Source organism: Trachypithecus francoisi, unplaced genomic scaffold, assembly GCF_009764315.1.
Source record: "Trachypithecus francoisi isolate TF-2019V2 unplaced genomic scaffold, Tfra_2.0 Lachesis_group6, whole genome shotgun sequence".
NCBI classification, from domain to species: domain Eukaryota; kingdom Metazoa; phylum Chordata; class Mammalia; order Primates; family Cercopithecidae; genus Trachypithecus; species Trachypithecus francoisi.
In genome coordinates, this window is record NW_022681471.1 from 103,260,934 (window position 1) to 103,333,022 (window position 72,089).

General features: G+C 36.2%; 1 pseudogene; it reads right to left on the reverse strand.

Moving 5' to 3' along the window:
- Positions 1–12,412: 12,412 nt before the first annotated feature.
- On the reverse strand, positions 12,413–40,896 carry LOC117077815 (annotated as a pseudogene).
- Positions 40,897–72,089: the final 31,193 nt, after the last annotated feature.

Below are 72,089 nucleotides of genomic sequence, written 5' to 3' on the forward strand. Positions count from 1 at the left end.
AAATTCCAGTTTGGAATTTCATATCCAGTCAAACTAAGTTTCATAAGAGAAGAAGAATTAAGATCCTTTACAGATAAGCAAATGTTGAAGGAATTCATGACCACCAAACCTACCTTACCAGAGTTTCTGAAAGAAGCACTAATTATGGAAAGGAAAAACCATTACCATCTAATATAGAAACACTTGAATACACAGACCAGTGACACTATGAAGTAACCACACAACAAGTCAGAATAATAAACAGCTAACAGCATGATGACATGATCAAATCCACACATTTCAATAGAAATCTTGAATGTAAATGGGCTAAATGCTCCATTTAAAAGGCACGGAGTGGCAAGGTGGATAAAGAAGCAAGACCAAAGGTTATGCTATCTTCAAGAGACCCATCTCACATGCAATGACACCCATAGGCTCAAAATAAAGGGATGGAGAAAATCCAACAAAGAAAATGGAAAACAGAAAAAAAGTAGTAGTTGCAATCCTAATTTCAGACAAAAATAGTCTTTAAACCAATAAAGATCAAAGACAACCAAGAAGGGCATTAAATAATGGTAAAAGGTTCAATTCAACAAGAAGACCTAACTATTCTAAATATATATACACCCAACACAGGAGTACCCAGATTCATAAAGCAAATTCTAAGAGACATTGAAAGAGACTTACACTCCCACACAACAGTAGTGTGAAACTTCAACACCCCACTGAGTGCATTATATAGATTATCAAGGTAGAAAATTAACCAATATATTTAGGACCTAAACTCAACACTGGACCAAATGGACCTGATACATGTCTATGGAACTCTCCACTCCAAAACAATGAATATACATTCTTCTCATTGCTACATGGTACATATTCTAAAATCAACCACACTTTGGAGATAAAACCATCCTCAGCAAGTGAAAAAGAACTGAATTCATACCAAACACTCTCTCAGACCACAGCACAATAAAAATAGAAATCCAGACTGAGAAATTGCTGAAAACCATACAATTACATGGAAATTCAACAATCTACTCATGAAAGACTTTTGGGTAAATAGTGAAATTCAGCCAGAAAACAAGAAGTTGTTTGAAACTAACGAGAACAAAGATAAAACATAGCAGAATCTCTGGGACACAGCTAAGGCCGTGTTAAAAAGGAAATGTATAGCATTAAACACTCACATTAAAACATTAGAAAGATCTCAAATTAAAAACCTAACATCACAACTAAAATAACTAGAGAAACCAGAGCAAAGCAACCCCAAAGCTAGCAGAAGACAAGACATAACCCAAATCAGAGCTGAACTGAAGGAGACTGACAGCCAGGAAATCATTAAAAAGACCAACAAAGCCAGGAGCTAGATTTTTGAATAATAATAAAAAAAAGATAGGTTGCTAGCTAGATCAATAAAGAAAAAAGATGGAAGATCCAAATACACATAATTAGAAACAATAAAAGGGGCACCACCACTGACCCATAGGAATACAAATCACCATCAGATACTACTTTCGACACCTCTATGAGCACAAACTAGACAATCTAGAAATAATGAATGAATTCCGGAAAACATAAACTCTCCTAACACTAAACCAAGAAGAAACTGAATCCCTGAACAGACCAATAATGGGCAACAAGATTGAATCACTAATAAAATAGCCTACGAACCTAAAAAAGCCCAGGACCAGATGGATTCACAGCCAATTCTACGATGCAGATGTATGATGTAGATGTATGATGTAAATATATGATGAAGAGCTGGTACAACTCCTACCAAAACTAGTCCAAAACATTGAGTGGGGGAGACTCCTCCTCAACTCATTCTATGAGACCAGCATCATGCTAATACAAAAACCTGGCAGAGACACAACAAAAAAGACAACTTCAGGCCCATATCCTTGATGAACATTGATGGAAAAATCCTCAACAAAATACTGGCAAACCAAATACAGCAGCGCATCAAAAGGCTAATCAACTATGATCAAGCAGGCTTTATCCCTGGGATGCAAGGTTGTTTCAACATATGCAAATCAATAAATGTGATTCATCACATAAATAGAACTAAAGACAAAACCACATGATTATCTCAATAGATGCAGAAATGACTTTCGATAAAATTCAACATTTCTTTATGTTAAAAACTCTTTGCAAACTAGGCATTAAAGAAACAAACCTCAAAATAATAAGAACCATCTATGACAAACCCACAGCCAATATCATAATTAATGGTCAAAAGCTGGAAGCATTCTCCTTGAAAACTGGCACAAGACAAGGATACTCTTTCTCATCATTCTTATTCAACATAGTATTATAAGTTCTGTCCAGCCAATCAGGCAACAGAAAGAAATAAAGGGCATCCAGATAGAATGAGAGGAAGTCAAACTATCCTGGTTCAGAGAGGACATGATTCTATTTCTGGAAAATCCCGTAGTCTCAGCCCAAAAGCTCCTTAAGTTGATAAACAACGTCAGCAAAGTTTCAGGATACAAAATCAATGTACCGAAATTACTAGCATTCTAGGCCGGGCGCGGTGGCTCAAGCCTGTAATCCCAGCACTTTGGGAGGCCGAGACGGGCGGATCACGAGGTCAGGAGATAGAGACCATCCTGGCTAACACGGTGAAACCCCGTCTCTACTAAAAAATACAAAAAAAAAAAAAAAAAAAAATACCCAGGCGAGGTGGCGGGCACCTGTAGTCCCAGCTACTCGGGAGGCTGAGGCAGGAGAATGGCGTGAATCCGGGAGGCGGAGCTTACAGTGAGCTGAGATGCGGACACTGCACTCCAGCCCGGGCGACAGAGCGAGACTCCGTCTCAAAAAATAAAATAAAATAAAATAAAATGATGCTTTTATAACATTCATTATAATCAAATCAACAGTGAGCTCTATTGATTATTGCCTGTTTTCTGTTCAAATTATATGAAAGCATTTGTTTTTACCAGTAACTCTTTTTCCCCAAAGAGACTGACAAATAATTCTCAGAAACATTTGAAATATTTTCAGTGTAGTGGATATTGGTTTGCAAATGTATTTATTTTAATCGATTTAGCTCACAGGGCTAAGTGTTTGCAAGCCTCATTACATGTAAATATTTGGTGTATTTTTCTATAGTATTGAACTACAGTTTATTAGATAATGGAGTCTCATGAACTTTACTATTTTTTTTTTCCTTTTTTTACTCAGGACTAAATCCATAAGCTTCTTGTTTTGAATAATACATTTTGTAAACTATTGGTAAGCTGACTTTACTTAAAAAGGTAAGTGAAAATAAATAAATGAAAAGCTTGCTGCTATCTTCTGCCATCACCATGTTGTAGAACACAAATTTCATATTCACATTAAAAAGACATATTGCTGATATTGATCATTAACTAAGAAAATGATCCATAAGGGAGACATTATGCTAAAAACAGTTATATGAGACATATTAAACTTAAACTCTTCTGCTCCAAATCTAGAAGACAAATATAATACATTTTCTCTTCTCTTTTGTGCTATCACTTTTTTTTCTTTTCTAACTAGTCACTGGAAAACTGTTTCCATTACAGAGTTTTTCTCTTGGAGGCTCAATAGTAATGGTGTACTGAGTAGTAGATTCTATCAGAGTTACTTTAGACCACTGGATACAGATCCACTAAATGTATATACTGATAATCTGTATTAATAGATTGTGAAAAAATTGACAGTTCACAACGGTGAATTTTCTTTTAAAAAATGGAATGAAGAAAGATCGCAGATATGCAATGTATAGTGCAATTGAATGATTTTGTTTTATTTTTACTTTATTTTATTTATTTATTTAATTTTTTTGTGAGATGGAGATTCACTCTTGTTGCCCAGGCTGGAGTGCAGTGGCGCGATCTCAACTCACTGCAACCTCCACCTCCCGGGTTCAAGTGATTCTCCTGCCTCAGCCTCCCGAGTAACTGGGATTACAGGCGTGCGCCACCACTCCTGGCTAATTTTTGTATTTTTAGTAGAGATGGGGTTTTGCCATGTTACCCAGGTTAATCTCAAACTCCTGACCTCAGGTGGTCCACCCGCCTCGGCCTCCCAAAGTGCTGGGATTACAGGCGTGAGCCACTGCGTCCGGCCAACTGAATGATTTTTAGAAGATAGTTACTTCCCCCAGGCTACACAAAGAAAATCTGGTAGCTAAGTATAAGTGATCTTCAAGAAGGATGCCAAGAATACACAACAGGGAAAGGATAGTCTGTTCAACAAGGAAGAGGAATCTGGATATCTGCATGCAGAAGAATTAAATTGAGCCCTTTTCTTATACCATACACAATAATTAGCTCAAAGTGGTTTAAAAGTTTCAACGTAAGACCTGGAACTGTAAAACTCCTAGAAGAAAAACATTGGTGAAGAGAACCATGGCATTGGGCTTGGTAATGATTTTGTGGATATGATACCAAAAGCACAAGCAACAAAACCAAAAATAGACAAGTTGGACTACATCTAACTGAAATACTTCTGCATGCCAAAGTAAACAATCAACAGAGTGAAAAGGCAATTTATAGAATGGGAGAATATATTTGCAAATTGTGTATCAGAGAAAGGAGCAATATCCAAAATATAGAAGGAACTCCTAAAATTCAGCCAGGTGTGGCGACTCACGCCTGTAATCCTAGCACTTTGGGAGGCCAAGGCAGGCGAATCACGAGGTCAGGAGTTTGGGACCAGCCTGGCCAACATAGTGAAACCCCATCTCTACTAAAAATACAGAAATTAGCCAGGCATAGTGGTGCATGCCTGTAGTCCCAGCTACTCGGGAGGTTGAGTAAGGAGAGTCACTTGAACCTGGGAGGCGGAGGTTGTGGTGAGCTGAGATCTCACCACTGCCCTCCAGGCTGGGCAACAGAGTGAGACTCCACCTAAAAAAAAAAAAGAAAAGAAACTACAACTCAATGGGAACAAAAATAAAAAACTGACTTTAAAACGGGCAAAGGGCTTGAACATATATTTCTCCAAACAAGACATACACATGGCTAATAGGTATATGAAAAGATGTTTAACACCATTAACCATCAGGGAAATGCCAATCAAAAACATGAGGAGGTATTATCTTACAACTGTTACAATGGCTACCATTTATAAAAAGACAACAAACATAAGTGTTGATGAGGCTGTAAAAAAATTGGAAGGCTTATATACTATTTGTGGAAAGGTAAAATGGTGCAACTGTTATATAAAATAGCATGGTAGTTCCTCAAAAAATTAAAAATAGAATTAGCATATGATCTGGTAATTCAATTTCTGGGTAGACACCCAACCGAATTTAAAACATAATCTTGAAGAGATATATGCACTTCCATGTTCATTGCAGCACTATTCACAACAACAGCCATAATGTGGAAACAACCAAAATATCCATTAATAGATTAATGGACAAAGAAAATGTGATATGAATATACTACTGAATATTAGTCAGGCTTAAAAAACAAGGAGATACTGTCATCTGCTAAAACATGGATGAATGAAACTGGAAGACATTGTGAAAAGTGAAATAAGCCAGTCATAGAAAAACAAATACTGCCTGATTTCACTTATATAAGGTATCAAAAATAGTCAAACACATAGAAATACAGTTGAATGGTGGTTTCCAGGGGCTGGGGGTAGGTGGAAATGGGGAATTACTCTTCCATTGATATAAAGATGAAAAAGTTGTAGAGATCTGCTGTATAACATTTTGCCTATAGTTTACAATACTGTATTGTGCAATTAAATTTTTGTCAGCAGGATAGATATCATGTTAAGTATTCTTATCACAATAACAAATTTTTAAAAGAATCACATGTAGCTGTCAACCACTGAAATGAGAAAAGATTGGAGATATTATCAGAATGTTTTTTTAAACAAATATTTAAGCAGTTTGCAAGCTAGAGACCACAAGGGACAACACCTAAATTATAAATCTGGGGGTTAGTAAATAACTGTATTCTAATTTTTTCTTCTGGGACTTAGACAGTTGTTATGTTACCTTCCCATATTTGCCTATCTGTCCTCCTACCTAAAATAATGTTCACTCTGACCCTCACATATCAAACTTATAAATTATGTAAGAATTAGGGCTCATTCTTTCAGTGTTTATCGACAAATGAAACATATCACTGCTGCCTTTGATGTACATATTATGTTTTCATAAGGAACTCTTCGACTTCCATATATACATGGGGTCTCGCTCCTGAAAGTCAACAGAAATGCAATTATTTTTATTATATTAAATGACCTAACTTTTTATTTTCTCTGGTTAAGAATCTCATTTAGGATTGAAAGAAGTCAGGTTGCATAGTGTGTCTCTGGTGCTGTAGGACGGACATGTGTTTTTATATATATTTAGGTCACATTCATCCTGAACAGGGGTGATTTTAATTTCTATATTTTGATGTCATGCAAAAATTGTTAAGTATTTTATAACTTGTGATATCCACAGCATATGCTTATTTCCTCCTTACTCAACTCAACTGTCAGGAAGAATTTGAAAATGATAAAGTAATAATGGTCACTTTTTAGATTACAATAACATAAGACTGTGACTAAGTTTTTAATCCCTATTCTACTGCCTGAAAATATGTTTTTGAGTGTTAGCAAGAAGCGTATTTATGATATTGTTTATCTTCTGATGTTCAATAAGGTACACTTTCTTCAGTTCCCATTGAGCTCAAAATTTATGTTATAAAGACTAATAGTTGACTTTTCCATGGTCCTTGGGGGTAATTTCACTTCTCAGTATTTTCTGTGAAGTCTAGTCTTATTTTACTTAAGCTACAAATGAATGGACAAGTAAAAGATGTTTATTCGTAGCATATCCCAATTCAATTCAGTATTTCCTTCGTCACATACATTGGGTCTCAAAAAGAAACTAATCAAGTTTTGCCTAATATTTTCTTAAGTTTCCTTTTTTCACATTGGAAATTAAAAGCAAAGAGATCTTTCATGTTTAACACAACATCACTCATTCCTAAATGATGAAGAGAGAAGAGGCAAAATTAATTCACAACCAAGACATGTACAATCAATCATATCTCACTTAATATTCAAAAAATTCGAGTGAAATTGGTATTCCTATTTTATGTTTAAAGTAAAGAAACAGAGATTCTGTGAAGCAACTTGCCTATAGCTGCAGGATAAGAACAAGGCAGTACTGGGATACAAACTCATTTTTGCCTAGCCCCGAAGGCCTTGCTCTTTCATGCAGACTCTCAGAAATGAAAAATAACTCCCTTGATATTTGTTAAATCACACGTTCCTACAGTCAGATTCTCCAAAGCTTTTATTAAACCTATGTGATGTTGTAATACAGTTGATTATTACAGTATTTATGGAATATACCATTCATAGCTTTAGGCTACACAGGCACAATGGTATATTAAGTTCTCTTGAATTCCCTCTCTTTCTAAAAACTATGGATTTGAAGTCAGGATGTTTTCAGAAGTCCAACTGGTGTTAAAAATTCAAATAGATCAAACATTGTTTCTGTTTATATCTGTGTGACAACTAATACCAATGTGTGTAATTACAGTGTGGAGAAACCCACATGATTTATCTGAGGAAAGTTTATTTCCCTGGAAGTAGCCATTGCCAATAAGCAATAGAAGCCCTAACCAGTGGCTCTTATTTTGCAATTACCCTTTTTCATCTTAATGTTAGTATATGTGCAGCCAAAGCAAGCACCACTTTTTCATCTCAAGCAACAACTAAGATTATGTGTGATATAGATGAAGGCTATCACTAGATAAACACCATCAAAAAGTTATTTTTATGGTCTCTTTCTGTTGTGATTTTTTGTACCCTTCTTCTTTTCCTACTCCCTCCTCCTCTTCCACAAATACATGTTGAGTATCAATTCTGTGATGCCTGAGGCATTCGGCACTCCAATAAGTAATCTTTGAAGTCTCATCAGAATTGGAGTTTGATGATATGGTGCCCATTGTGTAGATGAGGATACATCCTCCATGAAGTGCAAGGTAACATAACCAAATGTAGAAAAGTAGGTCTGTCTCTTGCTGAAAGGAACTGAACACTGAATGCTGCTGCATGAAACCCAAGGCTTCAGTGGACAGCCTCAGAAACCAATCACTCTGAGCCATAAGGCATGGTATTGGCCCCTCAGAAGTCGGAATAATAAGTATGGGAATTTCTCAGATTTTGAAGGCATTAATAACTCATTTCTCTAGGATATTGAAGTAAGTTCGTCAGTGGAAGACAAGTGGAAAATGAGGGTCCTTGTCTACAGACATAAGATCTTAATAAAAGTAATCATGAAGTTGACCTTGGTGAGAGCACTGAACAGGATCACATGGTCTGAGTGATGTCCTAACAATAGAGAAGATTATGTACAAAGACACAAGAAAGACACAGAGGTAAGAAAAGGAATATTGACCGGAGTCAGGAATGCAGGAGCGTGTGTGTGTGTGTGTGTGTGTGTGTGTGTGTGTGTGTGAGTGAGTGTTTATGTACCTAGATAAGTTTTGCCTGCAGAATTAACAAGATGTGCTTGTATATTACAAAAATACACTCAAGAAGAGACACAGGTTGGAAACCATTGCAGAAATACAATAAGAGATAGTGGTGACATGAACCTAAGTTTATGATGATGAATTTGAAGAGAAACTCTAGACCTTGCCTTAGAAAACAACATAGAAAAAGACTTGGTTCTTCAGGAACACAATGCCCACAGACAAACTTCACAAGAAACAGAATTTGCACATAGACAGATGTATATATCACTGCTTACTTGGATGAAATATATGCATATACGTCCATTTACAGATGGATTTTTTTTTTTTTTTTTTTGAGACAGAGTCTCGCTCTGTCGCCCAGGGTGGAGTGCAGTGGCACGATCTCGACTCACTGCAAGCTCCGCCTCCCAGGTTCATGCCATTCTCCTGCCTCAGCCTCCAGAGTAGCTGGGACTACAGGCGCATGCCACCACTCCTGGCTAATTTTTTGTAATTTTTTTGGTAGAGCTGGGGTTTCACCGTGTTAGCCAGGATGGTCTCGATCTTCTGACCTCGTGATCTGCCCGCCTCGGCCTCCCAAAGTGCTGGGATTACAGGCGTGAGCCACTGCAGCCGGCCTACAGATGGATTCTTTCATCACTGAAAGAAAAAGTGCACTTCAGATGTAAACTATAAGTATATTCACCTACAAATTTACCTATACCAGACAGTTTTACCTGCTTGTTTGAAAAGTAAAGAAGTTGCTTGATTTACTACTTTAAACTTATGAGTTCATTTTAAACTGTTATTAATGAAATGGAAATTATTTGAACTTGAAAAGATAGGTTAGGATATTTGATGTTGCTTGGTAGCTTTTCTCATACAGATCTATTTTGCACATTAAGTTTGCCAGGGAGTTGAAGCTACCACCTATTCCGCACCTGTTTATATGATTTGGTAATAGTTTTTTGTAGTGAAGGTTTATGAACATGGTGAAACACATACATTCTATTGAGAGACATGATAAAATGGCATAATTCAAGTTTCAACTATGATTTTCATAGTTTTCAAACTTGTTTTGGGGGTTTGATGGAATCCCAAAGGGGATGATAACAATTTTACTATTAAAAAGTGTTAATATTACTTTGGCTATAGACTCCAATTTTTAGTTAACAAAATAATTGTCATAATTACTTCATTACAATTTTAATATAAGAAGAGTTTGAAAACTAGCACAAGACAGGGATGCCCTCTCTCACCACTCCTATTCAACATAGTGTTGGAAGTTCTGACTAGGGCAATCAGGCAAGAGAAAGAAATCAAGGGTATCCAGTTAGGAAAAGAAGAAGTCAAATTGTCCCTGTTTGCAGATGACATGATTGTATATTTAGAAAACCCCATTGTCTCAGCCCAAAATCTCCTTAAGCTGATAAGCAACTTCAGCAAAGTCTCAGGATACAAAATTAATGTGCAAAAATCCCAAGCATTCTTATACACCAGTAACAGACAAACAGAGAGCCAAATCATGAATGAATTCCCATTCATAATAGCTTCAAAGAGAATAAAATACCTAGGAATCCAACTTACAAGGGATGTAAAGGACCTCTTCAAGGAGAACTACAAACCACTGCTCAGTGAAATAAAACAGGACACAAACAAATGGAAGAACATACCATGCTCATGGATAGGAAGAATCAATATCGTGAAAATGGCCATACTGCCCAAAGTAATTTATAGATTCAATGCCATCCCCATCAAGCTACCAATGACTTCCTTCAAAGAATTGGAGAAAACTGCTTTAAAGTTCATATGGAACCAAAAAAGAGCCCACATTGCCAAGACAATCCTAAGCCAAAAGAAGAAAGTTGGAGGCATCACGCTAGCTGACTTCAAACTGTACTACAAGGCTACAGTAACCAAAACAGCATAGTACTGGTACCAAAACAGAGATATAGGCCAATGGAACAGAACCGAGCCCTCAGAAATAATACCACACATCTACAACCATCTGATCTTTGACAAACCTCAGAAAAACAAAAAATGGGGAAAGGATTCCCTATTTAATAAGTGGTGCTGGGAAAATTGGCCAGCCATAAGTAGAAAGCTGAAACTGGATCCTTTCCTTACTCCTTATACGAAAATTAATTCAAGATGGATTAGAGACTTAAATATTAGACCTAAAACCATAAAAACCCTAGAAGAAAACCTAGGTAATACCATTCCGGACATAGGCATGGGCAAGGACTTCATGTCTAAAATACCAAAAGCAATGGCGACAAAAGCCAAAATTGACAAATGGGATCTAATTAAACTAAAGAGCTTCTGCACAGCAAAAGAAACTACAATCAGAGTGAACAGGAAACCTACAGAATGGGAGAAAATTTTTGCAATCTACTCATGTGACAAAGGGCTAATATCCAGAACCTATAAAGAACTCAATCAAATTTACAAGAAAATAGCAAACAACCCCATCAAAAAGTGGGCAAAGGATATGAACATACACTTCTCAAAAGAAGACATTCATACAGCCAACAGACACATGAAAAAATGCTCATCATCACTCACCAGAGAAATGCAAATCAAAACCACAATGAGATACCATCTCACACCAGTTAGAATGGCAATCATTAAAAAATCAGGAAACAACAGGTGCTGGAGAGGATGTGGAGAAATAGGAACACTTTTACACTGTTGGTGGGACTGTAAACTAGTTCAACCATTGTGGAAAACAGTGTGGCGATTCCTCAAGGATCTAGAACTAGAAATACCATCTGACCCAGCCATCCCATTACTGGGTATATACCCAAAGGATTATAAATCATGCTGCTATAAAGACACATGCACATGTATGTTTATTGCAGCACTATCACAATAGCAAAGACTTGGAATCAATGCAAATATTCATCAGCGACAGACTGGATTAAGAAAATGTGGCACATATACACCATAGAATACTATGCAGCCATAAAAAAGGATGAGTTCGTGTCCTTTGTAGGGACATGGATGCAGCTGGAAACCATTATTCTCAGCAAACTATCACAAGAACAGAAAGCCAAATACCGCATGTTCTCACTCATAGGTGGGAACTGAACAATGAGATCACTCGGACACAGGAAGGGGATCATCACACACTGGGTCCTATTGTGGGGAGGGGGTAGGGGGGAGGGATAGCATTAGGATATATACCTAATGTGAATGATGAGTTAATGGGTGCAGCACACCAACATGGCACATGTATACGTATGTAACAAACCTGCACGTTGTGCACATGTACCCTAGAACTTAAAGTATAATAAAAAAAAGAAGAGTTATACAATTCTTTTATTAAGCACATTTTCTTTCTTTCTCTTTCTTTCTTTCTTTTTCTTTCTTTCTTTCGAGACAGCATCTTGCTCTGTCGCCCACATTGGAATGCAGTGGCACAATGGCCGCTCACCGCAGTCTCCACCTCCTAAGCTGAAGCGATCCTCTCACCTCAGCCCCCCTGGTAGCTGGGACTACAGGTGCACACCACCACGTCTGGATAATTTTTTTAATTTTTCTTTTTGTAGAGAACAAGTTTCACCGTGTGGACCAGGCTGATCTCCAACTCCTGGGCTCAAGTAATCCAACCACCTGGGCCTCCCAAAGTGGGGAGGGATTACAGGCATGAGCCAATGTGCCCAACCCCATTTCTCTTTTTAAGAATAAATCTGCTTTTATTTCTGGTTTTATGTATTTTTACAAATAATTGACATGATGATATAATATTCACAATGCTTCAAAAATGTGAAAAAGTATATGTGAATATTAATCACATAATTGATAAAATATATAAAATAATGAAGCCAAAGCAGGTCTTTAAGAAATATTTATAAACATTAGGTATTGAATTTACAGATGCTGCCAAAGTTGTACCTCCATGGGGTCATTCATCCCAAAATCTGACCGATGTTTAAAATGAGAGCAAGAAATATTCAATTAAGTAGTAAGTTGAAAACCATCTAATCTTCTTCCAATGCATCTGTGACGTCTTCTTTGTACTTGTAAAGTCGCACTGCATGTTGAATAGGAGTCTTAACAGAGTCATAAGTCCATCCCTTCCTGGCAAGCAGCCTTTCAAGGATTCCAGCTATTTCGTAGCCCTTGCTTAGAATGAATCCTTAAAGGCAATTGGTCCACAAAGATCGTCAAGAACGTCAGGTTCATCAGGCTTTTCAAGTAAGAACTTGGGGTCAATCAAAGGTTCATCACTTCTTAGCTTTTCCCACAACTTAGGCTTGAGGTACCATGCTCCATGCTTTATCTTCACACGCTGTGCGGTATAAGAATTCGATGGTGTGTCGAGTTTCCTGTCCCAGTATTTTTCCTGTGAGAAGAATTTGGCCTCATCCATTTCATCTAGCTCCATGCTATACTTCAGCTCTGAGGAACAGTCATTTACCTTCTTAAACTTTTGGTCGTGATAGGTTGCTTTGCACTCAGGAGTAAAGTCAAACAGACTCCTGATGGATTCTTCACCAATTCCCAGGTCTCCAGCCCACTAGAAGAATTCATGGAGTTTTTCCAATGCTTATCTATATTGACGAGAGTCAGAAACGCACTCTGTTGTGCTGGTGTATCTTCCTGAAGCAGTTATTTTATGTAGGACCCTTGAATCTTGGGAGGCTCTGCGAATTGATGGGACACTAGAGCTTTGGGAGGCTCTGGGCGGAGACTGGACACCCGACGAGTCTTGGGAAGCTCAGGTGGAGATTGGACACCCAACGAATCTTGAGAGGTTGCAGGCAGAGGTTGGACACCCGACGAGTCTTGGGAGGCTCCGGGCGGAGATGGGACACCTGAGTCTCGGGGGAGCGCGGGCAGGATTCCCCACAAGGAAATTTACCAGGCTTGGTGGGTTCCTCGGTTGTCTTCACCTGGACCTCACAACGAGCCCATATGTCCTTCAGCTTCCTCTCAGAATCCAATAGGGAGGAGATGGAGCACTCCAGTCTTGGGAGGCTATAGGCGGAGATGGGACACTTCAGTTTTGGGAGTCTCTGGGCGAAGACTGGACACCCGACGAGTCTTGGGAGGCTCTGGGTGGAGATGGGACACTCCAGTCTCGGGAGACTCCGGGCAGCGCTGATGTCACCTGCGAGGCCGGGATTCTAACAGGTGTGTAGTGGAATCTCATTCTGGGTTTCATTTGCGTTTCCTAATGACTACTGGTATTGAACTTCTCTGTATTTGCTTATTTGCCATCCTCGTCTCTCCTTGGTTGTAGTTTCTGTTGATTTGTTTCCCCATTTTTAAATTGTGTTGCTGGATATCGCATTTAGTTTTGAGAATCCTTCACCAGGTGAACCAGGTGCGGTGGTTCACGCCTGTAACCCCAGCACTTTAGGAGGCTGAGGGGGCAAATCATAACGTCAGGAGTTTGAGACCGGCTTGACCAACATGGTAAAACCCCGCCTCTACTAAAAATACAAAAATTAGCCGCGCGTGGTGGAGCCCGCCTGTAATCTCAGCTAGTCAGGAGGCAGTGGCAGGAGAATCGCTTAAACCCAGCAGGTGGAGGTTGCAGTGAACCGAAATGGTGCCACTGGACTCCAGCCTGGGAAACGCAGCTAGACACCAGCTCCAAAAATAAATAAATAAATAAAAAATAAAAATCTTTGTTGTGTTCTAGATGTAAATAGGTTATCAGATATGTGGTTTGCAAATTTTTCACTTCACTTCACTTTGCCCTTCCATTGTCTTAACATTGACAAATGTTAAGATAATTTCATTGATCTTAACAGTGTCAGAGTTTTTTTTTTAATTAGATGAAATCCAATTTATCAATTTTCTCTTTTACAGATTGTGTTTATTTTGATATATGTATGAAAACTTTGGCTATCCTAAGGTCACAAAGCTTGTTATATCTGTTATAATTTTTGCAAACAACACAAGATGTAGATCAAACTTTTTATTTAAAAAATGTATCTATTGCATATATATATCTGGTAATTTCAGAACTCTTTTTGTAAAGACCATCTTTTCTGCAATGAATTACATTAGGAAATGGCTAGAATATCTGGGCACTCTTTTCTCTTCCATTGATTTTTCTTTCACACAAATTTCACATTCGGTTGGTTACTTTAGCTTTATAATAAATCTGGAAATTAGGCTGTACTAGTTCTTTAACAATGTTCTTTTTACAAAGTTGGTTCTTCTAGGTGCTTTGAATTTCTATAGAAATTTTAAAATCAGTTTGTCAATGTCTAAACGAATCCTGTTGGGATTTTGATTAGGATTCTGTCTAATCTATAGATCAATTTGAGGATAACTGGCATATTAACAATAGGAAGTTTTCTGACCACTGAGGAAGGTACATCTTTCCATTTGTTTATGTGATTTTTCATTTTCTCAGGAATATTTTGTTTTTCTTAGTGTATGCTTCTTTCACATCTTTTTCTCTCCAGATCATTCCTAACTATTGTTTTGATACTATTATATGTAGTATTTTTTAAGTGCAATTTCCAATTTTTTGTTTAGCATATATATAAATATTTATTTTTGTATATCCATCTTGTATACCTTGGTATACAACCTTGGTAAACTCATTTCTTAATTTCAGGAGCATTTTTTTTTTTTTTGTAGATTTCACTGAATTTTCTATGTATATGATAATGTAATCTGTGAACAAAGATAGTTTCCATTCTTCCTTGTCCATCTGATTATCTTTATCATCCCCCAACCCTCACCGCTTTAATATACTGAATGGAACCTATATATAATTTTGACTGGAAGTGATGAGATTGGAAATCTTTGTATTGTTTCTGATCTTAGGGGGAAAGCCATTATGTATAGTGTGAGCTATACACACATTTTTTATTTGAAGAAATTTCCTTTTATTCGTATTGTGAGAGTTTGTGAGAAATGCTTTGTGTCAAATGCTTGGATTGTCTAATATTTTTCTTCACCCATTAAGATGTTCATACCACGTTTCTTTTATAATTATGCTGAAATAGTGAATTATAATGATTAAATTCCAAGTAGTAAACATACTTTGAATTCCGGGGATAAACCTCACTCGGTTTTTAATCTCTTTATTTATCCTCTGTATATGTGGTTGGGTTAAGCTTTTTGCATCAATGACTATGAAGGATATCTGGTGACGGGCTTTCTTTGATTTGTTGTTTGGCTTTGTCATCAGGGTAATGGTAAGCAGAGAATGGTTTCAAAATGATCATATCTTTTTCATTTTCTCAAAGCATTTGTGTATGATTGGTATTATTTCTTCCTTCAGTGTTTGTAAAGTTCACCAGAGATGCCCTCGTTCTCAGGCTTTCTTTGTGGGAAGGTTTTTTAAACTACAAGTTTAGTTTCTTTAATAAGCATGGGGTATTTAGATTATCTATTTTTAACAAACTTGGTTAGTTTGCGTATTTCAAGGAATATATCTATTTCATCTATGTTGTTAAAATTAGCATGCAAAGTGCTCATACTATTCATTTGTTATTCTTTAAATACCTGTGGAATCTGTATTGATGTCACCTCTCTCATTGCTGATTTTAGTAATCTGTTTTTTCTTTTTTTTTTTTTTATTGGCTAAAGGTTCATAGGTTTTATGAATCTTATAAATGAGGCAGCTTTTCATTTTATTGATTTATCTCTGTTGTTTTTCTGTTTTCTATTTTAATTATCCTCCCATTTTGTTCTTTTGTTGGCATGCATTTTGCTTTTATATGTGTTATAAAATCCACAACACTTTTTCAAAAATTACTTTTGCTTAAATACTACATGACTATTTATTTTACATTTTCTGTTGATTTTAATTTGTAAAAAATCTTACATTTTTACTCATGGAGTTATCAATTTGACTACTCTTCATTTCTTTGTGTAGACCCTCCATCTGCTATAATTTTCTTTCTGTTTGAGGCAAATTACTCAACATATTTTTTGTATTCCATTTCTGCTGGTGATGAATTTGTTCATTTTTTGTATGGCTAAAAAGTCCTTATTTTGTCTTGTTTTTAAAAGATGCCTTTTTGTTGTGTGTAGACTTCTAGTTTGATTATTTTTTTAATTTATATTTTACATAGGTTGCTCCACTCTTTTCTTAGTTGCATTTTTCAGTCAAGAAGCCTGATTTTGCCCTAATTTTGGTTTCTTTGTGTGCCATGCCATTCTTCTCTGGTTGCTTTTAAGATGATCTGTTTATCATTATTTTTAAGCAATATAATTATATGGTTTGGTGTCTTTTTTATGTTTCTTATGGTGTGGATTTATACAAATTCTTGGATTTGTCAGTTTCCATCAAATTTGGGAAAATCTGTCATTGTCTCTTCAAATATGTTTTCTGTTCTGCCTTCATCTCTTCTTCAGAGAATTCAATTACACATATATTTGAGTTGCTTGAAGTTTTCTCACAGCAAAATGATACTATGATATTTTTAAATTTTATCTTTTCTTTGCATTTTATTTGGATGACTTATCTTGCCAAGGCTTCAAGTACACTAATCTTTTCTTCTGCAATGTCTTGCATGTCATCATGGATGTCACCCCCCTTTTTTTATCTTACACTTTCTTCACTTTTAGAAGTTTGATTTAGGAATTCTTTGTATCTTCCAATTCGCTACTTAACTTTTGAACATTTTGAGTATAGTTATGATACTTATTTTAATGTCTTTTAGATAACTCTAATATCTTGTTAACTTTGGACATCTTATGATTATCTCATCTCTTCCTTATAAGGAGATTAATGCTTCTTTACATCTCTGGCAATTTATTATTGGATGCCAAACACCGTAAATTTTACCTTATTGGCTGATGGATAATGTACTTTTATGAATGTTTTTTACTTTTGTTCTACAATGCTTTTAAGTTGCTTCAAAATAGTTTGATACTTTTGGGGTTTTTAAAAATACTTTGTAAGACAGAAATAGAGCAGTGCTCAATCTGTGGCTAAATATCCCCACTACTGTGGCAATACCCTTCAATGTACATTTTCCAATTCCCTTGAATTTTGAGGTTCTCTAGACTGGCCAACAGGAAAAGTCACTATTCTTGGCTCTGTGTGAGGGTCAGACACTACTATCTATAATTCTTGTAAATAGTTTCTGCCCTGGCCTTTGGTCATTTACTCACATACATGAGTTAATCAGTAATCTGCTGAAGAATTAACTTGAGAGTAGGATTTTGCAACTTCTGGAGTTCTTTCTCTGTACATTATTCTCCTCTCTGGTACTCTGTCTTGAAAATTCTACTTACCTTTTTCTCTGGAGTGTTTTAGCTCCATCTCCTGAACTTAGTGACACTGGCTGGTCTCTATTTTTTCCCTCCATGAGCAATGGCCCAGAAACTCAACAAATAATCTGGGGCAATTACAGGGTTCACTTCATTTGTTTACCATCTCTCAGGGATCAGTCTCTGCTGTTTGATGTCCAGCTTGATGTTAGCCTTGCAAACTATTACTTTATTTCTCCCCTGACTTTTAGCTGTTTGATCAGAAGGTAAATTTGGTCTCTTTACACTCTCTTGACCACAGAGGAAATATAATTTACTTATTCTTGCTTTTGTGTCTACCAATTTATGAAGTTGTATTCCCAAAGAACACCAAAGACTTAACCATCAAATACTTTATCACGTTCTTAACAAACTTCATTTGAAAGTGTGAATTACACCTGCCCTAGTGAAACAGAGTCCTCCCTTAGAATTCATATTTTACTGGTTTACTTTTTCTCCTAATGCTCATGATATTCATCTACTTCAAAACATACAAAAAGTGAACATGAAACTACTTAGCATGCAATGTTAGATATTTTATAATTTTGAACCAGAATAGCTTTTCTTTTGCCATCGCCAAAAGTTCTCTCATAGAGAAACTGCAGATTACATATAATTCCTCAACCATGGCCACAACCTTGTTTTAGCACTCATTTGGTTATTTAAAGTGTTCCAGGCTGGTCTTGAAATTCTGGGCTCAAGCAATCCTACATCCTCAACCCCCCAAAGTGTTCAGATTACAGGGATGAACCATCACGACTGGCCTGAATTTCATCTTTGAAGTACATAGAATTAAGTGTTGAGTAGGGCAGGTTAAGATTGCAAATCAGTGAAATAAAATTAATCAATACATCTAGGATAATCTAAGATTGGTATTAGAAGCTAAAATATGAAGCAAGGGAATAAAAATTCAGGTAATCAGGAAAATGGGAACTTGGTCTAAATCTAAAGATCATTGCTTGTAAGTACTTTCTTTTTGTTAAATTGTTATTATTAGTCCCTTCAGCATGAGGCATAGGCCGAACATCTCCACTTAAGGCCAAGGAGAAAGTGGTATTTTCAGATAAAGAAACAAAGACAATTAGTAAATTGCCTAAAGTTAATGGCCAGTTACAGGAAAAAAAATGGATATTCAAAAACCTTTGAACGTTCACTATTGTCCCTGTGTCATAAGGCATAATTATTCCCATGTTAGGAAAGATACAGGTGCAACAGAAATTTTGCATATCCATTATTGCGATTAGCAAGTGAAATACAAAGAATAAGAATCGTGTGTTCCAAGTAATGCTTCCAAAACTCACTTCACTCTATAATGAAAGAGATTGCATTACTCTATAAAAACAATCTTCACTCATCTTATGTTGGCCATAGAAGTCAATATTAGGAGACATGGATATTGGAAAGGAACCTGCTGAGGTTATGTAACGTCTCACAAAGTCATATCTCTGAAAAGTGATTATCAGCGTAGAATGTGTATCTCTTTGCTCCACTGCCCCATTCTTTGCTTCTTAAAGTAATAGAAAGTATGCTAATGTTGTTTCTTAAAGGTCATCATTACCATAACTTTGTTCTTCTATACTAATGTACAATAAAACCATTTTTCATAATTTATAATCTAGCAATAATTTTTAATATCAGATTTTTCTGCTACAGTTTATACTATCAATTAACTTACTCTTTCAGTTTTTATTTTGATGTTATTTTCTTTATTAACATGACATTGTTTTATTATTTCTCTTTATTTTTGGCTTCTATGTATCACTGCTCTCTCTTTTGACATCTCTCAGATATTTGTATATAAGTGTGTTTCAGCTTAATTTTCTGCTTTTCTAAGCTTTCCATATTTAGGCTCTCTTGTTTAGTATTTCTTCATAAATAATTCCAAGCATTCTTAACTTTTAAAAATCTTCTATGAACTTCAATTTCATCGAACTTTTCCCTTAATTGTCACTATGGAAACATGAAGAGTTTGTTCTTGCTGTAATATCCAGAAAACTTTTATTTTATTACTTGAATAATCAAATGAATAGAACATGGCTGTGAAATTTTAGATGTCTGTCCATATTTGCAAATGGAAAAACAAGATGCTCTATTTTATAAAGTGCAACTTTCTAAGAGGAAAGAACTGTCACTGTAACATTGCAAGTGTAATGCAATAAACACAGACCAAAATATGATAATTTCTAGAAATCAAAAAGTTAAAAGCTGAAGTTGTTTTCAACTATCTTTTGAAACATAAATTACTTCTTATAGTAATACAATATTTTGTATAAGAAAAAATACCAAAGTACAAACCTATTGATGATTTCTCAATTGAGAAACATCTTTCATCTATTCACAAGTATGCTTTACATATGATACATGACTTTGCTTAACGTTTGTCTAGATCCTATTTTCAATGTGTCCCATCAGAAGAAATATATTAATCTTCTCATGGCCCCTCTTTCTTCTAGCTTATTCCCTCCATTCTCTACACTGATGTGGATATCCTTCTTGTTTATAATAAAGCTTTATTTGATATAAGTCACATATCATACAATTAATCCATTTAAAGTGAATAATTCAGTGGCTTTTTGTATATTCACACATTCATACGACCATCACCACAATCAATTTCAAAACATTGTCATCAACCCCCAAAAATGCCATGCCTATTAGGTATTCCCTAGTTTTCCTCCCCGCAATTCCCTGTGGTATTGATAACCACAAATTTACCATGTGTATATAGATTTGTCTATTTTGGACAAATTTATTTTGGGTTGTATAAATCGAATCATAGAATATGTGGTCTTTTGTGACTGGTTTCTTTCATTTCTCATAATGTTTTTAAGGATTATCCATGTTGTAGCATGTGTTAGTATTTCATTTCTTTTATTGCCAAGCAATATTCCTTTGTATAGCTATGCCATATTTTATTTAAGCATTTATCAGTTGATAGACATTTGGGTGTTTTCAATTTCTTGCTACTATGAATGTTGCTGTTTTGAACATTTTTGTATAATTTTTGTTTGACATACATTTTCATTTTTCTTGGGTATTTGCCTAGGAGCAAAGTTGCTGGGTCATATGCTAACTTCATATGTAACTTTTAGAAGAACTGTGAGATTGTTTTTCAAAGCAGTGACACCATTTTACATGTCCAATGGCAGTGTAGGAGGATTCTAATTCTCCACATCCTCACCAACACTTGTTATTATGTGTCTTTTTTATAATAGTCATACTATGTGAAGTTGTATCTCATTGTGGTTTTAATTTGCATTTCCCTGTTGGTTAATGATATCAAACAATGTTCATGTGTTTAGCTGCAATTTGTATATCTTCTTCGGAGAAATGTTTACTTGGATCTTTTGCTCATTTAAAGATTGGGCTATTTATCTATGTATTACTGATTTGTTAGAGTTCTTCATATATTCTGGATACAATCCCCTTATCAGATATATAATTCACAACTATTTTCTTCCATTCTGTGGATTGTCTTTTCACTTTTGTGATGGTGTCCTTTGAAACAAACTTTCAAAAACATTTTTCTTTATTTTTTATTTTATTATTATTTTTATTTATTTATTTATTTATTTTTAATTTTTTTATTATACTTTAAGTTCTAGGGTACATGTGCACAACGTGCAGGTTTGTTACATATGTATACTTGTGCCATGTTGGTGTGCTGCACCCACCAACTCGTCAGCACCCATCAACTCCTCATTTACATCAGGTATAACTCCCAATGCAATCCCTCCCCCCTCCCCCCTCCCCATGATAGGCCCCGGTGTGTGATGTTCCCCTTCCCAAGTCCAAGTGATCTCATTGTTCAGTTCCCACCTATGAGTGAGAACATGCGGTGTTTGGTTTTCTGTTCTTGTGATAGTTTGCTAAGAATGATGGTTTCCAGCTGCATCCATGTCCCTACAAGGACACAAACTCATCCTTTTTTATGGCTGCATAGTATTCCATGGTGTATATGTGCCACATTTTCTTAATCCAGTCTGTCACTGATGGACATTTGGGTTGATTCCAAGTCTTTGCTATTGTAAATAGTGCCGGAATAAACATACATGTGCATGTATCTTTATAGCAGCACGATTTATAATCCTTTGGGTATATACCCAGTAATGGGATGGCTGGGTCAGATGGTACTTCTAGTTCTAGATCCTTGAGGAACCGCCATACTGTTTTCCATAATGGTTGAACTAGTTTACAATCCCACCAACAGTGTAAAAGTGTTCCTATTTCTCCACATCCTCTCCAGCACCTGTTGTTTCCTGACTTTTTAATGATTGCCATTCTAACTGGCGTGAGATGGTATCTCATTGTGGTTTTGATTTGCATTTCTCTGATGGCCAGTGATGATGAGCATTTTTTCATGTGTCTGTTGGCTGCATGCATGTCTTCTTTTGAGAAATGTCTGTTCATATCCTTTGCCCACTTTTTGATGGGGTTGTTTGTTTCAAAAACATTTTTCTGTGAAGTCAGTTTATCTATTTTATCTTTTGTTGTTTGTCCTTTGCTTTTGGTGTTATATTTAAGAAACCATTACCTATTTTGAGATCACAAAAGTTTAAACCTTTAGCTTTTATACTTCCATTTTGACTTAATTTTTGCGTATGGTATGAGGTATACATCTATCTTCTTTCTAATGCATGTGGATATTCAGTTGTCCCAGCTCCATTTGCTGAAGAATATTGTTTCCCATTGAATTGTCTTGGGATCTCTACTGATCAACTAAGCGTAAATGGGAAGGTAGATTTCTGGACTCTAAATTATATCCCATTGATATATATGCCCAGCTCTATGCCAGTACCATATTCTTTTGATTACTGTAGCTTTGTTTTAAGCTTTGAAGTATAGAAGTGTCAGCTCCAACTTTGGTCTTTTTAAAGATTGTTTTGGCTATTCTGCATGCCTTGAATGTCCATATTAATTTTAGGATAAATTTGTCAATTTCTGCAAAGAAGCTAGGTGGGATTTTAATAGGGATTACATTTACTAGGCAGGTAAATTTGGGAAGTATTGCCATCTTAACAATATGAAGTCTTCGTTTCTATGATTATGAGATGTTTTTTCATTTATTTAGGATTTTTGTGTCTTTCAGCAATATAATGTTGTTTTCAGAGTTTAAGTTTTATACTTTTTGTTAAATTCATTTTTAAATATCGTATTCTTTTGAATGCCATTGCAAGTAAAATTACTTCCTAATTTTAGGATGACTCATTACTACTATATAATAATATGATAGATATTTCTAGTACATAGAAATGCAATTGGCATTTCTGTATTGATTTTGTATCGTGCAACCTTAGTAATTTATTTGTTCTATTTGCTGTTTTAGTGGATTCTGTAGGATTTTCAGTATGTAAGATTATATTATCCATGTATAGAGACAGTTTTATTTCTTCTTTATCAACTTGGATGCCTTTTACTTTATTTTCTTTGCTAAGTAACTTGACTAGGACCTCCAGTAAAATGTTGAATAGAAGTGGTAGGAAGTGTCATATTTATCTTGTTTTTGATCTTTTAGGGAAAGAATTCAGTGTTTCACTATTAAATATGAGGATATCTGTGGAAGTTTCATAGATACTTTGCCAGGTTGAATAAGTTTTCTTCTATTCCTGATTTGTTGAGTGTTTTTGTCATGAAGCAATGTAGAATATTTTCAAAAAATTTTCCTACATTTTTGAGATGATTGTATTTTTTGTCCTCTATTTTTTGATAATATCAAATATCAAATGCTTTACATTTATTGTTTCTTGGACATTAAATTAACCTTGAATTGTGGAGATAAAAACTGTACATGGTCACTATGCATACTCTGTTTTATATGTTGCATGATGTGGTTTGCTAGTGTTTTATTGAGTACATTTTTTGACAATACTTTGAATCATAAATTGCACCACAGTCAGATCCAATTAAATTCAGTAACCTTTCTAGGAATACTTTTTGAGGCTAGACTTTGAGCTTTGTTGTCACTACAGAGGGTGTCTCTTTCTCTGCTTCTCTGGTAAACTACCTGGCTTGTGGTTTAGCTTGACAATCTCACTGAGCTACTAACTTCTCTGCTCACTACCAAAATCTCCATTGTTGTTGATAGCAACTTTAGGCTTGAGCTTTCTCAATCTCTGTTTTCAATAAAGTCGTTTCCTTTGGAGAGGGATTTGGAGGTCTCTTTTATTACTGACTGCCTCTTCTCACTTGGCAAACTCTCTGAGCACTGGCTCTCCGGCAGATAATTAGCATGACAGCCCTGCAGAACACTGAGTGGCATAGCAGCCTCTGGTCTTTCTCACTTGCTTCTCCTAGTGTGGAACTTTCAGCCAATGAGTAGCTGGGACAAGGGCCACTAGGTCCCCAGTATTCTTAGCCTGTTGTGCCTGGAGTGGAGCTTCTGCCCTATGAGTAAGGGGGTTAAAAGTTTGTTTCAAATAATTTTGACCAATTATGATTTTTTTGCTGAGGTACAGGTTCACTTTTCACATTAACAGTTCATAGAAGCTAGCAAGAAAATAATCTTCAAATTAATTCTGACCATGTCACACCCTTTGTTTAATAAAATGTTTTGCTTATTTCTGTATATACTACTAATTACCATTTTCTACAGATGGCAATATCCCATTCCCTTCCAAGACCTGTTTTCAATTTTCTTCCACAATAATCCTGGCAGAGGGACTATTTCACTATGTCCTAAAATCGTTTTACTACTTATGTCTTGAAAATGAATCTTTCTGCATTGCTCTTTCCTCCACCTCCATCTTTGAAAGAGATGTCATTCATTGAAGGACTCCTCAAATGCCACTTTCCCCTAAATGAACCATTTTGCAGCACTGAGAGACAACGCAAATATTTCCATCATCTGCCTATCTATTGCAACCTGAAATTCTTCCATGGCCCTTATCCCATTAAATTGCATTAGTCATTGGGTATATATTTTCTCATATACTATTCCATGAGCTCATTGTAGGCAAGATTTCTTACTTTTTTTATTGGTATGTTTTTACAGTACTTAGCACAGACTCTGGCATGTAATAGGATTTACAATTTTTATTGAATCCAAGTCAATAAGTGTTCTGACTCAAAGTATTATGCAGCTTTTGTATCCCATATAGAATCCTAAAATATAAAGCATTCAAACTTGATCATGGGGTATTTAAATTTTCTCTCCGTTAATTTTTTACTGGGCCACTAAAACTCTATATTTCATATTCTAACTAGGAGATCAAACATGAACAAAGCTGGATGTATAGTCTTCACTATGACTACAGCAAAACCGTGGGTTTCAGTCTAGATTACATTGATTTACTGCTAAGAAAATGGAGATTTGTAGATGAGTCAACACTGTACAAACTGTTCACTACTCATATTAGGCCGCAATATTGCTTCTGTTTGCAATGAATTCACTGAGCTGAGAAGGAAATTATTTTCCTCTTAGGAGCTTTAATAGATCCTATTTACTTTTATTTAGGTTAAAGTTAATACTTATCATGAAAAAAAATGTCCAAGGAATGATTTGCATTAATTTGATAATTTAAGGGTATGAAATATGGTTTAAGAAATGTTATGAGCATTCATAGCTATCAAGAGAATTTACCAGAGCTACTTGAAAATGTGAAACTAAAAACAGATGAGATTTGGACCTGATGGTAAACGGCTCTTAGATTTGCCATGTTATAGCATAGGATTCTTTTTTTTTTTTTCAATACAAAAGGCAATAAACAATTTGAGTATCATTTTTCAACAATATATATAGAATTGTTGTATGATATGTGTATTTTGTTTCTGTGGTTAGGCTTATTGAACTCAAATCTACATGATGTATTCTGATGAGTTTATAAAAACTGTTGTTTCATATTGTTTGGTTTGGTTGGACTTTTCCCTCTATTAGGATATATTTACAAAGCATTATGACAGGAAATATAAATACACAAACACCACACACACAGATAAGAGAAAAGAAAATAGGTAAAACCTATAGGATATTTCTAATATTTTTCTAAAGTAATTTATCCATGTCAACCTGAATTCTTGTTTGAACAAATTTGTCAAAATCATAGAGTACTTATTTATGGAATCATGCATTTATTTTGATGTTAATGTCTTAAACAACAAAAACTTCACACATACTAATACATTACCAGTACTGCATTTATGAAACTGATACTTTTTCTTAGTTATTTTAAATTGAGCTTTAAAATGATTTAAATATATCTCTATAAATCAAATTAGGCCGGGCGCGGTGGCTCAAGACTGTAATCCCAGCACTTTGGGAGGCCGAGGCGGGTGGATCACGAGGTCAGGAGATCGAGACCCTCCTGGCTAACACGGTGAAACCCCGTCTCTACTAAAAATACAAAAAACTAGCCGAGCGCGGTGGTGGGCGCCTGTAGTCCCAGCTACTCGGAGGCTGAGGCGGGAGAATGGCGGAAACCCGGGAGGCGGAGCTTGCAGTGAGCCGAGATCGCGCCACTGCACTCCAGCCTGGGCGACAGAGCGAGACTCCGTCTCAAAAAAAAAAAATAAAATAAAAATAAATAAATAAATAAACCAAATTAGATGAAATTGTTAATAACACATACTATATATGTAATCCATAAAAATAGTTTATTTTCTAAAAGAATTTCTAGTAAAATGTGTTTAACACCATTGGCACAATACTAGAGAAGTTATGACGTTTATTTTTGTATTTTTATGTTTGTATGTATTTACGTATTTGTTACAAGAGAACTAGAAATGATGAAATACTGGTGGAGATATCTCCCTTTGAACTGATAGCATCTAGTATCAGTGAAATGTGGTTTTCAGCCTCTGCTACCCCCTAATATCCTAGATAGCTTGACTGGTTGGCCTGATTAGATGCTGCTTTTTGAAACATTTTATTTACTGTTGCACTTGTATTCTTCCTGAAGCTGACATTTTTGACAGGACAAATTTCACACTGGTTCAAATATTCATTCATTCTATTGAAATAAAATTATCATCAAAGATAAGTTAACAAACAAACACATAGACCAATGGAACAGAACAGAGAACCGAGAAACAAATCCATGCAGGTACAGCGAACTCATTTTTGACAATAATTCCCAGGAACATACACTGGGGAAAGTGCAGTCTTTTCAATAAATGATGCTGGGAAAATTGAGTATCAACATGCAGGAGAAGGAAATTTGACCCCTATCTTTTTCCCTATACAAAAATCAAATCCAAATTAATTAAAAACTTAAACCTACAACCTCAAACTATGAAACTGCTACAAGAAAACATTAGAGAAAATTTCCAGGATATTTGTCTGGGCAAAGATATCCTGAGCAAAACACCACAACCATAGCAACCAAAGCAAACATGAACAAGTGGGATCACATCAAGTTGAAAATCTTCTGTGCAGCAAAGGAAACAATCAGCAAAGTCAAGAGACAGCCCACAGAGTGGGAGAAAACATTTGCAAAGTATACATCTGACAAGGGATTAACAGCAAGGATATTTAAAATGCTCAAACAACTCTATAAGAATAAATCTAATAAACTAACTAAAAATAGGCAAAAGATTTGAATAGATATTTCTCAAAAGAAGACACATAAATGGCAAAGAGGTACATGAAAAGGTGCTCAACATCATTGATCATTAGAGAAATGCAAATCAAAACTACAATGACATATCATCTCACCCCGGTTAAAATGGCTTATATCCAAAAGACAGGCAATAATAAATGCTGGAAAGGATGTAGAGAAAAGAGAAACCTTCTATACTGTTGGTGGGAATGTAAGTTAGTACAACTACTATGGAGAACAATTTGTAGGTTTCTCAAAAAACTAAAAATAAAGCTACCACACAATCCATCAATCCCACAGCTAGGTATATAGCTAACAGCCAAAAAAAAAAAAAAAAAAAAAAAAAAGGGAAATCAGTCTATCTAGGAGATATCTGCACTCCCATGTTTATTGGAACACTATTAACATTCTTTTTTATGGTCGCATATACACATTCCATGGTGTATATGTACCACATTTTCATTATACAGTCTATCATTGGTGGACATTTAGGTTGATTCCCTGTCTTTGTTATTGTAAATAGTGCTGCAATCAACATACTGTGTCTTTACAATAGAACCTTTTATATTCCTTTGGGTAAATACCCAGTGATGGGATTGCTGGGTCAAATGGTAATTCTGTCTTTAGGTATTTGAGGAATTGCCACACTGTCTTCCACAATGGCTGAACTAATTTACACTTCCATCAACAGTGTATATATGTTCCTTTTTCTCCACAACCTTACCAACATGTCTTATTTTTTTCCTTTTTCATAGTAGCCATTCTGACTGGTGTTAGATGGTATCTCACTGTGGTTTTGATTATAATTTCACTAATGATCAGTGATGTTGAGCTTTTTTTCATGATTGTTGGCCGCTGGTATGTCTTCTTTTGAAAAGCGTCTGTTCATGCCATTTGCCTACTTTTTCATAGGGTTGGTTTTTTCTTATAAATTTGTTTAAGTTCCTTATAGATGCTGGATATTAGACCTTTGTCAGATGCATGGTTTGCAAGAATTTTTCTCCCATTCTGTAGGCTGTCTGTTTACTCTGTTGACAGTTGTTCTTGCTGTACAGAAGCTCTTTGGTTTAATTAGATCCCATTTGTCAGTTTTCGCTTTTCTTGTCATTTCTTTTGGCATCTTTGTCATGAAATCTTTGCCTGTGCCTATGTCCTGAATGGTATTGCCTTCTGGGGTTTTCATAGTTTTGAATTTTACATTTAAGCATTTAATCCATCTTTTAAAAAATTGTTTAAATTTATTTTTTATCTTTCCATAGGTTATTAGGGTACAGGTGGTGTTTGGTTACATGAGGAAGTTCTTTAGCAGTGATATGTGAGATTTTGGTGCACCCATCACCTGAGCAGTATACACTGCACCCTATTTGTAGCCTTCTATCCCTCGCCCCCCTCCCACCCTTCCCCCCAAATCTCCAAAGTCCATTGTATTATTCTTATGCCTTTGTGTCCTCATAGCTTAGCTCCCATATATCGGTGAGAACATATGATATTGGTTTTCCATTCCTGAATTACTCCCTTTAAAATGATAGTCTCCAATGTCACCCAGGTCACTACAAATGCCTTTAACTGATTCCTTTTTATGACTGAGCAGTATTTCATCATATATGCATCATATCATATATATGCGATATATATAATATATGATATATATGAAGAAAATCTTCAAAATCTGTATTTCTGACAAACGACTAATATCCAGAATCAATAAACTCAAACAAACCAGCAAGAAAAAAGCAAAAAATACCATCAAAAAGTGTGCTAAGGGTCGGGCGCGGTGGCTCAAGCCTAAAATCCCAGCACTTTGGGAGGCCGAGACAGGTGGATCACGAGGTCAGGAGATCGAGACTATCCTGGCTAACACGGTGAAACCCCATCTCCACTAAAAAATACAAAAAAAAACCCAAAAAACTAGCCGGGCGTGGTGGCGGGCGCCTGTAGTCCCAGCTACTCGGGAGGCTGAGGCAGGAGAATGGCATGAACCCGGGAGGTGGAGCTTGCAGTGAGCTGAAGTGAGCTGAGATCCGGCCACTGCACTCCAGCCCGGGTGGCAGAGCGAGACTCTATCTCAAAAAAAAAAAAAAAAGTGTGCTAAGGATATGAATAAACAATTCTCAAAAGAAGATACACAAATTACCAACAAACATATGAAAAAAATTGCTCAGAATCACTAATGATAAGGGAAATGCAAAATAATCAAAACCACAGGGCAATATCACCTTAGTCCTGTGAAAATGTCCATAATCAAAAAATCAAAAAACAATAGATGTTGGCGTGGATGCGGTGATCAGGGAACACTTCTACACTGCTGGTGGGAATGTAAACTAGTATAACCACTATGGAAAACAGTGTGGAGATTCCTTAAAGAACTAAAAATAGAACTACCATTTGATCCAGCAATCCCACTACTGGGTACCTACCCAGAGAAAAAGAAATCGTTATATGGAAAAGATACTTGCACACTCATGTCTATAGCAACACAATTTGCAATTGCAAAATCATGGAACCAATCCAATTGCGATATATGATATATATTGCATATATAATACATGATATATATCATATATCTCATATGTATGGTATATATAATATATATCATATATTTCATATGATATGTATATCATATATGATATATATCATATATGAGACATATATGAGACATGCATATGTGATATGATAGATATATATGATAATATAGATAGATATGATATATATATACACACACCCCCACACACCACAGTTTCTTTATCCACTCATTGATTGATGGGCAAATGCTGCCTCACCTGTGTCTCAGAGATTCTGGTATGTTGCATCTTTGTTCTTATTATTTTCAAGAACTTCTTGATGCCTTCCTTAATTTCATTATTTACCTAAAAGTTGTTTAGGAGCAGGTTATTCATTTTCATGTAATTGTTTGGTTTTGAGTGAATTTCTTAGTCCTGATTTTTAATTTGATTGTACTGTGGTCCGAGAGACTGTTTGTTACGATTTCAGTTCTTTTCCATTTGCTGAGCAGTGTTTTACCACCGATTGTGTGACCGACTTTAGAGTAGGTGCAATGTGGCAATCAGAAGAATGTATATTCTGTTGGTTTTGGGTGGAGAGCTCTGTAGATATCTACCATGTCCATTTGACCCAGTGCAGAGCTCAGTTCCTTAATATCTTTGTTAATTTTCTATCTTGATGATCTGTCTTATATTGTCAGTGAGTTTTTAATGTCTCCCACTATTATTGTGGGGGAGTCTAAGTCTCTTTGAAGGTCTCTAAGAACTTGCTTTATGAATCTGGGTGCTCCTGTGGTAAGTGCATATCTATCTATAAATCGATCGACAGACAGATAGATATAGATAAACTTAGGATAGTTAGCTCTTCTTGTTCAATTTAACCCCTTACAATTATGTAAGCTCTTCTTTGTGTTTCTTGATCTTTGTTGTTTCAAAGCCCGTTTCTTTCAGAAACTAGAATTTCAATCTCCACTATTTTCTGTTTTCCATTTACTTGGTAGATTTTTCTCCATCCCTTTATTTTGAGCCTGTGTGTGGTGGAGTTGGCTCGAGACCTTGGTTGGGAGGTCCTGCACAGTGAGGAGGAATAAATCAGGGACTTGCTTAAAGAAGTAGTCTGGCCACACTTACACAGCTGTGAAAGAGCAGCTGTGCTGTGTTTCCATACTGCTCCCTTCTCAGGTCAGCTTGAGCTTTTTAAAGCCCAAACAACAAAGATGGGGGCCCGCTCCTCCCCCTGGGAACTCCTTCCCAGAGAGAATTTTAATCTTTCAGCCACAGAACACCAGTGTGTTGGCTGGAGGCCCCAGATGGGAGGTTCCGCCCAGTGAGGAGGAACAGAATTGGGAGTCCGCTTAAAGAAGCAGTCTGGCCACGCTTTTGTAGAGCAGCTGTGCTGTGCTGGGGTCCTACTTCTGCTCTGGTCATCTTGGGCTCTCCAAAGCCCACAGAACATCTGAGTTGCTCAAACAGCAAAGATATTGGTCTGCTCCTCCCTCTGAGAACTCCGTCCTAGGGAGAATTCAAATCTCTGTCAGCCAGGGATCATCGGTGGGTTCATCTAGCCAGTAGTGGGAACATCTAGCCACTAGAGGCCCCAGTAGGGAAGTCCCGCCCAGTGAGGAGGAAGAGAGCGGAGACCTGCTTAAAGAAGCAGTCTGGCCACTTTTTGGTAGAGCAATCTGTGCTGGAGGATCCCGTCAGCCCCTGGTTGGTTTGGATTATCTGAGTTTTTATTTCACCATTAATTAGTCACAGAAATATTATTGCTCTGTAACTTTATCGATTTATTAGACAATAATTTTATATCATTAATTGTATGTCACATAATGCATAGATTACTATCATTAAACAGTAATTAGCTTCATGAATTTTTCTTAATAAGGGCAACAAATAGAGGGAAAACAATTATGATGGCAGGTTAAAAAAAAGGAGTGGTAAAGGTATCCCTGTCATCTCATAAGATAAAGATGGGGATGTCAGGAGAAAGTTTGCAAGAAGATAGTATGTGTTACTTTGTGAAAGAGAAGTTATTCAGGCAGACAAGATTTGCATGGTCATGACTATGAGGAGAGTATTTGAGGTGAGTGGAAAATAATCTGAAAGCTCTCAGAGATAGAAAACATGATATTTTTAGGAAATGCAAAAGAAGTCAATAAAAGGTTGGAAAGAACAAAATGTACTGGGTCTTGAAAGCTGAGATTCTGAAGTCATACTGCCTTGGTTCAAATCCAAGTTCTACCCATTGTTAGCTATTATGAAATCTTTTGATGCTTCAGATTTATATCTATCAAACTGAGATAATATTAATAATATTTTCCTTATAAATTTTGCTAAGGATTAAATCAGTTAAGAGCTGCAAAGTTTTCACAATAGCCTCCATCACTTGGCAAAACCAAATGAGTGTTGGATGCTATTATGTTCTGCTGAAGAAACTGAATGGACAGAAATATGTTTAGATTAAAAAGAAAAAACAGGATTTTTGTGGAAGGATTGACAAGAATGGATAGTGGAATATATAACTGCCCTTAAAAAGACCAGATGTATATACTCTTTTGGCTTGTAAATATTGTATGAACTAACTGAGATGTTAGATGTGTGTATGTGGAAGAAGGAATGGGGATAATCTGGGCCTGCCTCAGAACCTGGATTATATGGAAAATAAATATATGTTCCAAAAAACTGGCTATATTGTGGTCCTGCTTACAGAAGTAGAATATAGATGAGTGAAAACAAGTTTTCCACTTGAACATGTTGTATATAGTTGTCTACGGTTCATGGGATTGGGATTATTTGCTAAGTAGTTGAAAATTTATGTCTTGAGCTCAAAAGCTGAATCTGAGTAGGATATATAAATTTAGGAAGAGCTGCCATGAATCACCACGAGAAAAAAAATATTTAAAAATAAATTCTTAGTTGAAGTATAGCTTACAGAGAAGTGTACAAATCATAAAAGTACACAGCTCAGTGATTTTTCACAAAATGAAGCATGATATGTTCTAATCTGTGGATAACAAAATTGAATAAATGAAACACATATTCTATTCTGAGAGTTGTGGTTTAGTACAAGAAACACAGCCCAAGAACCAAATGAACTTCAAAATAATTGGAGTTTTTACATGAGTTTATCAAACTCTGGCAAAGATACATTTCATTTAGAGAAACTTGTTTAAAATGCCATTTTCCCATGCACTTTCTTTTCACCAAATGATTATTTTTAGCTTATCTTTTCCAAACTTTTTAATTGAACCCTAATCTTCTCTGCTATCCTCTCTAGACACTCTGCCAAGAACTATTTCTTAAGCAAGAATATATTTCTCTTATTTGTTTACTTCTTCCTCTTTCCCTAATTCAACGTGGACTAGAATGAAAAAAAAAATATGCTGTGAAAGTCTGTCTCCTTTCATAGAGCTGATGGCAACAGAAAGACTAATAAAGAGCAGTCAGAACCTCTTTTGTTGGAAGACAGAAGAGAAAAGATTGGGAGCACTTACAGAACAACATTTATTTTCCAAACATACATGTATTTGAAAAGTTTTAGTAAGTTCTGGAAAGCACCAAAAGAAGATTTTGCAGCAAGGAAAGATAAGCAAGGAATGTCTTGAGAGGGGTCATAGAAATCAAGTGAGAAAGGAATTTCAGGGAAATGGAGGTGACCAACAAGTTTGGGGGTTTCAGAGGTCATGTAAAATGATCCCAGAAAAGTAACGATTGGATTTGAAAAATTAGACGACCTTGTTGATGGTAGTGATTGCTTTTATTAGTGGAGTGACTAGAGAATAATTTAAAAATTCCAGTAAGTTGAGAAATGCATAGGGATTAAGAAGTAGAGGTAGACAGTTTATATTACTTTCCAATGAAACTGAGGAATAAAGGGCATGAAAGGAATGGCAAGATTGCTGTTGATGGTGGTAGCAGGGTGGGGAAGATTCAGAATTAAAGAAGAGTTGTTTTTGAAGATTTTAGTAGTTTAAATGAATATTTTATTAATTGCTGAAGGTGAAAGAACCAGTAGAGGGGGAGTAGATAATAAAACATGAGACTGATGAAGCAATGTCCTTGAAGAAATGATAATATATGGAATCTAGAAGACAGGTGGAAGGGTTATCAGTCTAAAGAAGAATACTGTCTTCAGTGGGACAAGAAGGAGAAGGAGATGTGACAGCAGACAATTAAGGAAGGACCAGAAATGTGAAGGATGCCTCTAGATGCTTCTTTCTGATAGACCATCTGCTCAAATCAGGCATGTTGCTTCCATGAGAAGTAATTCGAAGCTACTCTCTAACCATTTTCTAATCCCTCACATAACATCTCCAAAACGAGGAGGGTAGTCTATGCATTCTTTAGAATGAATAAGCCTTACGTACTTTGGGAAGTGGATGATGTGTTCAAATTTTAGTTCATCAAAGTGGTTCTATCCATTTCACCAAAGTGGCTACAGCATTAATCAAACCAATGAGCTACTCTGTTAAATATGGGCCATTTTGTTATTGCTTGTTTTTCTTCTCTCTCTCGTTTTCACACAGCTCCAAATTAGAAAGTAGGGTAGCTGAAGTTTGAATGCCTGCCATGTCATCCCCTTTCTTGCTTACCTGTTCTCCCTTAGGCTAACTCTTATTTTCAGGATACCTTCAAGGAGATATTCTCCAATCCCTCATCTAAATCATGACTGCTGTTATATTTGTGTGTCTCAAAATAGCCTACTTATCACATGAAAACTTGTCAATATTTTTAATTGCATGTATTTGGTATTATTGTCTCATTGCTTCCTTTCTCATAGACTGTAAGCTTTGGAAAGGTATAAACAAAGTCTATTTTATTTAATCATGTACCTTTAGCTTGTAGTATAGAACAGATCACATTTTAAACTCACGTTTTTGTTGAATAAATTACAGAAGGATTAAAACAGAGTATGGCCTGCTTTGACATAAAGCTATTTAAGCCTAACTACTTTAGAAAAGGTAAAGCATCCTATGTGGTCTGTTTCAGATTACCAGCATTTACTGCACTGGGATATGGGGCCAGAAATTCAAGTTGATAAAAACCTGTTTTTATTTTAACTACTTATTGTTTGCTGTATACTTATCTACTTAAGGTAACCCCCCTTCCCCAGTGCTCACCCTTCCCCACCCCACTCTCTCTTGCCCAAAGCAGCATATATGGCTGTGGTCTATAGCAGGATAACATTATCTTGATTCTACTTTTTGTAATACTACTAACAAGCACTGCAGTATCACTGCAGCTTGTAAACCAGTGTGGGGAGAGAGAGAATTGATCATCAGTGGCCTGGCTGACAAAATGGAAAACACACTTATTAAACTTTAAGAAGACATTGGCAATGGCTGATTGGAAATTTTAAATGACTTTGATAAGTTCCTGGGTTTTCTTCTGTTTAATTAGATGCTATAATCTTTCCCAGTGTCATTTGCTTTCTTTTTGTACTCTCATTTGATTTATCATTTCTTATTTAAAAAGAAGGCAAGTATCTGAATACAGTCTAACCATCTGAACACTATGTGAAATGGAAAAACATATGAGAAACAGATTAAAATTAATTTTTGATGTCTAACACATCATTATTCAGTAGGCACATAAGTGATTGTTTTCTTAGTTAATTCAGAACTGCGAGACAGAAGAAATTATGAAAAAATACTCTTCTGTTCTTAAATTTGTTTTTGATTTTAGAATTTTCAGAGCAGTGTAAGTGAACCTCAAAAATAAAAGTAACTTGGTTCAGAGACATAAGCCCTTCTCTAATTAAAAATAATATGATTGTGAATCTTACAATTGCATTGTATGTGTTTTTTTTGTTTGTTTGCTTGTTTGTTTTTGAGACGGAGTCTCGCTCTGTCGCCCAGGCTGGAGTGCTGTGGCCAGATCTCAGCTCACTGCAAGCTCCGCCTCCTGGGTTCACGCCATTCTCCTGCCTCAGCCTCCCAAGTAGCTGGGACTACAGGCACCGCCACCTCGCCCGCCCGGCTAGTTTTTTGTAGTTTTTAGTAGAGACGGGGTTTCACCGTGTTAGCCAGGATGGTCTCGATCTCCTGACCTCGTGATCCGCCCGTCTTGGCCTCCCAAAGTGCTGGGATTACAGGCTTGAGCCACCGCGCCCGGCCGTATTGTATGTGTTTTTAAAGCCCTTCCCCTTGTTTTTGAGTGAGTAATAACTCAGCGTGCAATGCAAGTTAAAAATTTAAATAAAACATAAAATAATTTCAAACATAAAATGATTGTTTCAGACCTCTGAATTCCTGTAAACAACAGCAGCTTCTTAAATCCTAATATTTCTACACATGCTCCAGAGGTCAGCAAGGAATGCAAATAAAACCATATAAATCTAATGCCAACAGCATAATTAAAGGTCAAAGAGCAGTACAACTTGTGTTTATATCTGCTAGGGAAAAGAAAAACATGAAACCAGCAGATTCTGCTCTGGAGCCCAGGCTGAAGAGATTCAAATGAGACTGTCTGAAAATCTGGAACATGCAGTAGGATAGTAGTAGTGCCAAAACACAGATACGTTTCCCTTAGAAAAAGGAGGTCCTAAGACAGTGTTTTAACACATTGTTGGGTATTCAGTAAGCCTTCAATAAATGATGTTTACATACATGTAATAAAAACATGGCATTGACAGACCAGGAAAAATGTATCAAATTTTAGTTCTGCAGGTTATAGAATTATACTTTTACTAATTTAAATATTTCAGTTATGAGCTTGATTGTCCATTAACAAACTTATAATAGCTGAAAAACAGGGTTGTGAGGACAGCTTCAGGTAAAATTGTCCTATTTAGTTTGAATATTTCAAGAACAGAAGGCCTCCTTTTTTTAATTACAGAGAAGTTGCATATTAGTATCAGATATTAATTTTCGTCAGCGTTCAGACAATTAATATTTAGAAAGCTCTTGTCATGAGATGGCTCTGGGATATGATGGTGATTGTTGGGATTGATAAAAAATGGTAGTATCATGAAGAGGTCATAATAAATTCTTATTACAATAGTATTAAAAGTGGTTTTGTGTTCAGTCAGGGAGAAAAATTAGATTGTACTATTTTTCCTCTATGATTTCCTCCAGTTATCTTCTAAATGTTGTTTTGTCTTCACAGCCCCCTTAACATTGTTCTCTATGCACTTCTCAATATACTCTTTCATTTGTTTCTCAAGCCTCTTTGTGGATGACTCCTAAATATAACTTCTTCTACTAGCTCTAGATCCATATTTCCAATAAAATCCACTACCTGGAAATGGAACATGTTCAGAATACTTACTGATTTTATTGCTAATAGCCACTATTCTGTTGTCTGGAATTAAAACGTGTATAACTAATTTGCATCCTTTACCTTCTTAGTCAATAAAACCTACAATTCTCTCTCTGAAATGGAAAAAAAAAAAAAAAAAAAGAGGTCCTACTCTGAGAGGGAAAATACTAAGAACAAGTATAAGCATTATAGGATAAGAAGGATCAGAACATTGGCTACTGAGAATTCAATGGAAGGGACCTAGAAATATAGGATCTGAGGTAACAGTCATAGGAAGACAGTGATTCTGGAGTAAAGGGAGCAACTTGGAAAGGGATGGGTATTCCTTGGACTTTGAAAATTAAGAGAAAGAATAAAGCAAGTGGAGGAGATTAGAGATCCTAGAGAAACAAAGGAATAATACAGAATCAAAATATATCGCCCTCCCTTAATTGTGTCAATTGTTTTTTTTTTAAGACGCTGCATCTCAATATAACAATTATATTCTAACTGTAGAAAATAATTAGGGCGAAAAGAGTTAGAAATAATTGGAAAGTTTTAACATGTTGACATGCCAGTACCAAAGAATATAAATAACACTGAGATCTTGATTTCTAAAAATAATTTCTTGCTAAAAGGAATGAAGGTTCCTTGGAGATATGACTGATTATAGGAAAGAACAGAGGAAGTACAAGGTGAACCAGAGTGTAAGGAAGTGCTCAAACACAAATGAAACCACATTCAAAGGATTTGGGAGCTAGTTTGAGGGTGAATTTAATGGATAAATTTTGTACTATGTGACCATTAAAGACAAGAATGATATTAAATGAACTAATTAAAATTTTCAATGAATAAGCAAAGAAATATTCATAGTGTATTTAAAAAGAGATGAGACAAATGGAAAAATAGGAGATATTCTTCCTTACCAAATGATCACAGGAAATAAATATAAAAGAAATTTCAGAATTAGAAACTTGGTATTTTGTAACCCTTGATGTCAAAATAGATTCATATGAGGATCAATGGCTAAAACTATATGGTAAGAAAGTATGGAGAACAATATAGTCACAATCCCTTTAATTATTATTTGTAGATGGAAACCGTGACTTTACAATGGAAAGACTGGTAGTCAAGTCGTAAATCACTAACAGTGTTATATTCTCACATTATGTGCCTATTGATGAGATGTAGTGAAAGTTTCATAACATCATCTATGTGATGTCTTTGTCACAAATATTTGATCTTAATCTAAACATGGGGAAACATTCAGATGAATCCTGAAGGTGGAACATACTGAAGAACAACTGGCCTTGACTCTGCAAAGGACTCAGTGCCATTAAGTAGAGGACAACAGATTAACACCTGCAGATCACGGGAACCTAAAGAGCTATTATAGCAAAATAATATGGTTGAATAAATCAATTGGATCATGGGGGAAAAAGAAAAAAGCTATGTGCAAATGTGCATTTTGACCAGAGTGCAAATGAGGAAAGTTTTAGTATAGTGAATAACAGTATTGATCTAATGTTATTTTTTTAAAGTGTGGTAATGGACATGTATAAAGAATCCTTATTTTACAAGGGAGAGGCATAATGAAGTAGGCAGGGCGAAATATGACATCCTCAGCCTAATTTCAGATTGTTTGATATAAGAGAGGCATGTGTATGTGCATGTGCGTGTGTGTGTGTGTGTGTGTATGTCTGTAGAGAAAGATGGACTTGTTATGGTGATATGGCACTATAACATTTGGGACATAACAATAATTGGGATATCCATTTATTTTACTTGTCCATCAACTTCTCTTTGAGCTTGAAACTTTTCTAAAAATGTAAAAAATAAGATACAAATGAAAATATTTGACTTAATTGTTTACAGATGTTGCCAACCATATGTGTTTTTATGAAGCATAATATAGTTTAAAATGTTTAACTCTTCTCTGGTAATATTAATGTAATAAAAATCCGTAGAATATCAATTTCAAGGAAACAATGTATGCTTAAATATCAATGAGTTTTATGTTGTGATTATCAACTCACAGTTTTGATTATGTATATAGACTATGGCTCTAAAAGAGTCTCTCAGTGAACTCAAAGCATATACCGATACCAGGGTTCAATTATCCCTTGGTGTCCATGAAATAAGTATATGATATCTTAGTTGGCTGTGAAAGAGAGTTTGACTTAGAGTAGACTTTTGAGAAAGGTTCACAATATTTTTAAATGGGGTGGTGAAACTAATGCTAGAGTACATTGAGGTCTGTGAATACAGGTATATTTGTGGGTCTTGAGATCATCTCTTATGAATGTGCCACCCTGGTTGTACTAATTATAACATGTGGATGTTCATACATTATTTCAATTCTGTTTTGTTCTTGCATAGTATAGAATCTCATTATGAGGACATTAGATAATGACAGTTTTTGTTAAATCTCAAATAACATTAGGCAAAATTTATATGTTTATATTCTGTGAAGTGCTGCAATGTTTGAAAAAAACACATTAGGTTAAAAATCATGACCAAATCATATATATATATATATGTATATGTATTAAATCATATATATGTATATGTATATATGTTTATGTTTATACATATGCATATGATTTGGTCATGATTTATATACATATACATATATATGCACACACACTATATATAATGAATTGAAATGGGAATTAAATGATTTGGTTAGAAGTGCTCTGGCAGAACCTAGTAACCAGAAATAAAATTAAAAAAAAAAAAAACTATTTTTTTTGTCATTTTAGTTTCTTTGCTAAAGCATGTATTGCCAACAATTCTGTGAAAAGAGGTTAAAATTTTTATTTTTCTTTCTTTTACCTCCCACACTTGATAATATATTTTCTGTTCCAGCAAGTGTCCTACTTTATAAGAGTACCTCAAGTGCAATTCTGACAGCATTTATTCTGGCATAACAGTAAGGTATCTATTCTCATGTCTTTTATAAATTATACTCTTTTTTTTTAATTTTTTTTTTGAAACAGAGTCTTCGCTCTGTCGCCCAGGCTGGAGTGCAGTGGCACGATCTCAGCTCACTGCAAGCTCCGCCTCCTCGGTCCACGCCATTCTCCTGCCTCGGCCTCCCGAGTACCTGGGACTACAGGCGCCCGCTACCACGCCTAGCTAATTTTTTGTATTTTTAGTAGAGACGGAGTTTCACCGTGTTCGCCAGGATGGTCTCGATCTCCTGACCTCATGATCCACCTGACTCGGCCTCCCAAAGTTCTGGGATTACAGGCGTGAGCCACGGTGCCTGGCCGAAAATGAAATTTTACTTCAAATATCCAAACCAATTATCAGAACTGAAGTATTTCACTTCACCAATTTAGAAGATACTCAATTATTACTCAAATAAAAGCAACAAAATGCCACATAAAATGAAATTTATCACCTGAGGCAAGGCTTAAAACAAGTAAAAGGTTATGCATTTTACAAAACTGTTCAATTGCTAGTGGCTTGTTCCAAGGACTCTTCAATCAACTAAGTATACTCCCCTACTCAGTCCTCAGATTGCTTGCTGATGAATGATTAACGTAATGGTTAATGACACCACTCCTTCCTATTCAGGATGCTTGGAGGCACTCTTGGATCGCGATTCCTTTTTGTATCCTGGTGGGAGGCTTCTGGACCTGGAGCTGGACCCAGTCAGCGAACAAGATCCGGACACTGAAGAGGAACTGGATTTGGATTTTTGCTTAGTTCTAGATCCAGAGGTTGACGGACAGCGAGTGCGAGAGTGGCTGCGAGAGTGAGTGCCAGAGCGAGTGCATGAGCCAGAGAACTTCGACTTGGAGTGAGGGGACCTGGACTTCGAGTGAGAGGACTTCGACTTCGAGCTGCTGAAGGGAGATCTGTCCCAGGATCGAGATTGGCCCCTGCTACGGGAACAGCTGGGACGACAACGCCTTCGGCTGAGCCTCTGGCGTTCATAGTTGTCGCCTTCATACCTGCTACAAGACGTTACCCGGCGGAAGTTACGGTAGAAACGTGGGGGACGACCACGGCGTGCCATCTGCACACGAAGCTCTTGGCCATCCGGCATGATCCGTCCATGGCATCCTCCACCTGGTGCTTGAAGTGGAAGCGGACGAAGGTGAAGCCGCGGGACAGTCTAGGGATGCGATCCCAGAGGATGTACACGTCGCCAGTGCTCCCATACTTCTTGAACACAGGTCGCTGCAGGGTGTTGGCCGATGTGTGGTTGGTCAGGTTGTCCACCTTGAGGGAATTCATGCCTTCAACATTGGGAGGACGGCGACTGTAACTCATGGTTTTTTATGCTTGCTCTGAAGCCTCTCAAAATGAGCGCCCAAGAGGTAACGACCCCAGAAGAGTGATGCGGGTAAACTAGGCTGCAAAGATTTCCCAGCGTTGGCTCTGCCTCTTTCTCAGTTGCTCAAGGGGCTCTTGTGTAGAGACTCTAGAATGTTCCAAGGAGTACCTTCCATCTCTAGAGCTGAGATGGGCTTTAGAAACAGAGAAACAACTCCATACCACTTTTTTTTTTTTTTCCTGGAAATGAGTGTTCACGACTATAATGCAATTATTTTGTGACTTTTTCAGTATAAATCCAAATTTCCAGTTTTACGTATTGATGTAAGTATATAAATATATAGATATAATTGCAATGCTGATTAACAGAAGTCAGAAACATTTGTCTTATTTAGAGACAAAATTTAAAAATAACACAAATAATTATGAACAGGAAAGGGTGATTTAATAATACTGTACTAACAAGGAAAGAGATTGAGAGCCACCTGTAGGGTATGAACCACAATGAAAAACTCAGTATGATTTTTCTTTGTTGTAGGCTGCTTGAAAAAATCAATGAGTCAAGGGTGTCATGATGTATGCTTCCAAATTTTATAACTGAATATATTATTATTAAATATTATAAAAGGTACTTCTTCCTTATTAATTGACCTGATATACTATCTCATGGAGTAAGTCAATTTCATGTGGCTTTCATTTTTTAAAAATGTTTTTACCATAAAATCAGCAAAGAAAATGGCAAGTAGGTCAGGTAATGGATAGTTAAGTAGTTTGATTATGGAGATTAGTTCACAATGTATATCAAAACATCAAGTCCATCTAAATATATACAATTTTTATTTGTCAATTATACTTCAGTGAAGCTGGAAAAATATGAAAACAATTTTAGAGTTCATAATTATATTTCATCAAAGTGTTGGCATCAGTTCTTACGAATTGTGTTCATTGCATTCCAATAAATGAGTTTCACAATGATTGGGAGAAAGAGAAAATAATGTTTCTTTAAATATTTCTCACCTTCAATGAACATTGTCCACTTTTTGTAAGCCACAAAATATTTTGTATATTATTAATGCATATACTATATTTGTGCTCTAGTTATCCTTTGTTGCATAACGGCTTACATCAAAACATAATGGCTGAAGCCAAAAATTTATCATTATTTCACTTCAAAATTCTAAGGCTCAGGAATTCAGAGAGGGGGCAGTAGGCTTGCTTTTGCTCCATTATATCAGATGAATTCGCTGAGGTGGCTCTAATGGTTCAGTCTGAACCAACGGGATGTTGGCTTGTCTGTGCCTCCCCCTGATCTCTTTCCACAGTCTCTCGACTAGCTAGCCTGGCTGCCTCTGGGCGATCAGAGTTCTTGCATAGCAGCTCAGGTTTATATGAGACCATAGTAGAAGCACCAGTCTTCTTAGATTATAGATCTAGACCAGTATACAGCATCACTTTTGCAGGATTCCGTTGGTAAAAGCAACCATAGGCCAGAGTATGCTCCAAGGGAGGGAAAAGAAAATCTCTCAAAGACAGGAGCCCAAACGATGTGCAGTCATTTTTAATCCACCATAGCCATCCCTCTGGACAGAAAATATTTACATTCTATTCGAGTCAAAAAAAAAAAAAATGCATTCACCCTCTTCCAAGACTGCCAAAGTCTTATCCTCTTATGATAATAACATGAACATCCAAGACCTTGTCATCTTAATTAGGTCCAGGTACAGAAGAGACTCCTCACATGCTGTTCCTTGAGCTTTATTCCTTGCAATCAGAATACAAGTCATCTGCTCTCATCACTTCTGGCATAACACTATTGAGATAAGATAGGATAGCCTTAATAGGCAATTCTATTTAAAAGGAGGAATAGTCCACATCAATTCTAAAATTCAACTGGGCAAGTTTCCAGATCCTTGGTTAGGGCCCAGTGTCATTGCTGAAACACCAGTTGGTCCTCTGGGATCTTAGTTCAGCCTTCTGAGCCATCCTATATTTCTCAAAATAAATGGCCCACGTTTGTATCTGAATAGCTTTCTTGTGTGCTTCCTGTGAGCAGAAGGTTGAGAGTACCAAAGATTATTCTCATTCTGAACTGTTTCTGTTCCTTTTGGTCCAAGTTCATGGTGCTTCTAATAGTACAATTTGTTATTAATTAAATTCTATTTCTTTCTCTGCTTCTTTCTTTCTCCTTCTTCCTCCCTCCCTTCCTCTCCCCCCACCCCTTGCTTATGATTCTTATTGGGTGGTCACTCCATTAGACAAAAGCCACATCTTCCTTTCTTTCCAAGACAGGTCTTTATTTATCTTGGACCACTTATGAGGATGATGCCAGACTACATTTTTAAGATTCTTAGAAGTTCTGCTGCCTAGCAAAGAGGATTTGTGAGGGATGCTCTGAAGGTGCTTCTGAGGTCCTAAGAAAACCTTTATAGCTACACCCTTTACTTCATTTTTATCCTGAGACCACATTTTACTGTCCAGATTTTGTTCATTGCTCTGAAGGACACTGTTTAACTTTGAACTTTATCTTGGCTGAAAAGACTGTCCCGGGCACTCTATATTTTAATTACATTCTGTTTTAAAACAGAGGAGTCCTTCTTTAGTTTATCTTTATCTTCTCAATATGTATATTATCATTGGCAGGTAGAGGAAGCCAGTTGAATTTTGTTTTACTTTTTCTAGAGATCTTAGTTGTCCATTTCTTCATGTAATCATTTACTTTCTTTCACTTCCTTCAAATTTCAACAGAATTATTTCATGGCCCACTAAGGGACATAAATTTTTTTTAGTTGTCCAAGTTTCTTTATCACTTTCTCAATGAAAAGGATTTTTAGCTCTCATTTACATGCATTCCCTTAAGATAAACTATTCCAAATTATGTGAATTATGAATTTTTCCCCAGTTAAAAAAGTAACAACATACTTGTCAGCAATGTTATAAAAAATTATATGGACTTCTATTCATTTAAAGGATTCTATGCCTCGTATAAGTTAGCTTTAGGATAACATGTCACATACTATTCACGAAAATCAGGTTTAATTTAGGTCAGAGAGGAGAGACTACTGGATCAGTTTTGGGGGACTGAAATCCCTATCCTGGGTCCAGCACAGATATACAAATCAATTACTGGGCTCCAATTCTAATGTCTCTTAAATTAGGATGTTGCACTAGTTGATGTTTGTGTTTTACTCCAACTCTAAACACTACTACCTACATACAATTATTGAAATGTTTATTCTTAAAACGTTGACAAAAAAACCAAATTTATTGAAACTAATATTATAATAAAGTTCTTTTCAAAATGATAATTTGCCAGCATCTCTGTGTTAGATTCAATTCTCTGACAACAATTTACTCACTTAAATTGACCATCACTGTATGATTGGATCAAGTAAAGAATCATTTATAAACTTCGAGGTTTATTATCTAGGGGACATATCCCTGATTTGGAAGTGAGGAAATGTTCCTGTTTCCTCACTTCCAAAAATGTCCCTGTTTTACTTTATACTTCCACTTTTTATGATTTGGGATATTGACAAATCCTTAAATGTTTTTTTTTTTTTTTTTTTTTGGTCATTCATCTATCAATTTATTCATCATCCTACTTAGTACTTCTTTTTTTTCTTTTTTATTTAAAAAGACATATGTTCATTTTTGGGGATAACATTTTTTTTATTATTATTATACTTTAAGTTCTAGGGTACATGTGCATAACGTGCAGGTTTGTTACATATGTATACTTATGCTGTGTTGGTGTGCTGCACCTATCAACTCGTCAGCACCCATCAATTCATCATTTATATCATGTATAACTCCCCAATGCAATCCCTCCCTCCTCCCCCCTCCCCATGATAGGCCCCAGTGTGTGATGTTCCCCTTCCTGAGTCCAAGTGATCTCATTGTTCAGTTCCCACCTATGAGTGAGAACATGCGGTGTTTGGTTTTCTGTTCTTGTGATAGTTTGCTAAGAATGATGGTTTCCAGCTGCATCCATGTCCCTACAAAGGACACAAACTCATCCTTTTTTATGGCTGCATAGTATTCCATGGTGCATATATGCCACATTTTCTTAATCCAGTCTGTCACTGATGGACATTTGGGTTGATTCCAAGTCTTTGCTATTGTGAATAGTGCCGCAATAAACATACGTGTGCATGTGTCTTTATAGCAGCATGATTTATAATCCTTTGGGTATATACCCAGTAGTGGGATGGCTGGGTCATATGGTACATTTAGTTCTAGATCCCTGAGAATTGCCATACTCTTTCCATAATGGTTGAACTAGTTTACAATCCCACCAACAGTGTAAAAGTGTTCCTATTTCTCCACATCCTCTCCAACACCTGTTGTTTCCTGACTTCTTAATGATTGCCATTCTAACTGGTGTGAGATGGTATCTCACTGTGGTTTTGATTTGCATTTCTCTGATGGCCAGTGATGATGAGCATTTTTTCATGTGTCTGTTGGCTGTATGAATGTCTTCTTTTGAGAAGTGTCTGTTCATATCCTTTCCCCACTTTTTGATGGGGTTGTTTGTTTTTTCTTGTATATTTGTTTGAGTTCTTTGTAGATTCTGGATATTAGCCCTTTGTCAGATGAGTAGGTTGCAAAAATTTTCTCCCATTCTGTAGGTTGCCTGTTCACTCTGATGGTAGTTTCTTTAGCTGTGCAAAAGCTCTTTAGTTTAATTAGATCCCATGTGTCAATTTTGGCTTTTGCTGCCGTTGCTTTTGGTGTTTTAGACATGAAGTCCTTGCCCATGCCTATGTCCTGAATGGTACTACCTAGGTTTTCTTCTAGGGTTTTTATGGTATTAGGTCTAACATTTAAGTCTCCAATCCATCTTGAATTAATCTTCGTATAAGGGGTAAGGAAGGATCCAGTTTCAGCTTTCTACTTATGGCTAGCCAATTTTCCCAGCACCATTTATTGAATAGGGAATCCTTTCCCCATTTCTTGTTTCTCTCAGGTTTGTCAAAGATCAGATGGCTGTAGATATGTGGTATTATTTCTGAGGACTCTGTTCTGTTCCATTGGTCTATCTCTTTTTGGTACCAGTACCATGCTGTTTTGGTTACCGTAGCCTTGTAGTATAGTTTGAAGTCAGGTAGCGTGACGCCTCCAGCTTTGTCCTTTTGACTTAGGATTGTCTTGGTAATGCGGGCTCTTTTTGGTTCCATATGAACTTTAAAGCAGTTTTTTCCAATTCTGTGAAGAAATCATTGGTAGCTTGATGGGGATGGCATTGAATCTATAAATAACCTTGGGCAGTATGGCCATTTTCACGATATTGATTCTTCCTATCCACGAGCATGGTATGTTCTTCCATTTGTTTGTGTCCTCTTTGATTTCACTGAGCAGTGGTTTGTAGTTCTCCTTGAAGAGGTCCTTGACATCCCTTGTAAGTTGGATTCCTAGGTATTTTATTCTCTTTGAAGCAATTGTGAATGGAAGTTGATTCCTGATTTGGCTCTCTGCTTGTCTGTTGCTGGTGTATAAGAATGCTTGTGATTTTTGCACATTAATTTTGTATCCTGAGACTTTGCTGAAGTTGCTTATCAGCTTAAGGAGATTTTGGGCGAGACGATGGGGTTTTCTAAATATACAATCATGTCATCTGCAAACAGGGACAATTTGACTTCTTCTTTTCTAACTGGATACCCTTGATTTCTTTCTCTTGCCTGATTGCCTAGCCAGAACTTCCAACACTATGTGAATAGGAGTGGTGAGAGAGGGCATCCCTGTCTTGTGCCAGTTTTCAAAGGGAATTTTTCCAGTTTGTGCCCATTCAGTATGATATTAGCTGTGGGTTTGTCATAAATAGCTCTTATGATTTTGAGGTACGTTCCATCAATACCGAATTTATTGAGCGTTTTTAGCATGAAGGGCTGTGAATTTTGTCAAAAGCCTTTTCTGCATCATTTAAAGCAGTGTGTAGAGGGAAATTATAGCACTAAATGCCCACAAGAGAAGCAGGAAAGATCTAAAATTGACACTCTAACATCACAATTAAAAGAACTAGAGAGGCAAGAGCAAACACATTCAAAAGCTAGCAGAAGGCAAGAAATAACTAAGATCAGAGCAGAACTGAAGGAGATAGAGACACAAAAAACCCTCCAAAAAAATCAATGAATCCAGGAGTTGGTTTTTTGAAAAGATCAACAAAATTGACAGACCGCTAGCAAGACTAATAAAGAAGAAAAGAGAGAGGAATCAAATAGACGCAATAAAAAATGATAAAGGGGATATCACCACCGACCCCACAGAGATACAAACAACCGTCAGAGAATACTATAAACACCTCTACGCAAATCAACTAGAAAATCTAGAAGAAATGGATAATTCCTGGACACTTACACTCTCCCAAGACTAAACCAGGAAGAAGTTGAATCCCTGAATAGACCAATAGCAGGCTCTGAAATTGAGGCAACAATTAATAGCCTACCCACAAAAAAAAGTCCAGGACCAGATGGATTCATAGCTGAATTCTACCAGAGGTACAAGGAGGAGCTGGTACCATTCCTTCTGAAACTATTCCAATCAATAGAAAAGAGGGAATCCTCCCTAACTCATTTATGAGGCAACATCATCCTGATACCAAAGCCTGGCAGAGACACAACAAAAAAAGAGAATTTTAGACCAATATCCCTGATGAACATCGATGCAAAAATTCTCAAAAATACTGGCAAACCAGATTCAGCAGCACATCAAAATCTTATCCACCATGATCAAGTGGGCTTCATCCCTGGGATGCAAGGCTGGTTCAACATTCAGAAATCAATAAACGTAATCCAGCATATAAACAGAACCAAAGACAAGAACCACATGATTATAACAAATCCTTAAATGTTAAGCCTCTTAGTAATAAAGAGTGTCCTGTATTTTATGAGGTAATTTGAGAACTCGCTAAGTATAGAACTAACTTACTTGAAGCTTGCAACTCAAATAATGTGAAGCCTTATGGAAACTGCTCCCTAAGATTTTTCTTCTGCTTGTTCAATATTGCTCTTTCTTTATCTTCAAAAAATATTTGTAGTCTTATTGCTAAGTGTACAGAACTCTTCTAGAGACCATTTATTTCTCATTTTATCTACTGCATGAAATAATTGAAATCAATTGGTTAAATATACTTTGTGGCTAGTTTAGAATCTCTTTACATGAAATGAAGCACTGGAAACCTCAGCCACCAGAAGAATGCTGTACGGTACATTTTAGGTGGGAAAACTAGATATTAATTAAAGCAATGGGAAGATAGGGAAGTAAAACAGTATGTAAGATTTAAACTATAAACTAACATATTGAGTCAGAAGTAGAAATACATGATTTTGCAAATTTAGAATATAGATATGACCCCAAAATCTTGTCCATTCACTCACTAACATATGAATGAGTAAATGACATATGAAAAAGTCATGATTTTTCAGTCATTGAGCATCTGCTACAAGCCACACCTGTGTTAAGCAATTGAATACCATCATAAACAAAACAGATATTGTTCTTTTCCTCCTGAACTGACAGCAATTACAATATTGCTTGGTAAGAGAAACAAAAGAAGAATATTTATTCTCCAAAGAGTATATAAATAAAAACATAATGATTTGTCATGGAAGCATAAAAAGGAGAAGTTAGAGACAAATATTATACACATGCCTTCATCTTTATCATGTGAACAAGGAATGTGAGCCTAAGGGTGGAAATATCTGTGCCTCGGAGATATAGATATACTAGCCACTAAGATGTCTGAAATAACTGCTTTGTTCCAATTCCATGTCATCAAGTCATGTTACATTTGTACTGTGGCTTCCAAAGTATGTATGTCTCCTGGAAGAAAATATACTGAATAACATATACAAGTAGCAATTCTATTTGAAAGTAATATTTACAAATATAACTCAATAAGTTCATTTTTTTCAGTTTCAACTCAAAATTTCTTGTTACCTAAGGATTGTGAGCCAGAACTCCCAAAGTAATAACTTCCGAGTTTAGAAACTAATAAATATATAGCTTAAAACCCCAAAGTATAATCCTGGAGCATGGTGACTTCCTCAAAGTTTTTTCACTTCCTAGTTCTTTGTGGGAGACCTGTCAGCCTTCCCCAATCAAAACTTCCTTATTATCTTGATATCCTCAAACCGCAACACTCAGCATACACTGGTGGAAAACATTATCTAGGGACAAGACTGTGATGTGCTTGAGCTCAGGATCTTCAGTTCCGAAAAAAGGAAAAAAATGTATGCCTCCCACTGAGTAGGCTTCTGGTGAAATCTTGGAGAAAAATGTCTAAGAGAGAGCCCATGGGAAATGTTCAAGACACAAGTCCAGTCATTCTATGGCTACAAGGAAGTTGGATTTCTATCCTCTGCTGACCCACCCAGTGCTTTCCCTATTATGGTTAGTGAATCACTGATCTCAGGAGATGTCCCAAGAACAATAGGATTTGTGTTCGGATATGTTTGCTATGTGCTGCATATACATATTTATTTTTAGCAACTAACAATGTTAGCATATTAAAAACTGAAAGATAGAAAGCAGAAATATTTAACATTTGTGGCAACAGTATTTCATAAAAGTATTTCACCAAAGAACACCCTTTCACTTCTCCCACCACAAAACATACACACACACACACACACACACACACACAGAGTCATACAAAGAATAATAACTCAATATGTCGAAACACTCTTTCCTCTATATGCACTTGGAGAAAAATCCAACTATATATTTTTTTTTGAATCACATAATATACTCTTTTTTTGTGTGGTATTTGTTTCTTGCATATCAGTCAGGGTCCTGACAGGAAACAGAATTCATTCCAAATATTTAAACTGAGTACACTTTAATGAAGGTACTATTAAAGAGATGTGTACAGGTAAAGGCAAAAAACAAAAAATGATTGTTATTCAGAGAGGAGCAAAAGGCAGACGCTTTTACAACCTCTAGAGTTGAATGGCAAGAAGTGGGAAAAGTGCTACCAAAAAGGTGAGAGCTAGCACCTTGGAAGTGCTCCTGCCCCATGGGAGAGATAGTCTTGCAGATTAAACAATTGCCTAAGATGTGGCTCCAGAGTACAGAAGTAGTAGAGAGATATCCCCTAACCTTTCTTCTCCTCACTGATATCCATTAATGTTCTTCTTTGGCTGAACTCAAGTAGAAGCCAACAAGGGATCCTGGAATTTTGAATAGGACAACCTTCCAAAGCAACAGTGTGTATACCCGCAGAAAATGAAGCAACAGAGAATGACTAGCACATCATGCATGTTAGTCCTTCCTCCGTAAGATTATGAGAACCTGAGTAAGGCACAGTATCTTACACTAACATATTCACTGTAAGAGGCCACAAGTAACTTTTTGTGCTTGCCTGCTTAATAATTTAAAATAAGTGTTTCATATTGCAAGAGGGACTTTTCAGAATGTTTTTGCTATTGTTTTTGCCTCGGAGTCTACCATCTAAGTCAACTGTGTTTGTGGTTTTATTTTAAAATTATTGAGTGAAGAAAAATTTTAGATCAAATCTGATTAGTGGTATTGTAATAATGGAATCTTGAGCTTCCTCTCCAGTCCTTTGTGAATCCTCTTGATTCTGTTCAGGCTTTTACTTTCCAAGGTAATCCTTATGTTACAACGAAGACCTGGACCTTATGTCAGTGACTCATTTTGGTCAGTAAGATAATTGCTTAATTATCGGGGTCTAGTCTATGGCCCAGGGTTGATTTTAGTCTCACGTATCTTAATTTTGGACTACAGTTGATGACTTCCATTTATCATCATCCTTCTAGAATCTTACTGGAAAGAATATAGATCTTATCCACTGAGGCAGAAAATGGGTTTGGATTTGATATTCCTCATGCTGCCCCAGTCCTCTTTTCATGACATAACAGATGCAAAGCAGAAACTTGAGTCAGAATTTATTAATAGTTCATAGTGTGATTAGAATCACATGCAACTGACATTTGCATTCTTAGGCCTGATTCAGCAATCAGTGACATGATTATGGGAGAAGTACTTTACTTCTCTATATATCAGATGCTGCATCAATAAAATATGAAAATCGAACGCTTTATATTTAATATTACTTTCGGCTTCCAATATTCTTAGTCAGGAAGTGAATTGAAAGTTACTGAAGGCTTTTTCTTCCAGTCAATATCTTATAATATCAACAATAGAAATAAAAGAGATAAAAGAGAAAGTGACATTGCATTATAAAATAATTTTTATTTCTGGAGAAAAGGTTGTTGACTTATTTTCTGTTAAAACCTTGTTGTGTTACTCACTTTAAAAATAAATAAATATAGCTTGAGCAACATAAGGAAAGAAACCCTGTCTCTACAATTTTTTTTTATATAAATTAGCTGGGTGTGGTGGCCTGTACTTTGAGTCCCAGGTACCTGGAAGGCTGAGGCGGAAGGATCCCTTGAGCCAAGGAGTTCAGAGTTACAGTGAGCTATGATCACACCAGTACACTCCAGCCTAGATGAGAGAGCAACACTCCTATCTAAGAAAATGAACAAAAAAATAAATTAAAAATGATGAAAATAGAAATTGCTAAACTTGTGGTTTTCCCTTTTCTTGACATGGAAAGTAATTACTTAAGTTTTGGTCATGATTTCAGGTCAACTGAACCAAATCAATGTTATTTCCTCTTTCAGTTAAGCACCAACATTTCATCACAGTGACTGTGATGATTACAGTGTCTTACGTTTGGCTCACACTTTCATTGTAAATGATGGTGTAAATATCCACCAACAGTTCAGGAATAATGAAGGTGGAGCCAGAAGCCCCTTTGTGCTGTTGGCATCAAAGGATCTTAAAAATAGATAAAGTGGTGTTGTCTGGAAAAATGGTCAAGAAAGGGAAGATAAGGGAAAGAAATGAGTGATGACAGACCTTAATGAAAACAGTTGGATTCTTGCTTTCAAGAAACCAGTTGACTCATTTTTAAAAATGACTTCGTAGTAAAAGAAAGACAATTCCTAGTCCATTATGTTCAACTGTTATATATTTTAACAAACAGTTATAATTTTCTTATATATATAAAGTTTTATATATATATAAAGTTTATTATCTATATTATAAAAAACAGTTACATTATATTTTCCTGATCACCTGGAACTATTAAGCTTGTTTATATAAGTTTATACATACAAGCGTGTGTGTGTGTGTATATATATATATATATATATATATATAAAGCTTATATATGTGTGAATATATATGCTTTGAATACATATATGGTTTATATACATATATATGTATACACTTATATACATATAAAGTTTGTTATATATATTATAACGGTTAAATTATATTTTCCTGATCACTTGGAACTTGTGTTTAAAAGACTTTAAACAAATGTTCTTAATCTTTTCAGTAAGCATCTCTCATTTAAACGATCTTACTTAGTCACTGAATATTTTATGCATTTCAAAAACAATAAGTCATAGCCAGCACAGACATTTGAAACTGACCATAATAAACTGATGGATAATTTAGTCTAGAGGCTAATTTTAACATCATTTTTGCTTTCTTCACCTGCTCATTTTCATTAAGAAACTTTCTAAGGTCTAAGGGGCATGCCTCCCTAGAATCTTTTTATTCTTTCCAAAATTTGTATGCATTTCTTATGTCCTTGGAGAACTATTATTAGAACCAACCTCTCCCTTGGGGATAGAGAATAACACATTAGTTATAATGAAAGGGCTAAGCCTTTTCTTATTTCATGAGTTTGATCATTCTCAAACTCCATGGGCTTATTTTTCTCAGTCACTCCATTGAAAGATGAATGTGAGACTGAACAATGCGGAAGGACCCTGGAGTCTACTTCTTAAGAAAGAAACAAAAAGATTCAAGAGAAGTAAGACATGAAAGGAAGAGAGTTTGGTGAAGAATGGGGATAGAGGAAAAAAAATGATGCAACCTTAATTTACCCATTTTTATTTATTTAATTGGAGAATCTGACAGTGATTCCGTTAGAAGGCAATGACTTCTCTTTATCCGTTTCTGTAGATAGTAACTCACAGAGTGTTATGTTAACAAGAGCTTCCTGAATGTTTTATTAAAATGAACATGGAGGCATGCTAGTTTCATGTTCCCAAACGTTTCATATTCTAACTAAATTTTAAAGCAAATATGTGTGATATAAATATACTGCTCTCATTTTAAAACGCATACTTTAGGGCTAATATAATGTTTGAGCTACCAGTTAGTTTATATCTCTTGGATTATGTTGAAGAAAAATTTATTCATGACACTTGTTAAAGACACTAAGGCAGACTTTATTCAGGGAAACCACAGCAATGTTTTTGTTTTGTTTGTTTTGCTTATTTGTAGGGGAGAGATATTGGGCTCAACTTTCAATACAGAGACACAAGGAGGAATGGCAATTTATAACCAAAGAGCATAGTGGAGGTGAGTGAATGGGAAACTAATAAGAGAAAATATCTATGATAAGGGGAATTCTGGGTAAACCAACTTTACATGAGTTTTATTTTATTTTATTTTATTTTGAGACAGAGTCTTGCTGAGTCACCCAGGCTTGAGTGCAGTGGTGGCTATCATAGCTCATTACACACTCAAACACTTGGGCTCAGGTGATCATCCCACCTCAGCTTCCTGAATAGCTGGGACTACAGGTGCACACTGCCATGTCCAGCTAATTTTTAAATTTTTTGTAGAGATGAGGTCTTGCTATATTGCCCAGGCTGATGTTGAACTCCTGGCCTCGTGAGATCCTCCCATCTCAGGCTTTCAAAGTGCTGGATTACAGGCATGAACCACTGCACCCCACAGGCGTATTATTGAAGACTGGCAAGAATGAGAAGATGTAGAAGGGTGAGATAAGAGATTTGATAAGCTATCAAAGGTGGTCAGATACCAGGGGTCAGGGATCAGATGTCAAGGGCAAGAGAGTTTTGCTAATCTGATCCAGCAGGATTCTTGCTGTTGGAGGAAATGGGCCAAGCACAGAGCCCAAAGGCAGGGGTTAATAAGAAAGAGGATGCAGAGGAGCCTGACTTTTGTTCAAAGGATAGTCTTTGCCAATTATTAAATTTAATAATATGTATATCACTGGGTTCTACAAGAGAACAGGCACTCTAAACTCTAGTAACAGGGTTTCTCAAACTTTAAGGTGATTTAAAATCAACTAGGTAACCTGTTAAAATGAAGATTCTGATTCAGTAGGTTTTAGGTATGGTCCGATATTCTGTATTTCTAACATGCTTCCATGTGAGGTTAATAAGATGCACTTAGAAACACGCTTTGTGTGGCAAAAGGTTATTACCTAGAATTTGGTATCAGGCAGATCAGAATTTGAATCAAGTCTTTTCATCTGTTGTCATTTTACTTTGATGAACTCAAGTTTCTATGAGTCAGTTTCTTAATCTGTAAAACTAAAATAAAAATACCTCTCTGATGGTATTTTTGTGGCCATTAAATAAAACACTATTAAATACTGTACTAAATGAAACATTGAAGACATACATTTATGTAATTATAGTGACTAGTTCATGGTAAGATTTTTTTTTAAGGCAATTGCTTTTATTTGTAGGTAAAATAACTTATATTATCATAGCTTTATGTTTACATCTTAGGATGCTAGAAAATCTGGAGAGTTAATTTTTTTTCTTCTGATGGGATTTCAGACTTTATAATGTATTCATTTTCATTCTGTTGTCTAAAGAAAGGACTATCGAAGCACTAGAAAGGAACAGAATGTTCTTACCAATGGACGAGTGCCCTTCAAGCACTCAGTTCTCAGAAAATGGATGGCTTTCATCCTGTCAAATGACATTAAACTGTCAGATCAAAACAAGTGCATTGACATTACAAAGACAGAAACAACTTCTGATGCCAAGAAGGCACAAGTGGGCTTTTTAAAAATAAGAACAATGCTACAAAAACCTAGAGTTAGAGGTTTCATTATGAGTGAAATAATTATATTCAGAATGGAGAAGCAGGAGAGTGTTCATTATTTTCTAAAACAATATGCCCGGATATCCATACTGCTTTTATATCTATTTATCTTTTCAAACCTCATAGCTCCCTCCTGTATTTAAATGGGACTGGAATTTTCCATCTGCCTGTGCTATATTTCCCTATAAGATCCATATACTCTGCACATGAGAGAATTCCATTGTACACATTTTCAACTTGTCGAGTTCAAATGAAAATATTTTATGGTTCCTTGCAAGTCACAGGAGAGCACTGGGAAATAATTTTCTCAAGTAAAGTGCCAATATTTATTCAAAATAGAGTGTGGATTTATTATTTCCCTCTGGCTCTTTTTAAATATGATGTTTTCAGTTATACAAACTACTATGTCAAGTAATTTTACTTATTTTTAAATTTTTAAATTTTAATTATTGTGGGTACATAGTAGATGTATATAATTATGGGGTACATGATATGTTTTCATATATCATGCAATGTGAAATAAGCACATCATGGAGAATGGGGTATCCATCCCCTCAACCACTTACCCTTTGAGTTACAAAGTATCCCATTATACTCTAAGTTAATTTAAAATACACGATAAATAATTGTTGACTGTATTCACCCTTTTTTGCTATCAAATATCAGCTCTTATTCATTCTACCTATGTTTTTGAACTCATTAACCATTCCCAACCCTCCTATCCCCCCACTACCCTTCCCAGCCTCTGGTAACAATCCTACTACTCTTTATGCCCATGAGTTTAATCGATTTGATTTTAGATCCTGCAAATAAGTGAGAACATGCAAAGTTTGTCTTTCTGTGCCTGTATTATTTCACTTAACATAATGATCTCCAGTTCCATCCATGTTGGTGCAAATGACTGGATCTCATTCTTTTTATGGCTGAATAGTAATCCAGTGCATATATATACCACATTTTGTTTTTCCATTCATCTGTTAATGGACACTTAGGTTGCTTCCAAATCTTAGCCATTGTGAACAGTGCTACAACAAATGTAGGAGTGCAGCTCTCTTCAATATATTGATTTCCTTTCTTTTGGATATATACCCGGCAGTGGGATTGCTGGGTCAATTCTTAGCTTAAATTTTGGTTTTTCAAGGAACTTCCAAAATGTTTTCTATAGTGGTTGTACTAATTTACATTCCCATCAACAGTATATGAGGGTTCGCTTTTCTCCACATTCTGTCCAGCATTTGTTATTGCCTGTCTTTTGAATATAATTAATTTCAATTAGGGTGTAATGATATCTAATTGTAGTTTTGATTTGTATCTGATAATCAGTGATGTTGAGCACCTTTTCATATGCCTGTTTGCCATCTGTAGGTCTTCTATGGAGAAACATATTTTAAAAACTTTTGCCTATTTTTTATTGGATTATTAAATATTTTCTCACAGAGTGGTGATCCTGTTTGCTCATTTTTGCTTTTTTTGCCTGCGCTCCTGGGGTATTGCTAAAAAAATCTTGCCCAGACCAATGCCCTGGAGATTTTCCCCAAGATTTTATTGTAGTAGTCTCATAGTTTGAGATCTTATGTTGAAATATTTAATCCATTTTGATTTTTGTATATGGTGAGAAATATGGGTCTAGTTTCATTCTTCTGCATAGGGATATCTAGTTTTATCAACATACCATTTACTGAAAAGACTTTTTCCTAGTGTATGTTACTGGCATCTTTGTCAAAAATAAGTTGGTTTTAGGTGTGTGGATTTGTTTCTGGGTTCTCTATTCTGTTCCATTGGTCTATGTTTCTGTTTTTATGCCAGCAACATGCTGTTTTGTTTACTGTAGTTTCATAGTATAATTTGAAGTCAGGTAATGTAATGCCTCCAGTTTTATGCTTTGTACTCAGGGCATCTTTGGCTATTCTTGATCTTTGGGGGTTCCAGATAAATTTTAAGATTGTTTTTAGCGTTTCTGTAGAAAATATCATTGGTATTCTGATAGGGATTGCATTGAATCTGCAGATTGCTTTGGGCAGTATGGACATTTTAACAATATTGATTCTTCCAACTCATGAACATGGAATATTTCTCCATCTTTTGATGTCCCCTTCAATTTGTTCCATCAGTGTCTTACAGTTTTCATTATAAAGATATTTCACTTCTTTGGTTAATTCCTAAGTATTTAATTTTACTTGTGGCTATTGTAAATAAAATTACTTTTTAAATTTCTTTTCACATTGTTCACTGTTGTCATAAAGAAAGGCTATTGATTTTTGTATGCTGATTTTGTATGCTGCAACTTTACTGACCAAGTGGAAGGATGGGGTTTCTTTGGAGCCATGAACTGTGTAGCCTGGGTTAGGTGAGGGGCAATGTCAGCACTCCCTTGGCTGCCCCAGCTGGTGTCTCAGTATGCTGTGTGTTCCCCCAGGCCACCCTTTCTGGGCCTAATTCAGCCGTAGGACTTGCCTAAGATTTGCAGTCTTTATGGCCTAGACTGCCTTTCAAGTTTACTTGGAGACATAGACTGTTGCAGCCCTTGGTGGTAAGGTTTGTAGGTACTCATGTTCAAATCGCTCCAATGGACAATTCCGCTTTGGCTAGAATGGGTTTAAAACATGATTGTATATTTAGAAAACCCCATCATCTCAGCCCAAAATCTCCTTAAGCTGATAAGCAACTTCAGCAAAGTCTCAGGATACAAAATCAATGTGCAAAAATCACGAGCATTCTTATACACCAATAACAGACAAACAGAGAGCCAAATCATGGGTGAACACCCATTCACAATTGCTTCAAAGAGAATAAAATACCTAGGAATCCAACTAACAAGGGATGTGAAGGACCTCTTCAAGGAGAACTACAAACCACTGCTCAGTGAAATAAAAGAGGACACAAATAAATGGAAGAACATTCCATGCTCACGGATAGGAAGAATCAATATTGTGAAAATGGCCATACTACCCAAGGTAATTTATAGATTCAATGCCATCCCCGTTAAGCTACCAATGAATTTCTTCACAGAATTGGAAAAAACTGCTTTAAAGTTCATATGGAACCAAAAAAGAGCCCACATTGCCAAGATAATCCTAAGCCAAAAGAACAAAGCTGGAGGCATCATGCTACCTGGCTTCAAACTATACTACAAGGCTACAGTAACCAAAACAGCATGGTACTGGTACCAAAACAGAGATATAGACCAATGGAACAGAACAGAGCCCTCAGAAATAATACCACATATCTACAACCATCTGATCTTTGACAAACCTGGCAAAAACAAGAAATGGGGAAAGGTTTCTCTATTTAATAAATGGTGCTGGGAAAACTGGCTAGCTATAAGTAGAAAGCTGAAACTGGATCCCTTCCTTACACCTTATACAAAAATTAATTCAAGATGATTAGAGACTTAAATGTTAGACCTAAAACCATAAAAACCTAGAAGAAAACCTAGGCAATACCATTCAGGACATAGACATGGGCAAGGACTTCATGTCTAAAACACCAAAAGCAATGGCAACAAAAGCCAAAACTGACAAATGGGATCTAATTAAAGTAAAGAGCTTCTGCACAGCAAAAGAAACCACCATCAGAGTGAGCAGGCAACCTACAGAATGGGAGAAAATTTTTGCAATCTACGCATCTGAGAAAGGACTAATATCCAGAACCTATGAAGAACTCAAACAAATTTACAAGAAAAAAAACAACCCCATCAAAAAGTGGGTAAAGGATATGAACAGATACTTCTCAAAAGAAGACATTTATGCAGGCAACAGACACATGAAAAAATGCTCATCATCAATAGCCATCAGAGAAATGCAAATCAAAACCACAATGAGATACCATCTCACACCAGTTAGAATGGCAATCATTAAAAAGTCAGGAAACAACAGGTGCTGGAGAAGATGTGGAGAAATAGGAACACTTTTACACTGTTGGTGGGACTGTAAACTGGTTCAACCATTGTGGAAGACAGTGTGGTGATTCCTCAAGGATCTAGAACTAGAATTACCATATGACCCAGCCATCCCATTACTGGGTATATACCCAAAAGATTATATAAAGCATGCTACTATAAAGACACATGCACACGTATGTTTATTGCGGCACTATTCACAATAGCAAAGACTGGAATCAACCCAAATGTCCATCAATGATAGACTGGATTAAGAAAATGTGGCACATATACACCATGGAATACTATGCAGCCATAAAAAGGATGAGTTCATGTCCTTTGTAGGGACATGGATGCAGCTGGAAACCATCATTCTCAGCAAACTGTTGCAAGAACAGAAAACCAAACACTGCATGTTCTCACTCATAGGTGGGAATTGAACAATAAGAACACTTGGACACAGGAAGGGGAACATCACACACCGGGGCCTGTTGTGGGGTCGGGAGAGGGGGGATGGATAGCATTAGGAGATATACCTAATGTAAATGATGAGTTAATGGGTGCAGCACACCAACATGGTACAAGTATACATATGTAACAAATCTGCACATTGTGCACATGTACCCTAGAACATAAAGTATAATAAAAACATTTAAAAAAGAAAACAGAAAAAACTTTTAAAAATAAAAATAAAAATACATATATAATAAATGCTCCCTTCATGAGTGAGTATCAGCTGAGTTTTATCCGGGTTACCTTTCTGTTCTAAAAGGACAGCATTGGGTTCAATGCCCAACAATTGTTGTGTTATGCCTCCCACAGCACCCAGAGATGCTTTTAGTACCACACAGCTGCTATTGGGGTTTGAGAAGGAGAGGCATTCATGACTCAGGGCTGTTTTTCTCTCTCTTCAGTGCTTCTTTCAGTATATGAAGTTAGAATCAGGTGCTATGAGGGCTCTCTTGATTTTTGGTTCTAATGAAGGTGTTGTTTCTGTGTAGATAGCTGCTAACTTCATGTCCTTGCTGGGTGATCAATCAATGAAGTTTTCTATTCTGCCACTTTGCTGTGCCTCTTCCCTTTTGCCTGTTTTTATTAACCTATTTGGAAGCTATTGACATAGAGTCTACAGTCTACTTCCCTAAAATTATTTCACTATCCACTTCTCCAATGGCATGTGCAATTTATTATGCAAAACACCACAAGAAAAAAAACAATGAAGACCCAATTTCATTATCTAAGACTTGTAATCATATGTGGGAGAGTTATGCTATGGAAAGAGCACATTACCTTAGCCTGGATTTTCATTCTGTCACTAATTACTAATATGATCTCTGGACATGGTGGTTATCTTCAGGCAGGGATTACAGTTACCTCACTTATGTAATAAGGGGAATAGATGGGACTAGTGTTTCTCAAATTCGAATGGTTATAAACTTATCTCTACATATGTCCAGACTCTTCCTCTGATTAAGTAAAATTGAGGCAGCATCCAGGAATCTATATTCAGGTCTTGTGTAGATGGAGGCTGGGATTCAAGTTATGCCTTCACAAGCGAATGGATGCCGAGGATTTCCAGCAACTACTAGAAGCTAAGATAGGTTCATGGGACAATTTCTCCCATTAAGCACACTCCCAGATGATTATTTTCATCAAGCAAGTTAGGGATACTTGGAGACATACTACTCAATTTGTTCTGTAAAGAATGCTCTGTGATTTTATGATTTCAAAAATACCTAAAATTCAATGTGAAGGGGTGGCCTGCCCCTCCACACCTGTAGGTGTATCTCGTCAGGTGGGAGGAGAGACTGAGAAAAGAAATAAGACACAGAGACAAAGTATAGAGAAACAACAGTGGGCCCAGGAGATCGGCACTCAGCATACCAAGGACCTCCACCGGCACCGGTCTCTGAGTTCCCTCAGTTTTTATTGATTATTATTTTCATTATCTCAGCAAGAGGAATGTGGTAGGAGAGCAGGGTGATAATAGGGAGAAGTTCAGCAAGAAAACATGTGAGCAAAAGAATCTATGTCATAATTAAGTTCAAGGGGAGGTACTATGCCTGGATGTGCACCTAGGCCAGATTTATGTTTCTCTCCACCCAAACATCTCAGTGGAGTAAAGAATAACAAAGCATCATTGCTGCCAACATGTCTAGCCTCCCGCCATAGGGCAGTTTTTCTCCTATCTCAGAATTGAACAAATGTACAATCGGGTTTTACACCGAGACATTCAGTTCCCAGGGACAGGCAGGAGACAGTGGCCTTCCTCTCTCTCAACTGCAAGAGGCTTTCCTCTTTTACTAATCCACCTCAACACAGACTGTTTACGGGTGTCGGGCTGGGGGACAATCAGATCTTTCTCATCCCACGAGGCTGTATTTCAACTATCACATGGGGAGAAACCCTGGACAATACCCGGCTTTCCAAGGCAGAGGTCCCTGCGGCTTTTCACAATGCATTGTGCCCCTGGTTTATTAAGACTAGAGAATGGCGACGACTTTTATCAAGCATACTGCTTGTAAACATTTTGTTAACAAGACATGTACTGCACAGCCCTATATCCCTTAAACCTTGATTCCATACAACACATGTTTCTGTAAACACAAGGTTGGGACAAAGTAGCTGGGGCAAAGTGGCTGGGGCAAAGTTAAAAATTAACAGCATCTCAGCAAAGCAATTTTTCTTTTTTTTTTTTTTCATACTTTGAAATGCTTTATTTCTTATTGATAGCAGCATTTACATTTTACTTAGAATGAATATTATTCCACTCAAACTATAACTCCCACTACAGAATCAGATTCTTTTTTTCCCTATATACTAGACCAAATAAACATGTTTATACTAGACTGCCAGACAATACATAGACTCAGACAATAAAATGCCAGCACTCCTGATTAGCCAGTAGCTCCTTGTTGGTACAGAGCATGATATAGAAACATTTTCTAGCATATAAGCCTCAGTTTCTCCACCTGAGAAATGAGATGGATTCTGAATTTAAACTTACTATTGACAATTCAAACTGACTACTCAAAATAAATTTATTAAAATTTATTCCCTGAATGTAAGAACCCTGTATTATACTTCTGTTTGTATGTATGTATGTGATAGAGACAGGGTCTTGCTCTATCACCCAGGCACAAGCAATCCTCCTACCTCAACCTCCTGAGTAACTGGGACCACCGCCATGCGCCACCATACCCAACTGTCTTTATATTTTTTGTAGAGATGGAGTGTCGCTACGCTGCCCAGTTTGGGCTCAAACTCCTGACCTCGTTCTGCCCATCTTGGCCTCCCGAAGTGTTGGGATTACAGGTGTGAGCCACCAGGCTTGGCCTATTATATTTCTTTTTATCCTTATGATCCCTAGTATGGAGAAGGTGTTCAGTTATTATAATTCTGTTGAATGAATTTGAATATTTAAAACAATTGGGAGATTTAAATTAGTATATTAAATTAGAATAGCAAAGCAATTCTTCAAGGTACAGGTCAAAATGGAATTTCTTATGGCTTCCCTTTCTATATAGACACAGTAACAGTCTGATCTTTCTTTTTTTTCCCTACAAATGAGATGTCTAGTATTATTTGAATAACATGCTAAAATTATTGAGGTTATTAAAGAAGAGACTAATTTATCTTAGATGATCAAGGAAGTGTGTAAAATTTAAAAGATATATGATTTTGATACATAGAAAATGAAGAGATTACAGCAAGTGAAGGTATGGAATGAGTAAGATAAAGAATAATATGAGTAAATGTAAAGTAAGTTTGGCAATACACACTCTGTTTCTTAAGTGCACATGGATTATTTAATGGAATAGTGCAAGGTAAAAATGAAAAGACAGATTAATTGACACCAAGAGGAAGCTTGAATTGTGGCTAAGATGTCTGGACTTCATGTGTATACAAATGCAATCCAATAAAAGGTTTTGAGTACAAATATTTAAGATAAATCTTTATATTAGATGCGGAACATATTGGTAGTAGAAAAAATAAAGATAGAACAGAGATACCACTAATAAGATTTTTGATGGTTAAGGTATGAAATAGGTCATTAGCATGTATACTGGCAAAAGACTGGCACATAATCTCAAGACATATCTTTTTTGTCTTCCTTCCTGACGCTTTGAACTATCAGAAAACGGCCTTAGAAACTGCAGCAGAATAAAGTCAATAGTGTCTATGGCTTAAAAGTAGTAAATCATTTAACAGGTAGTTTTTATCCCCACTCTCAAATTAGCTCTGACTAGGAATTCTTCCTCATTTGTCTGCTTACCCCCAAATATCTTGGCTTATTACATCTTTCAGGAAGTGCTTTGATGTGCAGAACACAATCACTGCCAGACCTTCCCATGACTTTTGGCTCTCATACCAGTCCTGAAAGGTCTCTGGCAGGCGTGAATAGGACCATTTATGGACTGTCATTAAGTAATACCAGTCATGAGTCACCTTGAACCTGGCTATCCCAAAGAATCAGCAGTGACAGAAGAGGACATACTGGGAGGAATGCCAAATGAATTTATTGTATAATCATTCAGAATACTCTTCATTAAGGGTGACATTTATTTTTTCTGCCTATAGCAGGTTTCAGGATTTTGTAAAATATGAGGGAACCACTCACTAATTTTGCTACTGAGTTGATAAGGTACTTTTGAAGTAAATTATTCTTGGTATCTGTATTAATTTCCCAGTGCTACCATAAGAAATTACTAGAAACTTCGTGGCTTTGAACAACAATATATTCACTTACAGTTTAGAAGACCAGATGTCCAAAATCAAGGTGTTGGCAAGTTTGGTTTTGTCTAGAGGCTTGGAGAAACTGTCCCATGCACCTATCCTAGCTTCTAGTAGTTGCTGGAAATCCTTGGCATCCCTTAGCTTGTGATAGTATAACTTGAATCCCAGCCGCCATCTTCACAAGACCTTCTTCCTGTGTCTCTGTCTCCTCTGTGTTTGCATGCCTTTCTATGCCCAAATCTCCTTTTTTTCTCTCTCTCTTATAAGGCACCAGTTATCAGATTTAGTGCTCATCCTAAATCCTGGATGATTTTAACCTCAAGATCTTTAATTACATCTGCAAAGACCCTGTTTCCAAATGAGATCACATTCCAACTCACTGTGTTGACATGGATTTTGGGGAGACACTCTTCAGTCCACCAGTGTCTGTCTCTATCTGTTATTTTCAAAACTTTTTTCTTGATAATAACTTTCAAAGAATTTCAAGGTGCAAAATTTGCAAATATAAAGTTGATACTCGTCCTGGAAACCCTAAACGATGGGACTTGTCCTGACTTCCCATCATTGTTTCTGAAGTACCACTATAAAACTTAGGGACAACATAGAGAGAAATTTGAAAGTCAATGAATTGTAATAATGCCTAGAAGTACTGTTTACTCAAAAATTACTAAACCTACATTTGAAAATTAAATTGCAATAAGGAACTATCTAGAGTTCCAATGCTAATTTAATATTAGTAGAACATACGTTTTTACTACTAGACATTTGAAAAATCCAAGTGACACAGAGTAAGAATCAGTATATTTGCAAATAACACTTTTAGGGACCCTTTTTGTACAATGTATTGGGACCCTCTTTGCTTGTAGTTAATATATTAGTAAAGATGTTGAAGGTGAGAAGAATTGCATTTTTCTGACTATTATTAGGACTCTGAAATTCATGCCTCAAAAGTTTGGTACTTTGGCATGCTAAACTCTTTGAACTAAAATGAAAAGGCCTTAGAAATTGCAGCCAAATCACAGACATTCTGATCTCTCCTGTTCCTTCCCCTAGACAAGTGCAAGAAGGGGCTTTTTCAGGAGTTTCCTTGTCTCACTACAGAAATTTCTTTATTTTTTATCTTTTTTAAAATTTGTTTTTATTTCAATAGTTTTTGGGGTACAGGTAGTTTTTTTGGTTTCATGGATAAGTTCTTTAGTGGTGATTTCTGAGATTTTGGTGCACCTGTCACCTGAGCATTTTTTTTTTTTTTTTTTTTTGAGACAGAGTCTCGCTCTGTAGCCCAGGGTGGAGTGCAGTGGTGTGATCTCGGTTCACTGCAAGCTCTGCCTCCCGGGTTCACACCATTCTCCTGCCTCAGCCTCCCGAGTAACTGGGACTACAGGCGCCTGCCACCATGCCAGGCTAATTTTTTAATTTTTAGTATAGACGGGATTTCACCAGGTTAGCCAGGATGGTCTCAATCTCCTGACCTCGTGATCCACCCACCTCTGCCTCCCAAAGTGCTGGGATTACAGGCGTGAGCCACCGCGCCCGGCCAACCTGAGCATTTTACGCTGTACCCAATGTGCAGTCTTTTATTCCTTACCTCCCTTCCACACTTCCCCCTGAGTCCCTAAAGTCCATTATATCATCCTTATGCCTTTGCACTCTCATAGCTTAGCTTTCACTTATAAGTGAGAGCATACAATATTTGGTTGTCGATTCCTAAGTTACTTCACTTAGAATAATGGCCTCCAGCTCCAACCAAGTTGTTGCAAAGGCAATTATTTTGTGTCTTTTTATGGCTGAGAAGTATTCCATAATGTATATATACTACATTTTATTTATCCACTCGTTGGTTGATGAGCATGCAGACTGGTTTCATAATTTTGCAACTGCGAATTGTGTTGCTATAAACATGTGTATGTTAGTGTCTTTTTTCATATAATGACTTCTTTCCCTTTGGGTAGATACCTGGTAGCGGGACTGCTAGATCAAATAGTAGTTCTGCTTTTAGTTCTTTAAGGAATCTCCATACTGTTTTCCATAGTGGCTTTGCTAGTTTACAGTCTCACCAGCAGTGTAAAAGTGTTCCTTTCTCCCCACATCCAGTCCAAAATCTATTATTTTTTGACGATTTAATTATGGCCATTCTTGCAAGAGTAAGGTGGTATCTCATTGTGGTTTTAATTTGCATTTACCTGATAATTAGTGATGTTGAGGATTTTTTCATATGTTTGTTGGCTGTTTATATCTTTCGAGAACTGTGTATTCATGTACTTTGCCCACTTTTTGATGGGATTATTTGTTTTTTCTTGCTGATTTATCTGAGTTCCTTGTAGAGGCTGGCTATTAGTCCTTTGTAGGATACATACTTTGTGAATATTTTCTCCCACTCTGTAGGTTCTCTGTTTACTCTGCTGATGGTTTCTTTTGCTCTGCAGAAGCTTTTTAGTTTAATTAGATCCCATTTATTCATTTTTGTTTTTGTTACATTTGCTTTTGGGTTTTTAGCCATGAATTCCTTGCCTAAGCCAATGTCTAGAAGAGTTTTTCCAATGTTATCTTCTATAATTATTATGATTTCAGGACTTGGATTTGAGTCTTTGATCCATCTTGAGTTGATTTTATTTAAGTTAGAGATAAGGATGTAGTTTCATTCTTCTATATTTGGCTTTCCAGTTTTCCCAGCACAATTTATTGAATAGGGTGTCTTTCACTCACCTTATGTTTTTGTATGCTTTGTCAAAGGTAAGTTGGATATAAGTATTTGGCTTTATTTCTGAGTTCTCTATTATGTTCCATTGGTCTATGTGCCTGTTTTTATATCAGTACCATGCTGTTTTGGTAACTACAGCTTTGTAGTATAATTTGAAGTTGGATAATGTGATGCTTCCTCATTTTTCTTTTTGCTTAATATTGCTTTGGCTATGAAGCATCTTTTTGGTTCCATATGAATTTTAAGGTTTTGTTTTTTTTTTTTTCTAGTTCTGTGAAGAATGATGATGGCATTTTGATGAGAATTGTATTGAATGTATAGATTGCTTTGGGCAGTATGGTCAGTTTAAGAATATTGATTCTACCCATTCATGAGCATGGGATGTGTATTCATTTGCTTGTGTCATCTATGATTTCTTTCGGCAGTGTTTTGTAGTTTTCCTTGTAGAGATCTTTCACCTTCTTGGTTAAGTTTCTTACTAAATATTTTATTTTATTTTTTACAGCTGTTGTAAAAGGGATTGAGTTCTTGATTTGATTTTCAGCTTAGTTCTTGTTGGTGTATAGCAGTGCTACTGATTTGTGTACATTCATTTTGAATCCTGAAACTTTACTGAATTAATTTATCATGTCTAGGAGCTTTTTGGATGATTCTTTAGGGTTGTCCAGCTATAGAATCATATCATCAGTGAATAGGGACAGTTTGACTTCCTCTTTTTAAATTTAGATGCCTTTTATCTCTTTCTCTTGTCTGGTCACATTGACTAGGGCTTCTAGTACTTTGTTGAATTGAAGTGGTAAAAGTGGGCATCCTTGCCTTGTTCCATTTCTCAGGGTAAATATTTTCAAATTTTCCCCATTCAGTATAATGTTGGATATGGGCTTGTCATAGGTAGATTTTATTACTTTGAGGTGTGTCCCTTCTATGCCAATTTTGTTGAGGGTTCTTATAATAAGGGGTGCTAGATTTTATCCAGTGCTTTTTCTGCATTTATTGAAATGATCACATGATTTTTTAAAAATTCTGTTTATGTGATAGATCACATTTACTGACTTGTATATGGTTGTACTATCCCTGCATTCCTGGTATGAAACCCACTTGATCATGATGTATTATCTTTTTGATATGCTGTTGGATTCAGTTAGCTAGTATTTTTTTTTAGGGTTTTTGCACCTATATTTATCAGTGATATTGGCCTGTAGTTTTTGTTGTCGTTATGTCCTTTCCTAGTTTTGGTATTAGGGTGATATTAGCCTCATAGAATGTTTTAGGGAAGATTCCCTCTTTCTCTATCTTTTGGAATAGTTTCAGTAGGATCGGTGCCAACTGTTCTTTGAATGTCTGATAAAATTCACCTGTGAATCCATCTGGTCCTTGCCTTTTTGTTGTTGTTGTTGGCATTTTTAAAATGACTGATTCAATCTTGCTGCTTGTTATTGGTCTGGTCAGGGTTTCTATTTCTTCCTCATTTAATCTAGGAGGGTTGTATGTTTTCAGGAACTTATGCATCTCCTCTAGATTTTCTGTTTTGTGCTCATGAAGTTGTTTATAGTAGCCTTGAATTATCTTTTCTATTTTGGTGGTATCAGTTATAATATGTTCAGTTTTGTTTCTAATTGAGCTTATTTGGATCTTCTGTCTTTATTACTTGGTTAATCTCACTAACAGTCTATCAGTTTTGTCTTTCCAATTACCAGCTCTTTGTTTCATTTGTCTTTTGTATTTTTTAGAAAACTTTATTTATTATTATAAATGTGAATAAAGAAGTGAGAGACTTTATACAGTAGCATCAGATATTAAAATCTATGTCCTCACATTAGAAGTTAAAAAGATGCCTTAGGCAAGTTTTAGTTAGACATAGTTGTTATTTCTTTTGTAATCCAACATATGTCCTGCTGCCTCTAATTTGCTTCCATGTATTATGCCGTGATCTTGCATCAGCATTGTCTATGATGGGATGGCAACTTTTTTAAAGGAAGTTAATAAAATACAATATTCGGTGTTTTTCATTTTTTTTTCATTGTTTATAGTGCAGGCATAAGACCTAGAAATACTTCCTAGGCTGTATTTCTCCAGTGACTTCAGTTCACTTCGGCTCACCAGGCTTGCTCTGATTGATAGTCTTCTGTTTAGTTCCTTTGTTAATCATCAGTTTTTCTTTTCTGAACCCATGCATAAGGTCTTGTAAAACTATTTATAGAAAACAAAAATTCTATATTTAAATCTAAACTGAAAATGTATGCCACTCTTTTTTGAGCAGCAGTATGGTTGCTATGTAGCACTATTAAATATCCTAACTGATAGCAGTAGCAAAATTAGGTCAAGGGTTTTGAATGTAGCCATTTTATTCCAAAATCCACATGTGTTATCACAGAAATAACACTACAAAGACCCAACTCTTAGCTATGTTACTATCACCACCAAGCCAATTCTTTTTTTTTTTTTTTTTTTTTTGAGAGAGGGTATCAGGTCATCATTCAGGCTGGAGTGCAGTGGTGTGATCATGGCTCACTGCAGCCTCCACCACCTAGACTCAAGTGATCCTCCCACCTCAGCCTCCCAAGTAGGTGGGACTACAGACATGAGCTACCAAACCTGGCTAATTTTTATATTTTTGTAGAGATGGGGTTTCATCATGTTGCCCAGGCTGGTCTCAAACTCCTGGCTTCAAGAAATCCTCCTGTCTCAACCTCCCAAAGTCCTGGTAATACAGGCGTGAACTGCTATGCCCAGCCCAAGTCATTTCTATTTGTATATGTGGGATATAGGACCCATACATCTTTAACCTTCTGGGTGGTACTGACCTTCGAATATCATAGCTGATATTATACTCAGGTATACTTCCCTCAAATTAAGTCTCCCCATCTTACCAGCGCCTTCTCAAAAGTTAAATGTTGTATGGTTTCTGGATACATTTTAACTCAGTAGAATCCAGTAACTTAAGCATGGAACACCGAATATGTACCCTGAGCACCATCCAGTGGCCAAAGCTTATACGAAAATAATTTGTCTGTGTTATTTGGGGATTGGCTGTCACGAAAGCTGGAGGAAGAAAAATGCGATCTGCGGAAGTAAAACCAATATGAATTTGGGATTAAAATACCTGAAACAATCACAGAATACCTGAAGACAAGTTCTCAAAGTCTTCATTTCAAAGTTCCATCAGTGACACTGAACTTAAGCAGAGAAAGAAGGGCAAATGCAGAACATAAAATCAGAAAGAAAGGGGAGAAAAGGTAAAATGCATGTGGAGGAGGGCTTAAGTGAGGTGAAGGAGGAGCGAGAAGAAAAGAAGAGGAAGTGAAACAAATTAAGGATAAATATAATGAAACCACTTTCATGAGCGGCAGTATAAATGTATGAAGAGGAGGAAAATCATTACACGTCTTAGTAACTGCCAGGTTTCAATTACTGTGTATGTTCACCTTAATTTAAGTTTCACAGATACCTAATGGGGTATGTATCATCATCCTACTTGAAAGACAAAAAAAAGGGGGGGGACACATAAGCCTTAGGGAAATGCTTTAAGACACCTAACTCACTTTGACCTGATTGTAACATTTAATCTTTCTTTAACCTGTACCAGAAAATCACTAAAAGAAACCTTTCAACTGTACTCAAACAGTAGTTCTTAAACTCAACTGCACATTGGAATTACCAGGGAAGTTTTAAAAATAGTAATGCCTGGGTATCACTGAAAGAGGTTTTTATTTAATTGGTCTGGGGGCTATGGACTGATAAACCGGATTTTTACTTCTCGCTGGGTGATTCTCATGCATACTAAAGTCTGAGGATGACTCTACTTAAATACTTGACTTCCTCGTCCACCTCTTGCTACATACATAATTCAGCAGGTTCCTAAAAACTTTTAACAGTTTCATTAACATTAGCTCTTTTAATTTAAAATTTCCAGTGCAACTAATTGAATAACTTTATGAAAGAGATTCTCTTGCAGATCATTCATGTCAGAAAGTTTGTAATTGTTTTTCATGGTTCTCTTTGCACCAAAATGCATTTCTATTTTTTCTATTTAACTTTATTTTTAAATTGATAAGTAAAATTGTATGCATTTATGGTGTACAACACGATGCTTTGAAATATGCATACTTTTGAGAAGAATTAACAGGAATTAATGTGGTTGGTGATTCTCTCTCCTTTTCTCATATATGGAGGCCACTCCTTCAATACTATTTTTTTATTTGGTAAAGTGAACTGTATCTTTATCATTACAAGAAACAGAAGATACCATCTATGTTTCTTTTAGGACTGTTTTCTGTCCAGTAACATGGAATATACCCATGGCTGGCACGTTGACAACAGTTTGCACTTGTTCAAGTATGTAAGCCCTTTGCATTCCCTCGGGCAGCTTATCTATCAGAAGTACTATTGACCTTTTCTGTCAAAATGTAAGGTGAAAAAAAGCTTCTTCAACCGTTCTCTACACACAGCTATTTTGTATCAAATTTGTTTTGTCCTGGAAGGGTTTACTAATTGATATAAAATAGAGTGAGATTATTTAGAAATCATGGCCTACTTTCAGAGTGTCAGTGCACTGGTGGGCTATTTAATATCAACCATGTGTGTGTTTCTCAAGAACCAAATTTGGTCAAGCTGTTTGTCTAACACACATCTGTACCTATTTATCTTTGGTTTTTTTGGTCTTTTAAAGAACTTGATTCATCTCCTAGGCTTCAGCTGTTTGTTTTCCATATATGTAGAATTTAAAGCGTTCTGCAAGACTTCCCGTTAGGATTGCCACTCATTCTCTGCTCTACTACATTAAATCTCATGGAAAGCACTGCATACCACAAAACAATTGCACAGAAGTAGAAAAATATAGTTGACCATTCATATCCTCAGACTCTGTATCCATGAATCCAACCAATCACAGATGAAAAATATTCCAGAAACACAATAAAAATAACTACAACAATAAAAATAACACAAATTTTAAAATCATACTGTATAAGAACTACTTATGTAGCACTTGTATTAGGTATTATAAGTAATCTAGAGATTGTTTAAAGCACATAGGAAGATGTGTGTAAGCTATATGCAAATGCTACGCCATTTCATGTAAGGGACTTGAATATCCACGAATTTTGGTATCTGTGGGAGTTCGTGGAACAAATTCCCCATGGGTACTGTGGGAAGACTGTACACTTCAAAACTTCAAGTTGTAGGATCCCAGAGTTTCTGTACAGCTGTGAAATAGCACATGAGCATATGTGTTCCTACAATTATCTCATCAATTGCAACAATAAAAAGATTATAAAGTAGAATTTAGGATATATTACACTTTTAATAGTATCTTCTAAAAAGTTTTGGTAATGCTATGGTCAGGCAAGAAATAAAAGTAAATACTTTTGTAAAATCCAAACTGAAACTTCCAAATCCCATTTTTAATAATCATTATTTCAAAAGTGTTTGTTCTTTTTAAATATACAATCAAACATTGATTATATATATATATATATATTAGAAATCTTTGTATTTCTTTTGCTCCTATTAACTACAAATTGAATACTATGCAAAGTTGTGTTCGTGTGTCTTCGTATCATCATAACTACTGTGGGAAAATATACATAGACATATGCACACACATATTATAAGGCCAGCAAGAGTTATAAATGACTATAT